Source organism: Chelmon rostratus, chromosome 12 (assembly GCF_017976325.1).
Source record: "Chelmon rostratus isolate fCheRos1 chromosome 12, fCheRos1.pri, whole genome shotgun sequence".
NCBI classification, from domain to species: domain Eukaryota; kingdom Metazoa; phylum Chordata; class Actinopteri; order Chaetodontiformes; family Chaetodontidae; genus Chelmon; species Chelmon rostratus.
This window is the reverse complement of record NC_055669.1, coordinates 24,965,025-25,018,011: the sequence shown is the minus strand read 5'-3', so window position 1 is coordinate 25,018,011 and position 52,987 is coordinate 24,965,025. Positions and strand designations below refer to the sequence as shown.

At 42.3% G+C, this 52,987-nt stretch overlaps 6 protein-coding genes across 6 annotated transcripts; 5 read left to right on the top strand and 1 right to left on the bottom strand.

Annotated features, from left to right (window-relative positions):
• The first annotated feature begins 2,377 nt into the window (after positions 1-2,377).
• Positions 2,378-3,250, top strand: rnf182 (ring finger protein 182). The gene has a single exon (XM_041949033.1). The coding sequence runs from the start codon at positions 2,378-2,380 to the stop codon at positions 3,248-3,250; it is 873 nt and encodes a 290-aa protein (XP_041804967.1).
• Positions 3,251-8,141: 4,891 nt separating this feature from the next.
• Positions 8,142-29,521, top strand: ranbp9 (RAN binding protein 9). Its single transcript, XM_041949083.1, has 14 exons — positions 8,142-8,777; positions 11,708-11,819; positions 14,952-15,004; positions 17,238-17,405; positions 18,562-18,584; positions 21,690-21,874; positions 24,566-24,678; positions 25,517-25,625; positions 26,327-26,481; positions 27,029-27,182; positions 27,576-27,697; positions 27,974-28,125; positions 28,458-28,569; positions 28,816-29,521. The coding sequence occupies exons 1-14, from the start codon at positions 8,561-8,563 to the stop codon at positions 28,944-28,946; spliced, it is 1,806 nt and encodes a 601-aa protein (XP_041805017.1). The 5' UTR covers positions 8,142-8,560; the 3' UTR covers positions 28,947-29,521.
• Positions 29,522-34,554: 5,033 nt separating this feature from the next.
• Positions 34,555-39,918, bottom strand: nol7 (nucleolar protein 7). Its single transcript, XM_041949093.1, has 8 exons — positions 39,700-39,918; positions 39,133-39,193; positions 38,700-38,755; positions 38,576-38,601; positions 38,364-38,454; positions 37,328-37,449; positions 36,787-36,864; positions 34,555-35,487 (listed from the first exon to the last, which is right to left on the bottom strand). Exons 1-8 carry the CDS (start codon positions 39,906-39,908, stop codon positions 35,414-35,416), a joined length of 717 nt encoding a protein of 238 aa, XP_041805027.1. The 5' UTR covers positions 39,909-39,918; the 3' UTR covers positions 34,555-35,413.
• A 1,079-nt stretch (positions 39,919-40,997) lies between these two features.
• On the top strand, positions 40,998-44,536 carry epdr1 (ependymin related 1). The gene is made up of 3 exons (XM_041949095.1): positions 40,998-41,318; positions 42,708-42,916; positions 43,154-44,536. Exons 1-3 carry the CDS (start codon positions 41,083-41,085, stop codon positions 43,345-43,347), a joined length of 639 nt encoding a protein of 212 aa, XP_041805029.1. The 5' UTR covers positions 40,998-41,082; the 3' UTR covers positions 43,348-44,536.
• A 513-nt stretch (positions 44,537-45,049) lies between these two features.
• Positions 45,050-47,438, top strand: LOC121614975 (E3 ubiquitin/ISG15 ligase TRIM25-like). The gene has a single exon (XM_041949085.1). It carries the CDS (start codon positions 45,121-45,123, stop codon positions 46,828-46,830), a length of 1,710 nt encoding a protein of 569 aa, XP_041805019.1. The 5' UTR covers positions 45,050-45,120; the 3' UTR covers positions 46,831-47,438.
• Positions 47,439-50,252: 2,814 nt separating this feature from the next.
• LOC121614974 (tripartite motif-containing protein 16-like) lies at positions 50,253-52,626 on the top strand. Its single transcript, XM_041949084.1, has one exon. It carries the CDS (start codon positions 50,308-50,310, stop codon positions 52,015-52,017), a length of 1,710 nt encoding a protein of 569 aa, XP_041805018.1. The 5' UTR covers positions 50,253-50,307; the 3' UTR covers positions 52,018-52,626.
• The last annotated feature ends 361 nt before the right edge of the window (positions 52,627-52,987 follow it).

Sequence of the window (52,987 nt, the reverse complement as noted above, 5' to 3'; positions counted from 1 at the left end):
GAGATGAGGGAATAAAAGCACATTTATTCCCCAATATTTTTGAATTTTAGCAAATAATTGCAATTTCCTTGTGAAATTAGTGTTTTCACTGAAAGAAAAATGAATTTCTAAAGAAAAATACAAACGTGAAGACAGCAAGTACAGGATTTTGTAAGGAATGTCCTTAATGTGCGTTCTTGTATTTGTTTTAATTAGACAAACAAATTAAAATATATTTTTAGATGTGATATCACTTTGTCATCTGGAAATTCAGAAGAAAAAGTGAAAACTTTCCAACTCTGTAAGTAAAAAATCAAAGGCGTTATGACAGATATTATTGTGAATGTTTTTGCTTCGATGTTACTAAAAAAAAGGGCAACTCACGCCCTTTATTATGAAAGACAAAATCGCCACACTTCCGGTCTCGCTCAGTCCACTTCTCTCTGACTGGAAACGGCTCCAGACTTCAACTGCTGCTTGTTTTGTTGTGGTTCAGGCCATTGACGTCAGGTTTGTGTGTGTGTGTGTGTGTGTGTGTGTGTGTGTGTGTGGATTTACCTTTGAGTTATAATGTAGTGATGTTGTTAAAAGAGTATTTTAAAAGGTCTCTTTTGTGATGATGCTGCTTGTGTGTAATTTGTTGTTTTTGTTGAGTTCACCATGTAATCGGTGACTTTGGTCGCTGGATTGTAGCTTCATAAGAAATCCCCATGGTGTAACTTTCTAGCCTAATTATCAGTTAGCCAAGTAATTTCTTTCTTTTTCTTAGTATTTCTGGAGCTTGTTGCTGTGAGAGGCCTGATATCATCCTGTTGTTATCAGAATAAACGGCCGGTTGGAGCAAAAAATGCTGCCACACAAGATGCGGTGTGTATCGGGCAGGAGTGGCTACAGGCTGTGTTAACGTTTGTTTTGGCTGGTCAGCCAGCAAATGTGGTCACAGATCCGCCTTTTTGATTTTGCCAAATTCCAAAATTCAACTCTGCAAAAGAACAGCGAGATGAATGCAGGCGGTGTGAGGAAGGCGCTGTGTGATAGACAGCAGACTGGGCCACTTGCCACACACGACGGAGTCAGAATGCAGCACGTTGGAGAGTAAGAGGAAGCTAAGAACTACAAAGAGATGATGATGACCCATTTTACGCTGCTGCCTGCACTGTTCTGGACCCGAATCAAGAGCTCAGAGCTCGGTGCCAAACCGTGATCTCCAACAACGACCTGCTCCACTTTCCACTCCGCCACTCCATGCCAGTCTACTGTTTCCAAGGTTAAGAATGAACTTTCATCCCCAAATCACACTTTATTAAACAACCCAAAGAACCCAGAACTACAGTCCAGAAGATATTAAACTGGGTCACGCTCAAACTGAACTAGTTCATAATTGTTCCTTCTGGCCACGCTGGTAGTTTACTGACACCTTAACTGTCCGAAGCTGAACCAGGTCGTGTGTGTGTGTGTGTGTGTGTGTGTGACAGCAAACTTCATGTTGCATACAAAGGTGCAGAGTCACCAAAGTTTTCATGCAAACAGGCAGATTTTTATGTGAACCATCACAAGAAGTTGTAGAAATCCACACCCATTCATTCATAGATTTTCAAGCGCGTGCGTGCACACACACACAAACACACACACACACACACTAATGTAATGCAAGCACTTGTGCACAAGGTTTGCATACTTGCACACACACATTTTAGCATTATAATACAGGCACACACACACATACATAAACACCTACACACAGCCATTAACAGAGAACTGTAGATGTTAGAGGTTGTATTTGTGTGTGTGTGTGTGTGTGTGTGTGTGTGTGTGTGTGTATGTGTGTGTCAGCCACTAATTGGACTGAATTTCACTGAGCAACAAAAGATCAGGCTCGAAAATTCCAGCTCTGGTTTGTACAGGCTTTGCTTTGTTGTCCCTTCGCCTCTGTTCTCTTCTAATGCTGTGTTAACAGATCTCTCTCTCTCTCTCTCTCTCTCTCTCTCTCTCTCTGTCTCTGTCTGTCTTTCTTTCTGTCTCTCTCACTTTCTCTCTCTTTTTTCATGCGGCCCATGAAAGGCTTTTTTGCCCCAAACGAAGCACCGTTACCCCAACGGCTCAGAGGCAGGCAAACCCCAGAGGCCAGAACTCGCGAGGGACTTCCCACATCAACTCCCAAATCTCTCTCTCTCTCTCTCTCTCTCTCTCACTCTCTCTCTCACACACACACACACACACACACACTGCAGGAGCCCATTGGACAGCCACAATGAACCCCAGACCTTCAGTGGAGTGGACCATTGTCACTGTCTCCATCTATGGGAAACTTGCCGTGTCCCTCGGTGCTGAGCCTGGACCCGAGCTCTTGGTTGGATTTTTCTGTTGATCCCGAGGCAGGATAGAGCTTGGGGGTAGGATGATGATTGAGCTGCAGAGCACTGAGGATGGTGGAGGTCGTGGTGGTGGTGGTGGTGGTTGTGGCCATGTGGACATACTGAGCACAGAGGAGCTGGAGTGTAAGATCTGTTACTGTGCGTACAACCTGGGGAGTCGCAGGCCGAAGGTGCTCGAGTGTTGCCACCGTCTGTGTGCCAAGTGCCTCACTAAGATCCTGGACCTGGGTGAGTCGCCTCCCAACGCCGTGGTGTGCCCGTTCTGCCGCTACCTTACCAGACTGCCAGGGGAGGCGGTGAGCAGCCTGGGAGATGACAGCAACCTGGTGGCGGCGCTGGCCCTCCAAAGCAGGAATCAGAGGAACCTCCACTTCCACCAGGAGGCAACCACGGAGCTGCTCCTCAGCCCAAGGCGCCTGAGCTCGCTGATGGGTAGCAACCCACCTGTGGCATCCCCCTCCTCCTCTTCCTCCACTTCTTCCTCCACCACCTACTCCTCCATTAGGGGCTCCCCTAACTTTGTGGTCATCACCATCATGGAGCCTCCACCGGTGCCTGCATCCACCCAAGACCTCCACCGCCAGCCACGTGGATCTCACACATCAAACCGGGGCTACCGCTCATCCAGTCTGGACTCCATGGCGTCCATCACGCAGAGGTGGACGGTGTGGAACTGCGCGGCTCTCTTGTGCCAGACCTCGGCCCGGGCGTTGGTGTGGGTGCTGGGGCTGCTGTACTTCAGCTCTCTGCCCATGGGGGTTTACCTGCTCATCATGCAAAGAACAACGCTTGGGGTGCTGCTGGTGAGCCTGGTTCCTGCCAGCCTCATCATGATCATGGTTTACGGGTTCTGCCAGTGCATCTGCCATGAGTTGTGGGACTGCATGCCACCGTAATGGGACCATGAATGGGCAACGGTTTGTTTCGTAATGCTTGACAATGGATTTCTAGAATTCACTAATGGGGATGTTACTGTGTAACTGACCATGTAAACACTTGCTTCAGCTGGAGAAAAAAACGCTCCTTGTCTTTATTGAATAAGAGATCGAGAACATTGTGTACACTGCAAATGGAGCTCGCAGTTTTGAGCTTTTCATTGTTATACATGTTAATTTGTGCTTTGTTTAGCTTGGTAGCCACCTGATACTGACCCATTAGAGCTCCACATTTCAGATTTGGCTAAAACTTTAATTCCAACTCTGGTGGAATCTGCTAACTATTATGACAGCCTAATTGCAGTGAGAAACCTGAAGGTATTTAAGGTGTTATTATTAGTCTCTGACACGTGGATCTAACTTGTTTCAGACTGTGTTGCAGCCATAAATGCCGCCAATGTGAACGTCAACATCACAAAGTCCTGAAAGGTCTTTCAGCATGAACAGCAGGGAGTTGCACCAAAAAAGGAGATTAGTATGTTTTCTCACCCTGAAGGAGTCAGGTGCAGGAGTCACACATATAAACAGGACATATAACAGAGTGATCCTGAAATAAAGTGGTTACCAGTTAAAGCCTGTTAAAGGGGAGTTTTGTCATAGCTGCAGAATCTCTTCATACATATCTCACTTCTGGGTGTGTTGACTATAGAAGAGAGTGGAAGCCAATTAACCTTTCTCATATATTTGAGATTTGTGTCATCCAGGTCATTTCTAATTTTTCATTTTCATTTTTTTTAGAGGGGGGTCTTGAAATCACTGCTGCTTTTTGTTCTCAGAAAACATATTGGGTGCTGCCATGGTGATCCCAGGAAAAGGGATAAGTACGTTCACCCAGAGACCCACGTTCAGCCCTTGATGGCCAGAAACTTTATCGAACGCAGTGTGCGACTGTGGGAAGCCGGTGAGGGATCACGCCTGTGTGGATGAAAAAAGTGCTGAAAAGTAAAACGTAAAAATCATTTGCTTTGTAATGAAAAAGTAAAAGCTGTCAGAAGCTTTGCACCATTAACATTTGTCTGCTATGACAAAACATTGCACGTTATCAATTAGATTCAGCTTTTGCAGGTTATTATTGATTATTAATTAATATTTTTTGTTTTGGGGGGGTTGATGTTCAAATGGACAACTGCCAGTTCTCTACTGTGAAGCTTTTATACATGTATTACACGTATACACGTATTAATATATTTATATTTACTTAATACTGCTAGCCAGTGATAAGAGGTATGATATGATCTGGCCTCATAGTTATGATTGAAAATCTGGCAGCTGAAATAATTAACAGAAATCTGAAATTGCCAGCAGAACTACTTTTAAAAAAAGTAGAGGCAGGAGATAAAGGTTTGTAATTATTTTGCAATTAATGAAGGCTGACTCAGTTCAGTCTACACTGCTGTGTTTTTGTGTCATCGAACCTGAAACCACCAGAGGGTGCTGTGACAGCACTCCCCTCCCCTCCCCCTTCTTAATGGGCCATCCTGCACTGACAGTTAGTATCCAGCGTCTTCACTCAGTCTGTCAGTGTTAGCGTTAAATGACTGGAAAAGGTCTGATGACAGAGAATGACTGATGATTCTAACTGCTTCACCTGATTCTCTCTGTCTCTGTCGTCTCTGTCAAAGAAAACAGGAAGTCCGTTTTTAAAAGCTCAGATTGTTGAGTCAAAGGGTCACACAAAGGCTGCAGGTCAAATGAAACTGTCATACTGTTTTTGCAACTTGCTTGATGCTGTCTGACCTGCAGAATTCAGGGCCAGAACAACCCTCTGTGGCACCCGGGCCAAAAACTGGGCCCTTAATAACTCACCTGTTCCTCCCACTCTCCCTACATTGTGTATGCATTAGTTGGTAATTAATTTGTAATTACTTTGTGGAAACGCCATTAAGCACAAATTACTGTAGAAATATACACCGTGTAAGTACACTTTAAACTGAAATAATAAATGCTTTAAAACTAGAGGGTGTGCCGTAAGATTACATAATAATGCAGGTGTATCTGGAGTCAAACAGCAGTTATGTTTACATTCAGCGTTTCTCACCAAAGCACAGTGTGTGTGTGTGTGTGTGTTTGAGTTTTACCAAATGTGTTGACTGCTTTTTCATTCCTCATAAAATATTTGCAAAGCTTTTTGCAAAGTTTTTTTTTTTTTTGCATGCTACCACCAACAGCTGTTGATCTGCGTAGAACCGGTGGAAGGAATTTAGATTTAGATTTAGATTTATTTGTCCTTTACAAGGAAAATTGTTGTCTAGCTTCTATACAGCCTCAAGAATACAACAATACATCAAACTCTACAGATACATACGTGGATCCAACAACATACACCCACCGCCAGCACATTCACAAACTTTACATGCACAAACCCACTAACTCAGGCACATCACCGTTTGGATCTACTATTCAGCTCTGACGTGGCAGGAATGTGTATTGCGTCGTGCATGCATGGTGCATACAAACAGAACAGGCCCGCTCGTTAAAACTTTGCTCCATAAAGCTCCACAGAGTACCAGTCATGAACGACATACTCTTTTTTTAATTATTGCTTTCACATTTATTTCTCTCTCTCTTCGTAACTCTAAAAAGTCTGCCAGACTTTGGAGAATAACATTTAGCATTTGAAAACAGTGCAGGAAAGGTAACGTTAAAGTACTGCACCTTGCTAACATGTCACATTTCAAACAGATTCTTGAGTGATGAATAATTTTATTCTTGACACTTCAGCGTAAATGTATTAGTAAAAGTATTAAGAGCATTTAAAAGTACCTAAACATTAATGTAAAAATACTCCATTACGAGGTCAAGTGCATTAAAAATCTTCAAGGACAGAAGTATTATCAGCAAAATGTACTTAGAGTATCAAAAGTGAAAGTACTTATATTACCAGAAAATGGCCCCAGTAAATATTATTAGATTGCTAATACTGATGCATTCATGTGTAAGCAGAATTTTACTGTTGTAGCTGCTTGAGGTGAAGCTTGTTTGAACTGCTTTATATTGTATAGAATTTGGTGGTGTAGTCCAGCTGGTAAATGTAATGGAGTAAAAAGTCAAATAAAAACAAAGTCACATAAAGAAGAAATAGTCAACTAAAGTGCAAGTAAAGTACAACACCTGAGTAAAGGAACTTTCCGCCACTGATAACTGGCTTTAAATCCACGACTTTCATTTGTTCTTCGGTGATATTAAGTCATTTTTTTCAATTTTACGTCACGCCTTTAAACATTTTTCGGTCGCTGTCATGATGCTGTTAAACTCCACTCAACCGGTCATCCAAGTTGGATTTAAATCAAACATTGAGGATCTGTTCCCAGAACAGCTTGTCCCTGTTCTCGTTCTGCAGCACACGTTTTCCAGACGATAAACAGTCCAGGCCTCCTAACATCGTGTTTTCCAGGGGACTCTGAATCTGAATCTAAGCAAGTGCTTCCCTACAGGGAGCGTAACATCATTTCAGATTCCTTTTTAGTGATGCAATGAACATTCCCACATGTTGGTGTGAGGGACTTTCACAGGCTGTGCAAGTCAAGCTAACAAAAAAACAAAAAAAAAACCCTCCATTCAGCCTGTAGTCTACCTCAGATCAGAGCTACTGGAAACAAACTCAACGTGGCAAAACACGATGATTAAAAGATTGTTGATATTGTAGTTCACTTTTTGGCAATCATGAATAGTATATTACTGCCAACCATTTATTAAATTATACCGTAGTGTATTAAATAGTTGTTGTCACAGTGTGTTTTGGCACGGTGTTACCTAATGAGCAAGGATGGATTACCAAAGACCTTAGACACTCTGGGGTCCCAAAGGCTTTAAATTCAGTGTGTGTTAATTGGTTTAGGGTAATTTCATCAGCTGTAAATTTGCATGGTAATATGCTCTACGGCACAAAGGGGCTCCTGCATTTTTACAATACCTCAGGCCCTGTCATGTATCGGGGCCCTGATTTAAAATCTTGTTTACCATTTTTAATTTCAGTTGAGATGATGCTGAAATTATGCATATTTGTGGATAAAGGTGTGTTTAATCAAATTACAACAGAATAAGGGATGACACAAAACAAACTTGGGGACAGGTAGTATTCCAGCACAGGAGCGCTGATTGGTTTCTGCAACCATCTCTAGGTAAGTGATGATCTTTCCCTAACCTTAATCAAGTGCTTTAAGTGCCCAAACATATATTAATCATACACCAGCTGCAATGCGTGGATATTGGAAACAAAACAAATTAAATACATTGTCATTATATATTTTGCAGATATGTTCACTGTGAACATTTTGCAACTTGGCAGGTGCATTCAATAAAATTATTCCCTTATTTTGTTGATAAAAAACATGATCTGGGGCTGCTGCATTCGCAAGTATCACAAGTTAAGTAGGTGGTATATACTGTCCAACAAATTACTTATCCTTAGATATTACTACACTAGTAATAAGAGTATATGATAAATGCAGAATACTGATGGTGATGATGATGACTCATTGTCTAATTTGTAAACCTACTGATAAGTTAGTTAAGATAAAATAAGACATAACTTTATTAATCTCCTGCCGGAGAAATTTGGGTATTACAGACAGCAGCAATAGGAGCATGAATATAAAAGGAGACGTAGAAGAGAATAAAAATACAAAATAAATGTCAGAAAAGACAGCTATATATATGTACATTCAATACAAAAGAGGGGGGTATATAAAAAAACATTGCCAATAGATTTTTTTTTCAGTTCTTGTCCTGTTTTAACACAACACCTTCTATCTGGTGTACACTGACTGTTCATTCTGTGTATTTATTTCACATTCCCATAGGAAGTGAGTGGAGCTGCTCTCAGCCAATCAGATTTGCGGATAACGCTCCGACAACAAACAAAAGATCGAGGCTAGCTGAGCTCATTATACTTTGTCGATCCGTCTAGCCTAACGTTAGTTGTTACTTTGCTCCCAACAGCGACCTTCTCTTCAGTCTTTTAATTACTTTGTTCTAATCCTGCGCGGCAGACAGTCTTCTTCTTGTGTCTCTATTTGTGGCTTTGTGTCAGCTAATGTCAACCTGAGCCATTTCAGCGATCGCTTTGCCTTTGCTGGCCAAGCTAAACGCGTTAGCTAGGTTAGCTACACGGCCAACCAGCTCTGGCTGTCTCTCAACGACCAGCGAAGCCAGTTAGCTTAGCCTGCTAGCTAGCTTTGCTAAACCTCCCTTAAAAACTTGACACTGACTGACACAAGTGGCTGTGGCTTGTTGCTGACAAGCCAGTTTACTAAAACTCGTGTCGTAGCCATGTCAGGACAGTCGTCGGGCTGCGGGTTTCTAATGTCGGTTGTTGTCCACGGAGACTCTGCTTTGAACGAGCAGGAAAAAGAGCTCAACCAGCGACTCCGACGGCTCTATCCAGCCGTTAATGAAAACGAGACTCCGCTTCCTCGCTCCTGGAGCCCGAAGGACAAGTTTAGCTACATCGGCCTCTCTCAGAACAATCTCCGTGTACACTATAAAGGTATGACACAAAGACGCATTCAAGTTCAGCACTTTATTGCCCAATGCTTACGTCAAGTTTGCTAACGGTAGCTTAGCCTGACGGTTAGCAGATCAAAGCCAGCTGCCGCTGTGGCTAAAAACAAAGTAAGCTAGGCTAGTAGCTTCATCAACAACAAGACAGAGGACATCTTGCAACCCGACCAGCTGGCGAGGTGTATCCACAGCCAAAATTGACCTACTAGCTCATTAGCTTCCTAGCTACCCTGTTAACCAGTTTGTCAGCTTTATGAACTGTCACCGTGAAGCGTACACGGCGGACAATCGGTCAAGCTATCATTTGAAATATAACAAATTACATGTAAATGGAGACTCGTCGTAAGGCAAAGTACTTCTAAAGCTGGTTAGGCTCGATGTGACTCACTTATTCATAACGTTTGACGTTAGTAAAAATGAACAAGGGCTAGACATGCCTCTGGAAGGCTAATGTAGCATTATTGGGTAATTAAATGAGAGGAAATGCAGAGTGTCAAATATCATGATTAGCCTAATCTACTCAGAAGAATTGATAGGCTTCCAGTGAAGTAGCTATTGGTGACAAGGGAGGCATTGCTAGTTCCTTGCTGCTGCGGGTTTAATATCAAGTGTCTGGTCTGACATTCAGGTTGACGAGCTGCTGAGCAAAGCTATCAACTGGATTTTTGGTGCAGGCCTACAAGAAAAGGCTAGAGTAAGAAAAAAAGGTGTAACTCTGTTTCCTGGGTGTGTTCTCCTACTCTGTGTCTGACCGGCCCTCTGAACACACTCTTCCTTATTACAACTAGAATGTTCGGTCTCTGTTCAAGAAATTCACCTGAATCTCTTATAGCCGATATGTAGGTGTTGTGTAACTCTAGCATCCACTGCAAACTTTTACATGAGCCACTTCTGTGGACTGAAAGTAGATCACCAGTTAAAACAGGCATTGTTGTTGAACACTTTATTTCCACAGCACATTTCCACAGTGTTAAGATGCAAATTTCAGGCTAACTATGATTAACTAGGCTTTGCTCTGTCAAATGTCTTAGTGTTTTGGCACTCATTGGATGGAATCTGAATCCTATGGACTTACATAAACTGAAAATAGAGAATATTACATTTTGTTAAAGGGAATCTTGTCCTCATTTATCATCCTCTATAAGTATTAGTCATTAAATGCCTTATCTACCAATTTAACAGGATCTTCCATTAGTTATTGTTACAAAAAATAAATGTAACTTATGTTCAAATACAAAGGCCTGCTGAAGTGTAGTAATACAATCCTAAGGACTAGAGCTGAAATGACTGGTCAGTTAATATGCATCTATTTTAATAATCAATTTAATTGCATATGTCAGTTAAAAAATCAACTCATTCCAGCTACTTAAATGCACATACTTGCTGGTTGTCCTTGTCTTCTATAATAGTAATAAACTGAATTACTCTTGGTTTAGGAATGTTGATTGGACAAAACAGCACATCTTGACCCTTTCAAGATGTGCTTTAGGAAATTATAATGAGCATTTTCCAAAATTTTCTGACATTTTATGGGCCAAAGAATCAATTGCGAAAATTATCAGAAGATCATTAAAAAATGAAAATTCTTGTAATTACAGCACTAAAAACTACATCCGTGTTGCATTTTGAGACATTGCCTTAGAAATAACAGTTATTTGCAATGTTGTCAAACATCTACAAGATGAACTTTGTGTTATATGTCACATTTCTGCACAACATGTCCGAAAAGGCAAATAATCTGTGTAATACCTTAGAACAGCTAAAGCATGTCATTTGAAATTGTATGGCAGAAAGTAGAAATAAGCATTATTATGAAAATGTCAGATTACTGGCATTTAGGAGTCCCAGGTTACAAACATACAAAGCCCAAATAAAACAAGTACCTCACTTTATACCTGCAGATAATAATCATTATTGTCGTCATCAATCATTAGAGTTCATCATGACTATAAGGATCAGAGTTTTGAATTGAGCTTGAGACAGTTAGTCAACACAAAACTTATCATCAGCAAATCTGGTTGTAGATTTAAGTCTTTCATGAAGCAAAAAGACCAAACATTTGCTCCTTCCAGTTTCACAAAAGTGAGGATTTGCAGGTTTTTGACTCCTTTGTAAGTTCAATGTCTTAAGGTTTTGGACAGTTGATTGGACATAAAAAAACATTTTAAGACATTACCTTGGATTCACGTTTTCTGATGGGCATTAGTCACTATTTTGTACATTTTATAGATCAAATGATTAAGATAAAAATAGTCAACAGATTGGCACTGAAAATAATAATGCCTCAACCTGAGTTTTGAATACAGGCTCTGTGGCATTTATCATGTTTTTCATACCTGAAGGGTGTAGCCATCTGACAGCCATTTTGTCATAAGAACAAATGGAACATGGAGGTAAAGAGTTTCACTTTAGTTTGTCTACATCAGTTCATTTTCCAGTTCTGAAGGGGTCCGAGGTATTCCTGAGCAGGGTAATCCAGATCACTAATTAAACCTGATTCTGGAACAGACTCCTGGTGAGATGGTCAAGTTTTAACACTGATTGTTAATCAACTATCAATTAAACATCAACAATTCGAGGAAAATATCTGATGTAACTTTGTTCATTTGTTGCAATTTGAGATTAAATTGTTTTTGGAGATTAAACCCCAAACCTGTATTGTTGTCTGCATGGTATTAAACAAGATGTGTTTGTGTATAGCATAATCAAATAATTATAATTTTTTTCACATTAAAACCCTCAAAGAAAATGATGCAGTCGGTTGTTGTTGAGGTCCCCCCCAGGGTTCCTTTTTTCCCCAAACCGTTTTCTTCATCTTCTCAGTAAACATGGCATGTTTTCAACAGGAAAAAAAAACGACTGATTTAGCTCACATTTAGTAAGCGAGTGTGTCTTGTGTTTTACCCTCACTTGAAGGTCATGGAAAAACCCCTAAAGATGCAGCGTCTGTCCGGGCCACCCACCCCATCCCAGCAGCCTGCGGGGTCTACTACTTCGAGGTGAAGATCATCAGTAAAGGCCGAGATGGGTAAGGACACAGAAGAAAGACCATACTTGATGTAGAAATATTTTAGCTAGGGCTGCAAGTTGTAACTATTTTGGCAGTCAATTAATCAGTCAATTATTACTTTGGTTAATCAATTGTTAATTGAATTAAAAGAAGCACAATTTTGTTATTTCTAGCCTTTAATTAAACAAACTAAATTTATTCTCTTTTTCTTGTGCAATGTTCTCTTAAGCAACTTGGCAAAGCAAGTGCAGACACGTAAACTGGTGCACCAGGTGATTTGTTACACAGAGCCATCTCAGAAGGGCAGGCGCTTTCAAAAAACATACCTAACAGGTGATTGGATGAACCATCTGTCACCCTCTAACTTCAAGCCATTAGATCAACTAAGAGCAAAAATTCTGTCTGAAGCCAGTCAGGAGAAAAGCCTTCGGTGCTTTTCTTTGCTCTTCTTTCAGTGAAGAAATACTCTCCAGTTCTGATATAACTGATGCTATGGGAGCACCTGCTAACTTCTTTAGGAGCTGCCTAAAACACGCCCATAGCTGCCAGTGGTTCCTCATAGGAGCCTGATTATTTTACGACTGAGCCACAAGTAACTTAAAGTCCAGCTGCCTCCCAGAATAAACAGACAAGGCCACTAAATTAAGTTAAATAAGTAGACATTTAGGATGCAGCCTTGCACTGAGAGTAATAGGGAAATGTAACTGATATATATCTGACCAGATATTAAGTTTCTGTTGTGAAGAAATAAAGGAATCACTTTAGACTGTCTCTAACTAATGGAACGACGTATTCCAAAAACTTCATAATGCTACACTATACTGAAGTGCCTCTCTGATCTAATTTCACCTAACTAGTGTTAACTAAATCTGCCATTTACGGAAGACGTGTGTCCATTTTGACAGACAAGCGCATGATTACAGAACAGACAGAAATACCCTCTGTCTGTTTTCTCTCTGTTTTGTACTGGATCAAGCTTAATGTTACCCTTATCAAGTCTTAGCTTTCATGTAGCTTTGTCAGGACCTTGGCTACATTCATCCATCACCAGTTTGTTTTCAAATTAGAGCCTGTAATTGTGCTTTTCTCATCTATAGCGGTAGTCCTTGCTGCCGCCATTTTTCAAATGCTTACCCCAGAGACAACAGAGACGGCGCAGGTGCTTACCCCACCTTAGGAGACATTAGGACACACAGTGTGTGTTGTGTATCATCACATAGACCGAACCAATCAATGATGAAATTTGTTGCCAAATATTTGTATAATTCATTTTAAATCATTTTGAATGATTATTTGTTGTGGCCCTACTTTTAGCTCTGTGAGTGGCTTGGCTCAAGGAATGGCAGTGTCTTGTGTTGGAGAAAAATCCTGACGTGCCAAATGTTTATATCAGCTTTTGTTACATATGTAATTTTCTGTAGCAGTTTGCACAGTAGTTGTAATGCAGTCTTACTGTATGCTTGTAATTTATTATTGTTTTTATCTTGATGTCTTGATGACTTTATATTTTATTGGTTTTTATACAAGTTCTGAGATTAACAATATTTCATTGAGGTTTATTTTATGGGTGAAATGACAAAATGAACTTAAATGTTGCATGCTAATATTATCATGCTCGCATCCAAGGTAATGTTAGCACTCAGTGGCGAGGATGAGGATTTGTCATGACAAGCTTTCTTTCATATGTAGATAGATATGTAGCTACACCTTGCCTCTCCCCTGATACCCCTCAAAAGCAAGTTGAAGATTTGATGTGACCTATGAAACCCTGGCTGTCTGAATACATGTTTCTAAGTCTGCCATTGGTCCACTGCAGTACCAAGGCAGAAATGCTCAGTCATGGAGTTGACTGCTCATTTCACTCATATGGGCATGAGAACAAGGTTTAAATACTTGATTTTCACATCATACATACATGAACATGTTAACCAAATCCCCATACAATACAACACATCTTATATCCACTGAATAGCTGTTATGAATAAGCAGTTTTATTTATCTCCTGTAGGAAGCACTGATTTGCCTTGATTTCTTGGGGATTTCTTTTTGTAATAGATTAGAAATTATCTGAAGAAAAAAAGGTAGCCAACAGGAGATTACAGGTCTATTGTCCTCGTCATACATATTTAGTTACTTGAAACACTGCTATATGATTCCCATCTAGGTAGTGCTTTGTTAACTCTGGAAGATCCCAAACTGTAAATAATTCTGAACGGTTTTGTTATGTATTGTGATTGAGCCATTATTTGAGGTTATTCAATGCATGCCCTATATAGCAAATTGAGTTTTAAGAAATCTGTAACAATAGATTGCATAACACAAAAATATCTAATGAGGTGAAAGCATGATTAAAATCTTAACAGGGCTAGAGGCCAATTTGTAATCCTATATTGAGACTTTAGCATCTAAAGGGCCTCATTTTATAGTGTAGCAGCCATAGGTCATGTGACTTCACTGTTTGTTTTCAACCAATTGACCCTCCTTGACCCAAGATGTCTGACTATGTTGATTATCCAAGAAAGTCCCCACATTTAATTGTATAATTACCGGATTCATTATTTTAAACTAAGTATTGAAAGTTTTTCCAGCCACACTAGCAGCGTTGCTCTAGTGATGGCAATGGCAGCTGGTCTGTCAGTAAATACATGTTAAATGATACAAATACATGTAAAAAATACAGCTGTTTTGTACACACATTCATGGTCCCAAGAAGATGAATCCTTATCACTGTGGTTATCACTTGGCTTTTCATTTAGTACCTCCCGCAAGTCAAAATGTCCTACTCATCAGTTTCGTAGGTATCACTTATCAGTTACTGTATGACTGAATTCCATGTCAACCTCAGCTGTACTTGGAGGTTAAAGCTTTGTTTGGCACCTTACCTTTTGTGACACTGTATCAACAAAAACTTATTCAAAATTGATGCTAGCATTACATGCTAACTTTAGCTAGATGCTAGATAATACTTGATAATTCCCAGGACTTTAAGAGGCTGACTGCTAGCACCAGTAGTGATGAGGATATAAGAATAGCAAAGTTCTCCCTCTGTTTTTGATCTATTCAACATTTGTATCCTTTGGCCGTTTACTGAGTATTAAAACTTGGTGGCTGGTCATCTCCAAATAAACTTTTCAACTGTCTGTTCCACAGGTACATGGGCATCGGCCTCTCAGCTCAGGGTGTAAACATGAACAGACTCCCTGGTAAGATCACACTGTGTACACTTGTCATGTCTTAAGTGTTCTTTGCCTCCACCTCTGGGTGTGGCAATAAGAATTTGTCTTTTTGCTTATGCCACTGTCTGTCTACTTTATATTATACCAGAGTCTTTTTAACTGTATTTGTGTGGGCAGCTGTTAAATGTCCTGTTCAGTAGGTATTCTGACACAGTTCATTAATGACCAATTAAAGGGAAAGTTTGATATTTGGGGAAATATGTGTTTGCTTTCTGTCAGAGAGTTTAGCTGAGAAGATTAATACTACTCTCATGTCTGATTGTTAAATATAAAGCTAACAGCAGTAGATGGCTAGCTTAGCTTAGCACAGAGACTGGAAACAGGGGGAATTGGTTAGCCTGGCTCTGTCTTGACTGCATGAAGTTACTGGTAACAATATATATCGGACAATTTTTTTTTTTTTTAACTCTTCAATATTACTGTACCAGCAGTTATTGGCTTCAAAATTCCAGTATCAGTTAAAGGTTAGTTATTTTAAAGAGGACACATGTTTTCTTCCAGGTTTTTAGGGCATAAAATATGATAATGGTAATAATAATTATAGATTAAATAGATATGGGCCAAGTTGCTTTAAGAAGGCAAAAATATTGCAATTAAAATCCTCCAGCACATTAGGAAAGTCAGTGTGCATAGATTTAACAAAGATTGGCATAGTTTCAAAACTGGTATCAAACACGTGTGAGTATGAAAGGATTTCTGCTGCTGCTGCTTGTTGTCTTTGCCATGGCATGGTACCATTGAGGCAGCATTGGTACATTTGGAGCTCTGCGCTCCACAGAGGTTATCAGGCCAAACAGGACCCTTCAGTGGTCTGAGAACTACACCCGCCCAGGAGCTCTAGTCTCTTTGTACAAAGATAAGAGGAGGCCCAGAGCAGACTGCAGAGTCCCAGCTGATTGATAGACGCAAATGAAAATTCACTAATTGTGAGGAACTGATGCCAAACTGCTTCAGAGTTGAGTGCTCTCTTCCACTGATGAATGTGTCGATGGCAGGATTACCTCTGCAGCTCAGCAGTAACTCACAGGATCCTGGCCTCTGGGTTTCTAACGCTAAAACAGCCCTGAGGTTGTCCATGCTGCATCAGAGGCTTTTTTTCCTCCCCTCTCCCCGAGAAATAACGTACAAACACATGGAATTACTTGCATGTTTAATTCACTTGAAATCTTATATACCTAGTATATTATAGCTTTTAATACCCAAATTTCAAAACTGTTTTGAAGGTAAATAAGTGTCAGAGATGAAGGCAGGACTAGAACCTGTTTTCAGATATATAGCTTTGTTCAACAGTAAAAAAAAAAGACTGTGTTGGTGTTTCAATCAATCGTCAAAGGAGGTTGAGGTCAACATGTAAAACGAGTCTCGTCCTTCTCCAGTCAGTGAAAACAACAAGCTGTCCCCGTAATTTTGAAAAGACTGATTTCCAAGGTTCCAAGTGCCCACAGTGCCGTCAGCAGTCATTTACTGTTTATGTCCTGCTGTTCTGAAGTGTCCGTGAGCAAGGCACTCAACCCCTGCAGGTGTCTGCTTCACAGCCCTTATGAGCAAATGCTTCTTGTTGCAGGTCTCTATTGCCGAAACATACCAGTGATTCTATTTTTGTCCTGGCTACGTTGCCAAGTGTTAAAACCCAAAGTCTGATTTTCTGACATGCGGTTCACTGTTTCACACCGACTACAAAAGGAAGTGCAGAGTTCGATTTTTTTGCGTTGCAGTGAAATTCACAATTCACCACACACATCAGACCTTTTAGTTGACATCTTTTTATTCCAGCCATTATTTTTGTTTTTGCTTGACATTTTTCTTGAGGAGATGGTGCACGTTAATTGAAACACTTCTGCAGAATCATTTTGTTTATTCACACTGCATGTAAATTTTTTGCAGAGGGCTTGGTTACAGCATTAGCTTTTTTGAGCGCTTTGGTCTATATTATTGGTTGCAACATGCGGAAAAATATATTCTTGAGCAGTGCTAAGTGATGGATCTTTCTCCTCTGTGTTATCAGCTGCAATATGTTTCCACTTCAGTATTGTTTGCACGGGACAAGTTGTATCCATGTTGCTGTTTTGCCTTTGACTCAACTGTGTTTTCACTGCATTTCTGTCTGTCTGTGTTTTAAATTTAGTGTAAGAATGAAGCATCTGTTGGGGTATTACGCCTTTTCACTAGTGCTCTTATTCTGACACTTAACATCCCTCAGGTTGGGACAAGCACTCATACGGTTACCATGGAGATGATGGCCACTCCTTCTGCTCATCCGGCACCGGGCAGCCCTACGGACCCACATTTACAACAGGTGACGTGATTGGCTGCTGCGTTAACCTCATCAACAACACCTGCTTCTACACAAAGAATGGCCACAGCCTAGGTAAGGATCTCAAAAAAGTCAGTACATACAGTCATTTCAATGGAAAAAAAACTCAATAACCAGCCACAGACTCTCTCTTATCTGCCGTGAACGCAAACATGAACGAGTCTTGTCCTGCACACGGGCTCGTCGAAAAAGCAACAAAACAAACATTCACTGGGAAAAAAGTGCATTTCTAACGTCAGACTGCAGGCTAGTTGGCTAATTAGCTGCTCAGCTGCAGCACATTATACAGCATGTAAACTCACCTGGAAATATCACAATGATCTGTTTAGATGCTCTTGTGGTCCTTATTCCTCAGTACCACGAACAACACTGTCTGGCCAGGGCTTGTAGCTACAGTGTAAGGCTGTTTACTTTTCTCTCGTTCCCTACCAACACTTGCCTGCAGGCTGCTGTCAATCAAACACTGACACTTCCCTGCAGCCGGTTGAAACAAAAAGGAACTTTCCCCAAAGACCTTAAAACATGTTGACAATATTCGGAGTGTAAAAGGGGGTGACTAAATGTGGTTTCAGTTATATTTAGTACTTTTCAAGGTGCCTCAGAAGGTGCCCCACTTAAGGCCCCAGGTTGTCTGGAGAAATAGTTGGCACAGTAAATCAGGAAATTTGTTTACATGCACTGTAATAACCTGGCTACTGGTTAACCCACATTTACATAAATCTTATGGGTCATTACATTTCCTCCCCACTGCCTACCATACTGGCTTCAGCTGAAGTTCCAGTGAGAAAGACCAAATGTTTTACTTGCTGATCAAATATTATTTGAATGTTGTGAACAACATACTGTTGAACTGCAGAAACTGACGTTTGTAGTCTTAGTTTGACATTAGATTGAATTATTCTAACTATAAGAGCTCTCTGCTCAGAGTCACAATCTTGTCTTTTGTTCCTCTGCACTGTACAAATTCAACCTTTTACCTTATACCTGCTGCTACAACAATACTTTGCCTGGGTAATTTTTCTGCCAAAGCCATGTGAACCAGGTTTCTCTCACCTTGATAAAGGAACCTGTCTTTCTAATTCACATGACATTTAAGAAATCAGGTTATTGCAGAATGATGATAATAACCAGATTACCTCAGTACCTGTAAACACACTGTCTGTGGCCTCCTGGTCTCCTTCATACTGACACTTTCTCTCTCCCTCTGCAGGTATTGCCTTCACAGACCTACCAGTAAGTACCCACATTTTGTTCACTCCGGTGTATTAATCCTTTTATCAGAACTGTAGAACAAGAGGCTATTTGTAGAAATGAAATGTTTGATTTCCTGCAAAATTTCCACTGTCAACATATTTTTGCTTTGTGATTGGAGGCTGGAAAACTCGTGAGCTTCAGATGTTAATGATAAGGGAGTTGGGGGTTCCTTGGATGGAAAAAATGGTAAACATAAGGGAGAAACAAGTCTGGCCATTTCATCCTCTTACACCTAAAAAAAAGACACTGTGAAGTATTAAAATAGGTTAAACCACATAATTTGACGTGTTCAGCACACAATGACAAAATGAGTTATCCACTGTCCAGGAATAACTAAGGCTCCTAACACTAATACATATGAAGAACCGAGGCAAAAAAAAGAAAAAGGCTATGCAGTGTTTACAACAGCTGAACTGCCTGTATCCTGGAGAAGCCATCCCTTTCATGTATGGTCTCTCCAAGATTCACAAAGAAGGAACCCCCCTTAAAACTCAAAATCAGCAGCATCAACTCTGTTATTCACAACACTGCCTAACATCTATCTACCATCTCGGCCCCCTTGGTCGGCAGCACTTCCTCACCATCTTTAAAATTCCATGGAATTTGTGGAAAGGGTTTGAGGATTGAAACTGGACCCTAATGAAACCATGGTGTCCTATGATGTGACCTCATTGTTTACATGAATACCAAGGATGGGGGTGGTGAAAAACCGCAAGGAAACAACTGTTACACGGCAACACCCTTGACAGTAGGACCAGCTTCTGCCTAGACCAGATTTGCAAACTGCTGGACCTCGAATACAGCAGGAGGGGTTTACAAACAAAAGCACGGCTGTGCCTTGGGATCACTAGTGTCTCCTGTTGTGGCTAACCTCTACATGGGAGAAGCAGAAAGCAGAGAAGTGGACTGCTTCAGAGGAACGGCATCGAGCCACTGGTTTAGATATGTGGACGACACATGGGTCAAAACATCAAGTTGACACGATAGGACGAGTCTGAACTGAAAAAAACCTCTCGGATAGGAAATATGTTAGTATCCACAACCAAGTCCGGTTGCCCTATTTCAAGTTTAAATACTACTACTATAATAATAGTAATAATCATGATGATGATGATAATAATTTTATTTACTGGTGAACAATTAATAATATTTTTTTTTACAACTTACAAAAAACTGCCTGTGTCGGAGCAGGACATCACTTGTTTGGCTTTGTGCTGTAGTGGCTCCTCATTTCGAGGGGAGTCTCACTCCAATTGGCTCCAATGCTTCATTAAGTGAACAACACCCACACCACATAGACATTAATTCTAATGTGATTCATGCATGTATTTACCGCATTGGGATGTGAGAGAGACACTTGTTTTTAAGTTTTTTTTTTCCCCCTTCTTGCTTGGTAGCAAAATGAAATCTGGGCCGGCTGTTTTTGTGGGAGAAGAAAATAAGAGTCTTAGCCACAACAATAATCCATTGAGCAGCAAACCAGGCTTGGCTGTGAGCCAGACATTCATGATCCTCCAGAGTTGTGCAGTGAAGTGCGTCACCTCGGCACAGCTGACCTTTGTGGTTATTGGACCATGACAAAGGCAACTCTAAGAGAGATGCACACAGACACACACCTTTTGCACTGCTGTTCTTATGGGGACCTTAATTGACTATATTTATTCCCTAACCCTTAACCTACTGCCTACCTCCGATTTGAATCAGTTCCTTTACTCAGAAACACTATGAACCTTTCCTCTAAGACAAGATCTAGTCCTGTTTACTTTCTGAAGACGAGTCCTAAACCTTCCTTTCAGGACATTTGCACCAACCCAAGAGCAATCACGTATAACAGTCATCATGGTGAACGCCTCTTTTCTGTCACCACCTCCTCTGATCAAATCAAGGTTGTGATTAGTTTGATAGGTTGGTGGAACAATGTACCCATACAAGCCTCCTCACCAAATATTTGTTTATCTCCTCATCCTGTCATCGCAGATGTCATCAGGGACATCAGGAAAAAGGCAGAACTGCTGTTCCCAGGAACAAGAAATCGACATGTGCTTAACCCTAAGGCATCGACATGCAACATGTCAACAACTCGCACTGTAACAGCACAGAGGACACTTCCTGTCCAATGTGTAGCTGTCTGTGTGTCTGTCGGAATACATTTGTAGTAGTCCTGTTAATAGGAGGAAACGCATCATTAAATCATAAAACAGTATACAATTAGCTAAATATTTTCAATAAAGTCCCTAAAACTACTTTGGGATTACAGGGGTTTAGGCTGTCCTTTTTTGTCTCAGTGCCCAGATTTGAAAGTTTTGGAGTTGGTGGTGCCAGGTCTTTGTTCTTTTGTGGTGTTATTACCAAGACCCTGGCTGATGTTTAGCTTAGCTTTGTTTTGGATTTTATCAGACAGTGCTTGTAATTTTTTGAAGATTAAGATGGCGATATTCAATTTATTTTATTTCTTGTCAATTTTCTTTGAAGAGATCAAAGCAAACATTGATATCCTACAAACAAGTCTTTGTATCCAAAGCATGATCTGTCTGCTTCTGTTGTGCCATAGAGCTCCATTGGTGTCTAAAAGCTATTAAAAACCCATCAGTGACACACATTGCTGTTCCGTCATGACCATGAACACACACGCTGAAGTGTGTTTTGACTCAATCCCGTGTACACCTAGATTGGGAGGTTGAAGACAGTGCAGGTTAGAGAGAGAGGCAGAGAGTCAGAAATCTCAGGACCTGGCAGTATTATCACTGCATCATTGGTTCTTAAGAGCAAACCAGTACGCTGATCAGCTTGATAGATGTGTTATGGTCAATCTGTGCAATATACATCTTACTTACTGCCCCTGTAGATCACAGGAGTCTGAATCCTGTCGCCCTGCTACTGCAATTTTATTGTAGAATCTTTTGTCAGCTGGTAAAATAAAGTTTTGTGGGCTAATTGTAGACAAAAGCTCATTTCCTGAGATTTTCTGTTTTCCTGTTTTGCCTCTCATTGTTTCCTGTTTTGATTTATTGTCCAGATTACATTCCCAAACTCCCTTTCCTCTAGCATCCTAATTCTTTACTGTCTAATCTCTCTCTACTCCAGCCAAACTTGTACCCGACCGTAGGCCTTCAGACTCCGGGGGAGGTGGTGGATGCAAATTTTGGCCAGCACCCCTTCGTGTTCGACATTGAGGACTACATGCGTGAGTGGAGGACAAAGATCCAGGCCCAGATTGACCGCTTCCCCATCGGAGAGCGTGAGGGCGAGTGGCAGTCCATGATCCAGAAGTAAGTTCACTGTGGAGTAATGGAATTTGGATTTTGGACAGTTTTGGCAACTTATCTTGATTCTGGTTTAGCCTTAGCGTTTGGACAAAAGTGCATTTTAGTTGCAGTCACATTTTGGTAGCTTGATTGTTGTTACTTTTAGACTAGTTTTACTCAACAAAAGATACAGTAAAAGCACTATACTGCTAACCCAGTCTGTTCAGTGACTTAATGTGGCCTGTCCATTATTTTGGCTGCTCTGCTTCCACTTTTGTTGTTTAATTTCAGGTCAGTATAGCCAGTTCACCGTCTACTATGCATAGGGGCTGGCAGCAAATAATCCAAATTTGAATTTATATTGGAATTATAAAAACATGCATTCAATTGTGAAAATGAATATTCGGTCGTGGAAAAACAACAAAGCATGCAGCTGCAGTGAAGACAGACAGGAGTTTCTGTTGTGCAGTAATTTCTGGAGTTTGTTTTGTTTTTTTACTGGGAAAATCTGTTGAAATCTGACACATTCAAGTCTCTCCTGTAACTATGTCCAGTGGAAATAATTCCCAAGTTAGAAGTGAACATAAATAAAACCTCATTAGTCTGATATTCAATGACAGGTTTTCCTTCATCTCTAAGAATGAGTCCTGATACTGTCTGGTGCTGGCAGCTCAGCAACAGCAACAACGCTCCTTCACAAATTCTCCTTCTGAATGGGATTTTAGCTTCTTAGCTATGAGCTCGCTCACCCCAATACCTGCCTGCAGAACACTGTCTCTGTCAGAATGTGGTCTGTGAAAGCTGCCTATTGGGCATCCAGACTCCACTGTATAGTGTTTGTTCTTGTAGCTCATCCCGTTTAGTGTGTTTATAGCTGCGATGACTCTTGAGATTTGCCTTGTTCATCAATGCGAGCTCATGCCCACAAACTAACTGCAACACAGTGGCTTGCCGTTTACTTCTACAAAAAATAATTGCATGTCTGTTTCTGTGGAAAAAGGGCGACACTCTGCATCTGCTTCTGTTTTGTTGACAGACGCCATGATGCATTGAGGTGATATCAACCACTACACGCATGTTGCATTTTGTGTTTGAATAGCCGAGATAAATTCCCCAACCACGGTTTAGTTTGTCTTGTTTTTGTTGTGGGGAAGAAGAGGTTGTTTTTGTAGACAGAATTGACACTGAATACAAGGTAATGTAAGATATGTTGCCTGTGGTAATGTAATTCAGCTGTTAAGACTGCACCAACATCAGGCTCAGCCTGAGCTGTATCAGCTGTATTGGTCATATGTGTACATTGCAGATAAGCATTCATTGAGTGTATTGGATGTATTGGATACCGTAGGTGACAGGAAATTACATCTGACATGCTGTGGATCAAGGCCCAGATGGCCCACTTCCCCATCAGAGAGCAGGAGCCATGCTCCAGAAGTGAAAGCTGTGGGACTCGGTTTCTCTTCATGCCATGCCCTGATGGGATTAGCTCTCTGTTGCTATGATTACTTGTCCTGAATGGATTTAATCTCCATTTGATGGGGATTGGGGTTGAGGGTAGGGTAGGGTAGGGTAGGGTGGTGTGGTGTGGTGTGGTGTGGAGTGGAGGGAGCCGTTGCCTTTATCCAGGAAAGTCGCCTCACGGCCTGGGATTGAAAACAGGAAGTTTTTAAGATCACGTCAGCTTTATGGGTGGGAAGAGTTCATGTCTTTTTAGAGCAGTAACGCGCTGATGAGTCTGATCACAAATGTCCCTGCAAACACTGCTGGCAACATCAAGAGAGCTGATTTTTTTTTTTTAAACTGGTTTTGTCCAAATATTAACACTAATGCTCTTTAAGAACCTGTTGTCTTAGTACTAATAGGGGGATGGCTTCCCATGGCCTTCCAAAAGTCGAACATACATGCACACACATTAAACAGTCAGGTTTCTTATACACATACTTAAGGATAATTTTGGTCTATCACAATTTGGGTCTTATTGTTGTAATTTACACCATCATTTGTTTTTGTGATAATAATTAAATAAGATTTGGAATCACAAATGAAGAGTCAGACGATCAAAGAGTTTGCAAACAAGCCAACAGTTTAGCTATGAACATGCAAAAGTTTGGACATGAAAACAACACTCTGAGCTTCTGTACTTACCCTAGTTGGGTGTCTGTACAATGAGGGAATATTAGTGTGGTTATTTTGGGTTTTATCTCCAAATATAATGGTTTAATTTCAGTTAACTGCTTGTTTATGTCCTACAGTTATGTCCTCAGAAACCCCAAGGCCCAACCGTATCAGTCCTCAATCGGCAGATTGAGTTTGCTCAGTTGCCGCAATGCAAGTTGTAGTAAACCAAAATGAGCCTTCAACTGAAATGTTTGGTTTTGGGTGTGATCCTCATTGAACCAACTACATTTGCACTGACATGCTCACAATAAACTATTTCCTACCCAGACACATTTTGAAATACTGCTATAACCCTATACAGCACCCTATACACAGAAATACTAAAACTGATTGTTGTTTCCTCGTCAAAAAGCATATAAATTAACCTTCCTGTTTATTATATGTAATGAGAGATATCGTAATTCTTTTTGGTTGATCAGGTGTATGTGACCAGATGAAGAGAAGCTCTTATTAAATGTAACGCTCTGTATGAGTTCTCCTGGTCCTGAGTCGAATCACTGAGTGTAATTTGGTATTTCTTGTCTCTTGTCTCATCAGGATGGTGGCTTCCTACCTGGTGCATCACAGCTACTGTGCAACAGCTGAAGCCTTTGCCAAATCCACAGACCAGGCCGTGCATGAGGAGCTGGCCTCCATCAAAAACAGACAGAGTGAGTCCTCGTGTGTTAGCATGTTTCTAAGTAATGCTGGTACCAGGTTAGAAATGTGAGCCAGGAGTTTTCTTGACATTAGAGGTCATGCTGTATGTAAAGTATGTTTGCGGTTCATAGAAGTAAAGAAAGCATGGTCACCACAACTAATAGGCTGGACTGGGATCTGCCATTGAAATTTGTAAACAAAAGTGTTGATGCCACCTGCTTGGAGCAGCAGAGGGACAAGGGATGACTTCATCAGCACAATTAAAGATTACAATTCTGTTGCTCAGAATACTAATGTGAGTGTCAGATGGTCCTGATCTCACAACAGATTTTAAGTAGTAATGTGTTTGTGATGTGTGTGTGTGTGAATCTGCATTTCTAGCTCTGTCCCAAATCCATACTACACACTAATTCCAGACTGGTTTTGAGTTTATGGGAAGAAGTAAATTTAGGATTCATGTACGATGCATTCTGCAAATAAACAGAACTAACACGATCTTTCATTATGAGATGCAGCTCATTCCATAAAATGCATAATCTTTTGATTTCATTATACACTAGGAATGTAATTTTGGTGGTACCTGCAATGACACTGCCCTTTTTTTCAGGTGCCAACACTACTCTGGATTAGCATTGTATTAAAAGTGGACACCACAGGAGAAGAATGTTATGTTTCTCTATTGGTATTTTTATGTTAGCTGATAAAAATGTTAAATTATATGAAAATATGGAAAATATTATAACAAAATCTCAAACTAATTTAGGTGCCAGGACAAACGGCATCACCTTTGGAAAATCATGCTACACGTTGGCATTAGCTGTTGTCAACGTGTCCACTGTTGGTTTGCAGAGATCCAGAAACTGGTGTTGTCAGGTAGAATGGGCGAGGCCATCGAGACCACCCAGCAGCTCTACCCCAACCTCCTGGAGAGGAACCCGGACCTTCTCTTCATGCTCAAGTAAGACCAACACTGCATTTAAATGTTTTTCACAGCTGATCGATGGAACAAAATCACAACTGGAAGCCTCTTATTTCTCATGTTGTTTTTTTTTAACAATGATACGAAATGAAAATGTTAAAATACCTGAAGGTATTGAACATCTGAAGGTATTGTTTATTTTGAAAGGAACTTCAGTCACAGTTTGATTCAGGTTTGCTGTTGAACTTGTAGCTGTGACTGTTGCGCTGTTTATTTTGCTAAAAGGCTTTAGGATTGAAAGTCAGTGGTTTAGTCTGCTGAAAGAAGCTGCTTTTATTACAGGACATGTTGAAGAAAATGTTTGATTTATTCAAAGCACCAGTGGAAGAAGATTTCTGAAAACCTAAATTTTATTTCATAATTCTTATTTGGTGTTTCGCTGTTATTTTTTCTCCCTCTGTAAATCGACTAACTCTTTTTCGTGTTCATGGCTGCATGCTTAACATTCCAATTGATTTAATTATCTTTCATCTTATTCTCATCCTTTTTTTGATTGGTCACTGCTCCGTTCATCTTGTTCAATCTCCTTTTGTTTTTATACGCCTTGTCTTTGTTTATTTCTCTGTGTGCTCTTCTATTCCATCTTTGCTTCACTTTGTCTTAACCACTTTACTTTTTTCTTTCATGCTCCCGCCTTCCGTCCTGTCTCCCTGTCCTCCCTCCGTCTCCTGCGTCCTCAGGGTGAGACAGTTTATAGAGATGGTGAATGGAACAGACAGTGAGGTGAGGTGTCTTGGAGGTCGCAGCCCGAAGTCTCAGGACAGTTACCCCGGCTCCCCCCGACCTTTCAGCAGCCCCAGCCACAAAGCCAGCAGCTCCCAGCCCTACCTCCCAGGTACAGTCCAGCTGTGCTCTGCACATTCACATCTGGAGATTGGAACATGCCTCAAGTTCATCCTGAGTGCAAATACTGCTCCATTTTACATCCAGTGACAACAATGACCTTTTTATAGCCTGGTATCTGTTCTGCACAGTGTGTTTAGCATTATTATATACATACTTTGAGATATTAACAGACACATCAACAACTTCCTTTTTCTATTGGCTGAAACACTAACAGCATCTGTATCGGCATCCATTGACTTAACTTTTATCTTTAGGTAGCCCCTGAATGTTAGTAACACAGATCAGTCTCTAAATGACAGTTGCTACATAAATACAGCATATCCTGGTGGAAAAAAATCTATCTATCCTCTGCTTCAAGTCAGGCATCAGATGATTATTTGAGTTTCTAATCGGTTTGACATATTCTGGCTTTGCTGCAGCTTTTAACCTGGAAAGAGTGCAAATCACTTCAAAGTGAACTCAGCAGTATTAGCAGAGCTTTCTCTGTATTAAGTGAGTCAAACAAATGTCCGTATTTCACTCTGCTGTTGTTTTAGGGTTCGACAGCAACTGCTGTAACGGTGTGACGTCTAATAAGAGCCACAGCTCCTCCCCTCACAGTCACAAGCCCTGCCCCCCAGGCTCTGGCTCCACCCTCCCAGCCTCTGACGTTAGCCTCAACGGGAGCCGCAGCCAGCAGCCCATAACCAGGTACTGAGAGAAACCACACACACAAACAGTGTTTTTATAACATTTGCTTATAAAGCTGAATTTATGCTTCCAAGCTGGAACTGCAACACCCAGACAGAGAAACTTAAATCCACATTCACTTAAATATCTTAATCCACATAGCTGATAAAACCACTGCAGATTCAACAAAAGTGCATCATCTTACTGTATCTTATAGATATTTATGTAGAAGTGTTCTCTGGGCTCCTGCAGTACGCCATGACGCTACTGTTAGGTGTGCTTACAGGTGTGACAGAGCACACTGCTGACCACACCCATCAGCGACGCTGGGTTGTTGACATTCATTGCGGAGGAACTACTGTCCTCCCTGTGAGCTGTCTGTCACGCTGACCGTTTCTTCATGTCTTCCCTCAGTAGCGATGTGGACATGGAGGTTGACCACTTCACCAATGGAGTGACAGAATCGTCCTCCAATGGTTTCCTCAACGGCAGCTCCAAACACACCACCGAGCCCGACGACTGTGACGCAGATATGGGTGGGTAGAGCTGTGAGTGATGTGTGTTTAGAGGTATTAGTGTCTTGATTTGAGCCTTTCTCAGCATTGCATCGTACCCCTTGTCCCGTTAGTACTGTTGTGCCTCAGGTTGATAGAGCTGTGTGTTCTAGCAGCCTCTTTTTTTTTTTTTTTTTTTTTAACATCATCGCCGGGTAAGCGCTCCAGCTAAATGCCTGTGCTGTGACTGTTCCATCACATTCAACCTACTTCAAAACATACCCATTTTTGCATGCCGAACTGGCTGTGCCTCCGCAGAGGTGGAGTCAGCTCAGTCCAAGAGGCAGCTGTGTGGCGGGAGCCAGGCGGCCATCGAGAGGATGATCCATTTCGGCAGGGAGCTCCAGAGCATGAGCGAACACCTCCGCCGCGAGTGTGGCAAGAACTCAGCCAACAAGAAGATGCTCAAGGTAACAGATGTCACCAAGCTTGCCTGATCCGTGCTGTGTAAACTTATTGTTGAATTGAACCATGTTTTTGTAGGCACAGGTCAGGTACCTGTTTGTGCTAAGATGTATTATCATTGTTATTATTATTATTATAAGCAGATTTTCCAAGATGTCGAACTCTTCCTTTAAGAGTGAAAGGCTCCTACAAGACAGAACAATTACATCATGTGGTGACAAAGTAACTATAGGGATGTATGATAATGCATCAGGGTATAAGGACGTGTGTCGAGGAGAAAATGCAGCAGTGTGCTGTGCTGTGATCAGTTTCTGTTGCTGTTTGTCTCCTGCTGCAGGATGCGTTCAGCCTGCTGGCCTATTCAGACCCCTGGAACAGCCCAGTCGGCTACCAGCTGGACGCCATTCAGAGAGAGCCGGTCTGCTCCACTCTCAACAGTGCAATATTAGGTAGGTCGGCTGTCCACGCTGTCGGCACCAAGTCGGTTTAAACTTGACTTTTGATTTGAGACATTAGTAGATCATCACTGTTCATCACTGACCGCAAGCCTCACCTCTGCTCTCCAGCCTCTGAGTCCTTCAACCCGTCGTCATTTCATTTTGTCAGTTGCCCAACAAGCCACACCTCCTCACTCCTGTGTGTTTGGTGTCTGCAGTTCTGACTTTGCTCCTCCCCTCCCTCCTGTTTCTCTGCAGAGACTCACAACCTGCCCAAGCAGCCCCCCCTGGCCCAGGCCGTGGGTCAGGCCGCCCAGTGCCTCGCCATCATGGCACGAACTGGCAGCGGCTCCTGCGCCTTCGCCTCTGTGGACGATTACCTGCACTAGCCCTGTGTACACACACACACACACACACACACACACACACACACACACTGTCTGAGGACCCGTCCAGAAAGGGCTCCTCCCGCCTCCTCCATCAGTGTAGTCCTCTTAGCTGAGGAGTCGCTCCTCTGCACGATAACAAGTAGAAAGTTAACCACCTCACTCGCTTCTTGTTCTGCTTTTACCGATCGGCATGAACACCACCGAGGATCAGGAGTCGTTTCCGGGCAGATCTTTAGATTGCCAACACACACCTCATACATTTAAAACACACACACACACACACACACACACCACCTCCCCCTCCATCATAAATATGAAATTACACCCCCACCTTGGTTGGCCTCGCAAACCCCCACCTCCAGCCCTCCGAGGCTGCGTCTGCATCATTCTGACTGACAGCGGGGACGCCAGCCAAGAGTAGCCGACTTGAAAATACCCGGAGAGCAGAACTCGTGTGGACTCGCTGCAGATACCCAGCCTCCGTGTACCCGGGGGCATCAGACCGGGGCGGACAGACTGACAAAAAACCCCTGGTCAGTATAAATGGAAAAATAAAAACTAAAAAAAAAAAAAAACACACAAAAAAGAGAACAGACGAGTGACCGTCATGGCCGACCGCCCTTTAACGTGGTCCCTGTAAACCCGGCTTAACGGGCAAACGCGCACACACACATAACACACGCAGACAAGCGAACACGGAGGCGGGCCGACGCTGAAACCGGGATCGAGGAGTCCATCTCCACCGAGGCTTGCCGAGTGCTCGAACTCCGGCCAACGCGAGGCTCCGTTAGGGACGGCCTGCCCCCCTTCACCCCCTGCACCGACCCCCCCCCCCACCCTCCTTCTACTCACTTCTGGACAGCGGCGGAGATTTGTGCGACGCTTGTGGACTCGGGACTTCGAAGAAGCCAGAGAGAATCTACAGTCTTGACTCAACGTTCCCTGTTTTTAATCTTTTGTTTTGTTTTGTTATTCATGGGCGAAGCGGGGGGGGGGGACGGGTGGTTACCTGGCTCTTGTTTTGTTTTTAGTTTTTACAGGTTTACAAGGCATGGTGCAGACGAGGACGATGATTATTATTATTATTATTCTAATTATCATTATATTAATTATTGTTACTTGCATTCACAGTATATTTGTTGAGCGCCAGCAAGAGAAAGATCCACCAACTTATAATAAAGGTCCCGATTCCACCGATCACCAGTGACGAGCGTGTGTACATGTTAACATTTATATATGAATTTAACAAAATGGAATTATATCAATAGAGTGAGATATTTAGTTATCAAATGAAAGGAAATCATTGAAGAAAAACAATCCTTTAAAGCTTTGTACTGACACCAGTGACTCCTGAAGCGTGCTGGTTGTTTCTAGTCTCTACACGTTTCCTGTTTGTCGAGTCCGGGGTTCCTACGCAGGTGGAGAGCTGACATATTTGACCGTTTCCAGGTCTGTAAGATTTTGGAAAACATAACTCGTCTTTAGTGCTGAAACAGAGTTTTAGAACTTTGATGTCACATACTGTGGTACCTGCTGTGTAGTAATCTGTCTTTACTGCAGCCAAATCAGGCAAATAACGGGGAAGAAACCTCGAACACGTCCGGACGAAGTCTGGAATTTCTGAAACCTGGCGTAGGAACCTTGTGACGATCTCTGACCCCGTTTTACTGGTTACCCCCACACCCCCAGCTGCACAGCAGGTTTGATGCAAACATTGTTAATCTTTATTTTCGTACTGACGTCTATGCTAACCCTTAACCCACGAAGAACTCAGGAGCCAAAATGTCCGTTTGTTCCTCCTCCTCGGTTTAGAATAGGAAGGTCCAGCCGAGCAGCCGACCGACCCCGGGCCTCGATTAAAGGTGGACTTGCTTTTTTTGTTCTTTTTTTTTTTTTTTTTTTAAAGCAGCATGGCGGCGGGCTTTTCAGACTTGAACTCAGACCAGAAAAACAAGCAACAGCCAAACTGATCTGAATGAAGTCACCCTCTAAACGAGCTCTGATTTAAAGTCAAACTGAAATTGGAGTTCTTCTCACTCTTTGTGTTAGGAAAGATAAAAATAGTGCAGCGGATGTGCATATTTTGTTTTTCAAAAGAGGATAAAAGTATTTTTGTCTCCGAGTGGACCTTTCCCATCTCTTGACCGACAGCAGAGCTGGTACCGCCGCGTTGACGACTTCTGTGCTGCGCTGCTACCTGGAAAATACCACAACACTACAGCGTTGAAGCCTCTGAACGAAGACACAAGATGTTTCTGTGTGGTTTTTTTGTTTTGGTTGTCAGACGTTAGCAGTTTCAGCTACCTGTCCCTTTACAACAGCCATTTTGGAAAAATCATTGTCCTGTCAAGCTTGTATTCAACTTGAAGTGGAAGCTAGCAAGCTAAGCTAATTAGCTTCTAACCTGAAAGTTGAAGCCAGATAGCTTGCTAATGTTAGCGCCGATTCCCGCTAGAATTAGTACTTAGTACCCCCCCCCGTCCAAACTCATAGCACTGAGTCGTCCTGTAACCACAGCACTGCGTATTTTATACCGATGTACCGAGTCGGATGGGACTCAGCTGGTTGCCAAACGTTTTTAAATTCATAGTGAATTTCTTTTTTTCCATGAAAAGCTGCAAGCCACGTAGCTTTAATTGATTTTAATGAGCTTTTGTCACACGCATAACTGCATGTGTGCAAATGTACAGTTTAGAAAAAGGAAATGAATCTGGAGGCACTGCTGGCGTCCTGACAGTCGCTCAGCGTGTCCCTGTAGCCACTGGACAAAGAAACATCAGCCCCCAGCTGTTAAACTGCCTTTATCGTTGGTAGAGAAGCGATAGTACAACACATTTTTAATGTCTGCCTGTACACATGAGTCAGGTCAGCAGTACCAACATCAGCAGTCAATATCAAAAAACACTTAATGTAGGGGGCGCTGTCATTGCAGAAGAATAAGTAACTTTAATTTCTTCTTTGGTAATCACAACTCTGACTAAATAGATAAATATTCTAATTTCTCTGCAAAAATAATCTTCGTTTCAGCTTGCGTTGATGTCGGGTAGCGGAAGTGAAATTTGTCGCTTGTTTTGTTTTAGCGTTTGCCTGATGAATAACGTCGACCTGAACTCGCCCCGACGCTGCTTCGCCTTCAGCCAGCCTCGACTCCACGCTGCTCCCTGGTAGCATTTTGCCGTCTGGTCATTATTTGTAAAGCTGCTGTTGAAATAGCATTCAGGTATGAAAAGCCCTCAAGTCCACTTGTGTGAAAGTGCCCTCGTCTACCCAGCATCCCTCAGGGGCGAGCTCCCTCTGCACGCTCTGGCCTCTTGCGTTTCTTAGTGCTCAAAAAGCATCAAAATAACGCAAAAAACAATGAAAAGCATTCATGTCAGCTGCACTGTGGCCACCACATTTACTAAATAAAGAACCAAATGCTTGAGGAAGACGACCTCGCCGCCGAGTGCTGCCGAGGCTTTTCCATCTCTTCCTCTAGTTTGTCCCAGGGGTCCGGACTTGACCTTTCCTCTAATGGTGGAACCGAGCTTTTCTGTACCATGGTTTGTTCTTTTCTTTTGTTTTTTTGTTTTGTTTTTTCGGATCGCAAGCAGTCACGGCATCGTTTAGAAAACTTCTTAGACAAAGTGTCTGTTGTCTCTTTCTGAGTAAGGTCTGAAACCTATGCATGCCATAGTAAAGTGGTGGTAAGATCAAGTTAGATGTCTCTTATTTTATTCTTTTTGTTTCTCCTTCTTTTAGCCAGTTCACGGTGTATAAGGAAGATGTCAACCAGTAAGTTGTCCACTGCTGACTGTGTGTCCATTTGGAGAAAAAAAAAAAGTGCAATTTGTGTGAGGGTGAAAAGATTTATATTAAAAATGACAAATGATGATGGCACTTGTGTGGATGCTGCATGACGCCCGGAGCTGAAGTCTGTCTCCTGCCTTTCCAGTGAGTTCACGGACTCTGAATGAGCGAACAGACTCAAAAAAAAAAAAAAAAAGTGTCTTTATTTCATACTTAACACAAACAGTAATAGCAAATCTATCTTTTGCATTTCTGTACTGTCATTTCCTGTTGGTCACTTTATATCAAGGAGCACATGACCGTTAACCAGTTGCTTATTAGCAACATTGGCTCTTCGTTCCTCATTATGAAGCACGTAATGCCTTACTCTGGAGGTTATTTGGTGATTCATGTACAACATCTTCAGGGAGACTCTTAGCAGCCTCATGGTTGGAGAGTGCGGTTGTGCAGAATAAGCCATGAAGTGTCAGTTCCAGTTTTATTGGTCAACACGGTCGACTGTATGATGAAAAGTGATGAGAAAAACTGGTCCGCTCAGCAATGAGAGCACTAATCTGACTGATAAAGAGCCAATATGCATACAAATAAGCAACTTAATGCTAATGTGGACATTGATATAAAGTGATAGCTTTGTTTCGCTTATGGGCTATCATATATATATATATATACACACACACTCATAGGCCACTTTATTAGGTACACCTTGCTAGTACCGGGTTGGACCCCCTTTTGCCTTCAGAATTGCCTTAATACTTACTGGCATAGATTCAACAAGGTCCTGGAAACATTCCTCAGAGAGTTTGGTCCATATCGACATGAGAGCATCACATAGTTGCTGCACATCCATCCATCCATCATCTATACACCGCTGAATCCTTTGCAGGGTCACGGGGGGGCTGGAGCCTATCCCAGCCGTCTCTCGGGCGAAGGCAGGGGACACCCTGGGCAGGTCGCCAGCCTACCACAGGGCTACATATACAGACAAACAACCACACGCTCATTCACACCTACGGACAATTTAGAGTTATCAATTAACCTAAGCATGTTTTTGGACTGTGGGAGGAAGCCGGAGAACCCGGTGAGAACCCACGCTGCACAGGGAGAACATGCAAACTCCACACAGAAAGACCCCAGGCGGGATCGAACCGGGGAGGCTGCACATCCATGATGCGAATCTCCCGTTCCACCACATCCCAAAGGTGCTCTGTTGGATTGATATTTGGTGACTGTGGAGGCCGTTTGAGTGCAGTGAACTCATTGTCATGTTCAAGAAACCAATCTGAGATGATTCGAGCTTTATGACGTGGTGCGTTATGCTGCTGGAAGCAGCCATCAGAAGATGGTACACTGTGGTCATAGAGGGATGGACATGGTCAGCAACAACACTCAGGTAGGCTGTGGCATTGAAACGATGCTCAATTCAATATCCCCCCACACCATTACACCCCCACCAGCCTGAACCGTTGATACAAGGCAGGATGGATCCATGCTTTCATGTAGCTGACTCCAAATTCTGGCCTTTCTCCTCTGACCTCTGGCATCATCAAGGCATCTTCACCCACAGAACTGCCGCTCACTAGATATTTTCTCTTTTTCGGACCATCCTCTGTAAACCCTGGAGATGGTTGTGTGTGAAAATCCCAGTAGATCAGCAGTTTCTGAAATACTCAGACCAGCCCGTCTGGCACCAACGACCACGTTCAAAGTCACTTAAATCACCTTTCCTCCCCATTGTGATGCTCGGTTTGAACTGCAGCAGATCGTCTTAGCCATGTCTACATGCCTAAATGCATTGAGTTGCTGCCATGTGATTGGTTGATTAAAAATTTGTGTTAACGAGCAGTTGGACAGGTGTACCTAATAAAGTGGCCGGTTAGTGTATATGCTAATAGTGAAGCTGAAGTCAGTCAGGCTCTACTTCACGTTGATTTAGTTTTTTAATCAAATCAACAATTTAAATTCCAAAGATTTAACTAAAAATGCTGGAAAACCCAGAAAAGCAGCGATAACTGATTTAAAGCGGTGGTTCTTAACCCAGGACTCAGGTCACATGATCGACATAACGGCCTTTATTGTGAAAAATCTTAACAAAGGGTCCACTTAGAAGCTTTTCCTGAGCTTTGAACATATCAAGGCTTTGTAAGTCAACTTTATTTATACAGCGTTAAATTACAAGTTATCCTCTGACCCCCCCCCCGTACAGAGCATCTGAACGTCCGTCCTCACTGACACTGTGATCCTCTCTGCTGTTCTGTCAGAGCTGATTCAACGATGTTGATTACAGCTGAAAGGTCCTTTTAGTAGCTCTGTGTGTGTGTTTTAAAAAATATAACGAGTTTATTAATAGTCATTTTACAGACAACAGCTCAGCTGATTCTCAGATTATAACAGATAAAAACCCTCAAACTCTAAACGACTGTCTTCACGTCCTGGTTCATGAACGGGAGCACGAGGCTCGTAGTTCCAGCTCATGAGAAATCAATTTATGGGCTGTTTGGGGGGTCACCTCACACCTCCATCCTGCTGCTCATCGTCCTGTAAGTTTCTATCGTTCGCTTCGATCTTGGTCACCGTTGTCCTCCTCTGCGTCGGTGAGTGTCGGCCGTGACTGGTGTACATTCAGGGTGCAGAAGGAGCAGCGAAGGTGCGCTGACCCGGGTCAGGTGTTTACAGACCGGTCAGCTGGAGGGAATCTGCTGCTTGTGGATCCACCTCTTCTTCAGTTTCTCCGCTTTGGCTTTTTCTTTACAGGCTGGAGGATCAGACAGGAGAGACGAGCGATCAGAGACCGACCGGCACGGCGTTCTCAGGCCAAAAAACTGTCATGGTCAATCAGCTGGTTTTCATTTTAACATGAACACATAACACACATTTATGGAAAGATTCACTTACTTTTAGTGATAAAAGACTTTACATCATGTGCTGAGAGGAGCAAGTCGCCTTAAAAAAAGACTCACAGCAGCGCTTTGAGCTAAACGCTAACATTAAAATGCTAGCATGTTGACAATGAAATGAAATGAAATTTATTTTTGAACATGCGACTCAGCAAGGAAGCATTTTTCACATGACATTTCTCATTGAAATTAATAAATTAAAGGTCTCTACATGTTCAAAAAAGGAGAAGGAAGAAGCTAACTTATATTTACCTTCCCCTTTTATACATCTTAATTTTCTAACATGGCTACTGTTTATTTTATCAAAGTACTGCCATTTGTCCAAATGAGGAACTCTTAATTCATCTATATATTCATATACTGAAAATATAATGCAAGAAATAATTTGAAAAAAGGAAAAAATGCAGACTTTATGGCTAAACAATTCGGTATAACCTCTTAAAGTGGAAATGAAACATTTGGCCCACCTTCACCTCAATAGTTCTCTAATGTGAAAATTTTAAACTGTCTTTTGAATTGAGCGATGTGTTTACTTTCTTTGATCGTTACAGGTAAATTATTCCACAACTTCACCCCTCATTCATTCCCTCTCCTTCTTAGATTATAACCACTTTCTCTTTCTTCAAACCATTTTTGTATATTATTTGGATTTGTAGGTATTACCCCACACCTCAGCACAATAGGACAGATAAGGAAGAAAAAGCGAGCAGCATAGAATGTACATTGTTTTCTGATTCAGTATGTGTCCGACTTTACAAAGTATACCATTAGTCTTTGCCAATTTAGAGCAAATGTGTCCAGCTGAGATTGTGATCAATTAGAAGATAACCACGTTCACCATCATAGTTGAGCGTGCTAGCATCCCAACGTTTGCTAACTAGCAGTTAAGTGCAGCTGAGGCTGATGGGAGTTAGTCGTTGGCTTTGCAGGTAAGAGCTGGAAGGGGAAATCCACTTTGCACACCGGGATGCAGACGAGTGGAATTAACAGCAGCTCCCTGGAGAATCTGACTTGGACTAGTAATAAAGTAAACTGCCTGATATTTGTGCAGGTGGGACCTTCCTCTGGACTCTGCTGCAGTGCCACAGAAACATCCAACCAATGAGACGCGTGAACCTTCTCATTCCTCAGTTCTATGCAAAATCAAAGAAACTTACCCCAGTCTTTCTTCACAAACTGCACCGCCGCACTTTTTTTCCTCCCCGTCTTGTTCTGGAGGGAGAGCAGCTCGTTACCTGAAGGCAGAAGGACATAAAGCGTGAAAAAGTTCGCCCGGACCGACGGTCGAGCCGTGAATGTTGGCGTCGTCTCCGCGGACGCAGCGTCCAGGAGAGCGGACGCCGCAGCGGGACGAGACAGCCGTCACTGTCGCGAAGCTCAAATTGAGACAGATCATCGTCTTTACAGACTGCTGCCACAGAGTGTAGCTCGCACAAATCTTTTCACGACAAACGATGAGAACAAACGGCGGCTTCAGAAGAGAAAAACGTCAAGTGTGAAATCACCATCCCAACATTTCCTGGCTTCTCTACTCTGTCGCTGCAGTCATTTCCCAAAGCAGCAGTTTTTAATCAAACGCTACTCAAACAGGAGGAAATAGTGCTTCTGTTGGGGACTATTTTCCGCAGCGGATTAATCCACGTTTGTGGCTGCAGGACGGTGTGTGTGGGATTGAGCCATTGAGTGACGCCCTCTTACTTGTGCTCCTGCAGCTTCCTGGTCCGTACAGTCTGGACTGGATGAAATCCTCCGCCGTCTGCCGCTGGAAGGAGGCCGACCCTCGCTCCTTCACCGTGGTCACCGTGTAGTTTCCCTTCAGACTGACAAACGGCGACGAGTCCAGTTTAGACTTCCAACATCATGAGTGAAATTTAAACTGGGAGAAATTCAAGCCCTTTTCAAGCACTTTCAAGGCAAATAAACCAATAAAACATTATGTTTTCACTTTAAAGAAAAGTATATGAATAATAAAAAGTATAAAGAAGATGTAAATTGTCACTTTACGTTACCAGATAAGACTTTTTTAATCCCCAGCTTTGATTGTATGTTTTGATCATGATTATTTAATACACACCAATTTAAAACTCAAGTTTTTTGGTTAATTCATGATCATCATCATCATCCCTGAAAATAAAACTGTCATAGTTCAGCATTTTCCAAACCTTGTTACAAACCCTGCAGAGAGGAGACGTCCTACTCTGTGGGAATTACAGAAGCACTCGGTCCACTCTGGACTGGACTAACTTTAAGATTTGACTTCACTAAGAGGCCTCGACCAAACCAGAAAAAAGAGCCCCAGTCCACATACTTTTGGCCACATAACGTATTTCACTCATCTACTTTTAAATCTGGGAGTCCAATGAGGTCAAACAATAAGACAGAACTGTCTCTTCATCCATTGAATCCACGAAATCGTGTTCGCCCGCTTGTCATCTGAGCTGCTTCCTGTTGTTCTTGTTATTTTCTAACTGCTGATAATTAACATGCAGTGTGTTAAAAGAAAAGCTGCAATGTTAAAGAAAAAAAAAAACAAGTCTGGGTCCAATTCTAACTTGTTTTCAGCGTCTCACAGGACTCCTCAGCTGATGCAGTTTTCTCAGCGTGATAAAACTTAAAAGATCACGTTCAAAGCTTGAAAAAAAGACTTCACTCTGATGATTAGTTGGACTTTAGACACTGTAGGTTCACGTCTTGTCAGTCAATACAACAATTACAGAAAAGTGTATTTACATACTTTCGGGTATGCGCCAGCTTCCCACTCTTCTTTTTCGTCTTCCTGCTGTCACCATCTTCCTCTTTCACCTCCTCCTCCTCCTCCTCTTCAGCTGGGTGAGTTTGGGAAAAAGCAAAAGTCACACTGAGGCTTATTCTGCTGCTCTGCTCAGCAGCGTCCGTCCTGTTAGCTAAATGTTAAAAATCTGACAAACGTGCAGGAAGTTTCTTTACCTTCTTCTTCAGACTGTCTCTGCTTCCTGGAAAAGAAAGCAGACTTCAGTGTTCACCGAGCAGTGATGGAAGAGAAATGTGTTCTATAAAAGATCTGCAGAAAGAGTCAGGGCAGTAAACTCACTTTGGAGGAGTCGAGTCGATTTCCTCCAACACTTCAGCCGGTAAGAGTTTTCTTTTCTGTGGGGAGCAGCAGAGTGAAGAAAACTTTACTGAACGTCATCACGTAGATAATACATTTGGCTGCTGCATCCAGTCGGTCTGATTCATGTCAAATTGGAAGATGTTGGATGTAAATTACTTCAAAAAGTCACGATTCAGCCTTTCACCAATTCCTGCTCAAAAGAGAAGCAGATGAAACACAAAGTGTCTCGCAGACTTTCTGTTGTATGGCTGCAATCTGTGAAAGCACACATCTGTAATCATTAAGATAGTGCAAACTGATATGAGGCTGATTCGGAAGCAACTGGAACTGAAACATGATGCCTATGAAATGGTATGACTAGACAGTTTTAACACACACACACACACACACACACACACACACACACACAGACCTTCTGTTCCTGGAACAGTTCCTGCCTCTTCCTTCTCTTCTCTTTCAGCAGCTCCTTTTCCCTGCAAACATGGATAAGTGTCACCTCAGCTGTTACCTACAATGGTTGTAGCCCCGGTGTAACGTTAAGCTGCAGCAGCAGCTGACAGCGTTCTTGTCTGGACAAACCGTCACACCAAACTCCATTTAAATATTGTCAAATATTTTGCTCACCCGCAAACGTACACGCATCAAATTTTGACATTATATAAATTGCGGATTGTTGGGAGACACTTCACATTCACATCAGCTTTGAAACTAACTAACGTTACGCACTGTGGTAACGTTAGCGATGTTAAGTTGGCAGTGTTACAGTCTTACAATTACAGCATGTTGTCAAAAAATGAGCTGCTCAGTGCTGATTGTGCGCACCGACGTGATAATTCCTCCAGATAAAATCAGAATATATGATGAATAACTTGTTAAGGTGCATGCATTTAGCTCCTTTGCTCGAAACCCCCTAAATGCACAATGTTTTGAATGGAGTTTGGTTTTACGGCCTCTCCATAACCAATAGCTAGTTAGCTACCTTCTGGCCGTGTCCAGCGCCTGTTTCATGCTCCGTAAAGCCTGAGCCTTTGAGTCTTCAAAGGTCACCTCTTCGGGCGCCTCATCGTCACTGGACGCAAGAGCTAAACTGAAATCTTCTGTCTGTTCTTCGATATCCGCGGTCTTTGACGCCGAAGCTGCTTCCCCACGTTGTTTCTTCGCCATTTTTGGCTCGTAAGGAAACGTCATCACGCCGCGCCACACTGTGACGTTAGAAGAATGTGACCAATGGGAACTTCCTTTCTCTAGTGGCAGAAAGGAGAATCACAAGAAATACATAAATCCTTTTAAATGGAAATGTTTCTAAATGAAATATCTGGTTTCCATTAATACCTTAATTTTTTTTCCAGGTACTGCTCTTAAATACAAATCTGAGGTACTTCACTTGAGTATTTTCTTTTAATGCTTCTTTCTACTTCACTCCAATACATTCAAAGACAGATATTATACTTTTTACTTCACTGCAACTATCTGAGAATTTTAGGTACTCGTTACTTAACTTTTTTTTTTTTTTTTTTTTTTTTTTACATATGAACAGCTTGAAAAATTGGATATTTTGTTAAGTTGTTGGTTTAAACTTCCCAATAGTTTATACAAGTACATCTGAAACAATTAGTTGCTTAATCAATTAAAGAGTCAGTTGGCAGCTATTTTGATATCTCCTATAAAAACATTTCATGGTTCCAACTTCACACATGTGAGGATTTGCTGCTTTTCATTTTAATAATCTAAATGTATTTTTTTTTACAAATTTTGAGGTTCCAGGTTTGGACTGTTGATTGGACAAAAACAAATATTGTGAAGGTGTGACTTTGGGCCCTTTGGGTAACTGTGACGGCATTTGTCGCTATTTTCAGAATTTTAACAAACCAACCAATCAGTAAAATAATAGAGAAATACTCATCAGATTTATCCGTGATAAAAGCATTCATTAGTTACACTCCTATTCAAAACAGTTAAAGATTAGGGGCATTATTAACTCGATAATTATCTTGGCAAATTTCCACATTTATACAAACACATTTAAAAGTTAAGTCACGTTTTACAACAATTTTACTTTAGAAAATTAGAAAGTCATGTTTACAAATGTATGTAGTATCTTCAGTAGACTGCTTTTGCAGTAGTTCCATTTTCCTCCATGTATTTATTCCTGTGTACGTTGTTTTAGTTGTTGGCCTTGAATATTGATGTTTTCTATTGAACTTATTTGTTTACTATAGTTCATGCGAGCTTTATTTTGAAAACCAAAACCGGAAGGCGTTTTTGCTCTTACTGTAGCACGCCTGTCTGCAGCAGGTGCGGCCCGCTGACAACAACAAGAATAACGGGGTCAGTTACCGGGACCCCGGTCCTTCCACAGACAATGCACCGACTGTTGTTTGCGTTTCTGGCCGCAGCCTGGGCGTCTGTTCTCGGCCTCCCCAGGCTGGATGTGTCCCCGGCGGCCGGGCCCTGCCTCGCCCCGCTGCAGTGGGAGGGCAGGTGGGTGCTGTACGACCACAGCACCGGGAGGAACAGTCGAGCCGCTGTTTCCTACGACGGCCTGAACCAGCGGATCCGAGTCCTGCAGCAGCACAAGAAGCACACCCCGTGTCAGAAGTAAGTCTGCCTTTAGGAGACATGTTACAGTGCGAGCCGGGCTTTTATCAGCCCATTGCACACAGTTAATGTAAAAGAGGAGGAAACAGATTTTAATCTAATATATAATATAATTAGTGATTAGTGAATAATCTAATTACACACACGTGAGGCCTATTTCCTGCACTGATCTATATTTTTTCATATTATCTTTACTGTAAACATCTGTATTGCAGTTTTGTAATGTAAAAATAATGTCTCCAAGCCCTCCCAGTAAATTCATTAAATTAAGGGTAAAATTGTACCAAAAATACATAGAATACAAAAAAATTAGACCAAAAAGTAGATGTAAAAATACAAAACTATAACTACTGAATAATAATAAGAAGAAGACATAACGGTAGCACCTCTTACTGAAGTACCATACCTAGGTAATAAGGGCTTAGCCAGTGTTAATAAGTAATTTTACTAGATTAGTTAAAGGCCGTTAAGATGAACTTCAAAAGTTGTTCTTATCGGTGGCTTATAACTGATCCATAAAGCATCAGCAAATTACATATTAATTATAATAATAAGCTTTTAAATGTATGTAAAATGTATACAAAGTATTACATAAGAAAGTGGTTCCTTTGTCTTTAATATTATTATTACATCATTTTGTATTACACCATCTTTTATTCATGGCACCATTTTCAGTAAGAAATTTGTTATATTTTCCCTCTTATAAAGGGTTTTTACAGGCTATTAAAATGAATTGACTCTGCTTTAAAAGCCTGCAGTTCAGCCCCGTCAGCTTCCTTTTTAAAGTGCTCATTATTCACTGCAGCTGTGTTGCAAGAATAAACCAACACTGTGACTCTGCCGGGACTGAAGTCTGCAGTTGAGAAATGTTATCTGGCAGGTAAACAAGGACAAACCTGCTAATCAACATGGGCTTGTTTAGTTTGCCGTGTGGCTTTAGCGCCGCCATGTTTTACAGAAGTACAGTGTACTGCCAAAAGTATGTGGACACCCACGTCCTCGGCCCTTCACTCTCTACAAATAGATATCTGTACATGAATGCAGAATCTTTTAGCAAAGGGCAGGAGTTTGGTATCAGAAGTGGCATTGATCAATCATGTGCAGGTAAATGGTTCACGTGGTTCATGGCTAAATAGGCTGAATATGTCTTATCTCAAACCCGTTGGTTGTGACAACAATTTAGCTTTTTATTAGCTTTTTTAGAAATTTAAATATTCTGACTGAGAGCCAGACCTTATCAGCAGTGTTGTGATGTCAGTGTTGGACCTCACCGATGCTCTTGTGACTGAATCCCTGCAGCAGGTTCAGCATGTGGTGGAAACAGGAAGATGGGCTCTGAGCAGGTGATAGTACTGACTCTATGCAGCTGAAACTCTGCTTCTGCTCCAGGTTTTTTGAGTACATCTACTTGTATCAGAGCATGGTGATGTTCCAGATTGACCAGAAGACCAAGGACTGTTCAAAGATCGCTCTGACGGAGGCCTGGGACCCCTTCGACATCCCAGGCAACTCCACCTTCGAGGACCAGTACTTCATCGGAGGCCCCGGGGACAACGTGGAGGTTCAGGAGTGGTCAGACAGGAAGCCGGCACGCCAACGTAAGTCTGTGGGTTCGATACGAGTGACCCCAGTCACATGACATGGAGTCATTTGATCCACTGTGAACAGAAAAATAAGTTTCAGTGCAGCTTTGAGTGAGTGTGAATCATTCAACACTTTGTGCAGCTGCTTCGCAGTATATAAAAATAAACCCTCCGGTGAGGTTCCTTCTTTCAGGTTTAACAGATTTAAAGCGCAGCTGTTGGTGGAGTAACATCTGCTCGTCTCTCCACCAGATGAGACCTGGGTGGGCGTTTACACCCTGAAGGACTGTTACCCAGTGCAGGAGACCTACACCAGGAACAGCAGCGTCACCACCTCCACCCGCTTCTTCAACATCCAGCTGGGTATCAGCGACCCCGACGTCTTCACCCCACCCAGCACCTGTCAATCAGCTCGGCCGCAGAGGATGGCCGAGTCCGTCTGCTGAGGCCTCGCCGGTCCTCACCTTTGACCTTAGAAACACAACAGCACTCTGAGGCTGAACTCACTCCCTCGTTCACGATTTTGCGTCATTGCTCACAGGCGTAGCGTCGCCCAGCTGTTACATTTTGCATCCATGAAATCAGATTTTCAATCAAATATTTGGATTGTTAGCAGAAAGAAGGCGACGTGCCATGGACGTTACTGTTTTCATTGCATTATGGGAATTTTTTAGACACTGTATAGTGCATACACTTCACACCTCACAATTTGGACACTCAAATGAAATGGCGCAGGGTAAATATAGTGTGCGATATGGTAAAAAGGGAGTGATTTCAGATGCAGTCCTTGTCCGGAGTCTTAGAGAGGTGTTTGCTAATTTGCTGCTAATTTGCTGTTATCAGGACCAATGAGCCCTGCTAGCTGCAACCTAACTAACTGTTAACTACTAACTACTGTGCATTGACATTAAAGGAATTTGATTCTGTTCTAATTGTACGATGTGGTTATATTGAGATTGCTTTAGAATTAGCTTCATGCTAAAACGTGATGCTGACGACCGCTTGATAATTTCTTTGCTCACAGCAGGCAGTTTAATAAATCCAAATGTTTCTTCACACAAAACATGAGTGGAAACAATAATATATCGTGTCATCTATCCAAATCGTATGTGTTTGAATTTAATTTTGGATTGTTTGAGGTCGAAGCATAAAGCTTAAGGTACGTTTCTGCAGTGATCTGTTGGATCTGTTCTAACTAAGCAACACACATTAGCCAATCAGAGGGACACTGGGAGGGTCGACTGGACATTTTTTTTGGATCACTGAGATTTTGGAATAATGGGCTGTCTCCTTCACATCCCTCAGCTCTGGCTAGCTCCCTCAGATACTGTAAATAACATTAGCTTTAGCAAAATGTTAGCATAGCATGTACATACTGCATGAAATGCTGTTTGCCAGTTACGAGCACAGAAATGTCTCATTTTGGACATTTCTAAGAAAAGCTTGTACGAAATGTTCACCATCAAAATATACCTGACCAGACAATAAATAAACGCTTCCATGAGTACAGGACCTCACATGAGAAGTCTGCAGTGTATGAAAGCAAAGCAGTTTTTATAAATACAACGGCTGTGCCACACATGAACAAAAGAGAGAGAGCATAACTGTTGGAATTGTGAAATATTATATCTAACAATAAAATACACTGTTTACTCAATATTACATTTGGAATTGAACCTGTTTTCTTCAAAAACACGGAAAGGACTTCATCAGATAATGTTCTGTATTTTATGACATTTTTGGAGTTTCATTAACTTTACAGCAGTAATTAATTTATCTGTATTTGATGTATTGAATTTTAATAATTATGTCTTCACTGAAAGAGGGAGCGTCTCCAAACCCTCTGATTGTAATCAGAGTTGACCTCCTAAAAGCTGAAGTGAGCAGTGGTTTTAATGAGAAATGAGCTCTGTTGTAAACAAGTGTTGAACACACAGTATCTCTCTCAAACTGCTCGTCTTCCTGAATGAGTCGGAGCTCGATAACCCCTCCCTCTTCTTCCTGCTCTCAAACACAGCAGCTCCACTCTGTCCACGTATTTCCTGGTTCCCTCCCCTTCAGATCTACACTTTGAAGATGGGTGTAACCAACATGTGGTGCGGTGCAGGAGCTGACAGGCCCCATTCACTGCAGAAACACATGCTGTTTAGATCAGAGCTCAAACTGGTTTCACTTCTGAGAAAGTGAAACTCAGACAGTCGTTGACACTGAGAGGAGAAATGGCGCAGAAAGGAGTTCAGCTGGACCAGGAAACAATCTCCTGTTCGATCTGTCTGGATCTACTGAAGGATCCGGTGGCTATTCCCTGTGGACACAGCTACTGCATGAACTGTATTAAAGGCTTCTGGGATGAAGAGGATGAGGAGAAAATCCCCAGCTGCCCTCAGTGTAGGCAGACCTTCACTCCGAGGCCTGTCCTGGTGAAAAACACCATGTTAGCAGCTTTAGTGGAGGAGCTGAAGAAGACTGGACTCCAAGCTGCTCCTGCTGATCACTGCTATGCTGGACCTGAAGATGTGGCCTGTGATGTCTGCACTGGGAGGAAACTGAAAGCCCTCAAGTCCTGTCTGGTCTGTCTGGCCTCTTACTGTGAGAAACACCTCCAGCCTCATTATGACTCACCTGCCTTTAAAAAACACAAGCTGGTGGACCCCTCCAAGAAACTCCAGGAGAACATCTGCTCTCGTCACGACGAGGTGATGAAGATGTTCTGCCGTACTGATCAGCAGTGTATCTGTTATCTCTGCTCTGTGGATGAACACAAAGGCCACGACACAGTGTCAGCTGCAGCAGAAAGGACTGAGAGGCAGAGAGAGCTGGAGGTGAGTCGACAAAACATCCAGCAGAGAATCCAGGACAGACAGAAAGATGTGAAGGTGCTTCAACAGGAGGTGGAGGCTATCAATGGCTCTGCTGATAAAGCGGTGGAGGACAGCCGGAAGATCTTCACCGAGCTGATCCGTCTCATGGAGGAAAGAAGGTCTGATGTGGAGCGGCAGCTCAGATCCCAGCAGGAAACTGAAGTGAGGCGAGTCAAAGAGCTCGAGGAGAAGCTGGAGCAGGAGATCACTGAGCTGAAGAGGAAAGATGCTGAGCTGAAGCAGCTCTCACACACAGAGGATCACAGCCAGTTTCTACACAACTACCCCTCACTGTCACCACTCAGTGGATCTACAGACTCATCCGCCATCAAGATCCGTCCTCTCAGCTACTTTGAGGATGTGACAGCTGCTGTGTCAGCAGTCAGAGATAAACTACAGGACGTTCTGACAGAGGAATGGACAAACATCTCACTGACAGTGGCTGAAGTGGATGTTTTACTGTCAGCTACACAACCAGGACCCAAGACCAGAGCTGGATTCTTCAGATATTCACGTGAAATCACACTGGATCCAAACACAGCAAACACAAAGCTGTTATTATCTGAGGGGAACAGAAAAGCAACAGTAATGAGTGAAAAACAGTCTTATTCTGATCATCCAGACAGATTCACTGTTTATTGTCAGGTCCTGAGTAGAGAGAGTCTGACTGGACGGTGTTACTGGGAGGTGGAGCTGAGAGGGACAGGAGTTTGTGTAGCAGTCGCATACAAGAACATCAGCAGAGCAGGGTGGAATGAATGTCGATTTGGACTAAATGACAAATCTTGGGCGTTAGATTGGAACAACAACAGTTATTACTTTTGGTACAACAATGTGAAGACTCCCGTCTCAGGTCCTCGGTCCTCCAGAGTCGGAGTGTACCTGGATCACAGTGCAGGTATTCTGTCCTTCTACAGCATCTCTGAAACCATGACTCTCCTCCACAGAGTCCAGACCACGTTCACTCAGCCTCTCTATGCTGGACTTTGGCTTTGTTACACTGATGGAGACTCTGCTGAGTTGTGTAAACTCCAACAGTCAGAAGTCATTTCAGGGACAGTGGGTTAAATTGTGTGTTTGAATTGTGAAACTTGTCTTCATGTTTGTTGCTGAGAGCTGATTGTTGTGGCATTTGTTCACTGCGCAGAGATCAGCTGTCAATCAAACACTGTGGGTGGGACTTTGACGTCTTCTCATGTGTTGTTCTGTAAATGTTTGAGTGTGTTTAGGTGGAGCTCCTTCCTGTGTCTGTTCAGCCATGGAGGCTCTCGCTGCTCAGGATGATCGCTGTTTACCTGAACTGACTTTTCTCTGCATGAAAACAGAAACTTCTCTGAGCTCTACATGTCTGTTGAATGTTTCTGTTGGTTTATTTGTCTGTTGTTGTTTCTCCTCCACTGCACGAGTGTTTAGAGAGAAAGCAGCAGAACGTCCTCTATCGTACATGTTCTGTTCTCAGAAATCTGTGATGACATTTACATTTATTTGTTGTTAACATGATCATAATGAGTCCGATCACTCGTTGTTTTCTTTCACATAGCTGAGATACTGGTCAAACAAGCTGATTGTGTGGATGAAGTGAATCTGTGCCTGAAATCACTGAACAAAAGTCGTTGAACAGACTTTATTGATTGAAGGTTTACATAATGAATAAAGTTTTTTTATTTTAAGAATGAGCAATATTTTCTTCTTGTCTTCATTCCTGGATATCACACAAATCTGATGGAGAACATGTGAAACTAATATGAGAGAATAACTGAGGCAGATTTCCTCCTGAAACACCTGAAAGTTCAGCGTTCAACAGTCAGTCAGTCTCACTGTCTGACATCATGGAGCTGATATTATTCTTGTGTTGACAACGTCAATCTTTACATGCAGTCAATGAACAAGAGTCCGACGATGATCGATCTTCCTTTTATTTGTTCAGAGTAGAAAAAACTAGAAGAGAAAGCTGAGACTAATATGATAGCAATACACACATTATAGGACAGACCATAATTTCCCCTGTTGCAATGGCGCAATCACTGTATTTCAGTAATCCAAACCAACAATGTTCAATGTTATCAATTCCTTGTGCAGTTGTTCAATATTTCTGAATATTTTCCATCAGCAAAATATTTTTTATCGTCTTTTGAATAAAATGTCCGTATATATTGTCAACTTCTTATTTTGTATTTTGTATTTTATTATTTTCCATTGCCTTGCTATTGCTATTTCCATTGCTCCTGCCTGTAAAAATGAATTTTCCCAGCTGGTGATTCATAAAGTTTATCTTATCTTATCTTAAATAATATCTTAACCTCTTCAAGTCTCATAAATATATCACCTTTCAAAAGTCTTCAAGAGATTAAAGTGGTGGAAAGTATTTAAAAACACTGAAATTGGCGCTGCCACAATCTTCCATTGACAGCCATGTTAGAAAACTGATTTATGCACGTCTTCTTGTCTGATGTCTCAACAAAGGGTTCAGTCCAGTCCACAGTCAAGCAGCTGTTTTACATGAGTCATGGAGTTTGGGTGCAGCACAGTGCAAGTGCAAAAGCAAATTCTGAACCCTCAGATGCATCAGTGAAGTATTACAAGCATAGTGTGATACATTTCCATTCACAGGATCTGTTTGCATCTGTTTGCCGTCTCTGTCAGCGGTCACCAAGTCCTGCACTGAAACTCTAAATTCACGTTACACTGATCACCAAAGCATTGATCGCAGAGTCTGACAAACACTGGAACAATTCATTAAACAGCCATAAACACTCAGGGACAGCATGAGCTGTCTTACCTTCTTCCTCACCACGTTCTGTGCACAACCACACAAGGCCCGGACCAGATCGCTAGATGCTAACAGCTAACTCTGCATGCTAATCTGAAAATGGAGGATCCCTCCTGGTGTGTTGAACATTTCCCATCTGTTGCTGTTGTGATTCATGCAGTTTATGGCACTTCATCATCATTTCCTCACAAGCTCTTAGATTTGTTTTCTACCCCCAGATACTGAGACCGAGGCCAGTATTAATCATTTCTGATTGGTCCAGCACTCACATATATGGTCCTAAAATAAAGACGTAAAGGCATGTTTACTCCTTTACCGTCCTGTTCATCCTGATGTGGCAAGATTGAGAAGAGCTGCAGATCCGTGTGAAGAAACACCCCCAAAAGGCAATTAAATTATGGGACAAACCTGATGAGGAAATGAAGGATGTAGAAAAGAGGTACAACAGTGATTACATCATCTGGTGAGAGATTTGGCTTGGGGTTTATTTGCTGTCTCCACAGGTCAGAGAGAGTGTAGGGGGTGTAAGGTTCACATATGAGACGTTCAGCCACTGGATATACAAACAGGCGAAGTGGCCAATCTCTCCAGGGGCAATATCTCTTTTTGATCTGCTCCAGAAGCCGGACGTTCATTAAGTTCACAGTAGTGTTGTGACGTTCACAAACGAACTGGTTCTTTTGAACGGCTCGTTAACATGAACGATGGGAACCGAGTCGCAGCTGGGAACCGTTCTTTTTTTTTCCAGTTACATGGGGAGGAGCGCTGCCCAGTTGCGCGGTGCTTATTAGATATGCAAATAACATCACGCCACCTTGTGCACGCTGCCTTCACGTGAGTCCGCCAGTAACAAAAACAACAACAACAACAACACAGAAACACATGAACTTCCCCTGCCTTGGAGAGCCGCAGCAGCAGCGAGCTGTCTAAATGAGGAGAGTCAGTCCGTCGTCGTCGACAAAATGAGCCAATTAAGGAAACGAAGCAGCATTTGGATGCACTTTTCTCTCGTGGCAGAAAGTAAGGCTGAATGCAGGATTTGCAAAAAAAAATATTTTTTTAAGTCAGGCTGCACAAATAATTTGCACAGAAATTCATTGTAGCCTGCTTTGATTTTTAATGTTTATACGTGTTCAAGTCATGGTTTACATACATACACAGAATTTGTACAAAGGGTAATTCACGTCACTGTCCAAGCAGAGTGATATGGCGCCACCCTGTGGAATATTTACAATTAATCCAGATCAGACTTTAAACTCTAATCCCACATTTCAAATAAGGTTATAATCAATATTTCAGAATAATTCAAACTAAATCATTCCTCCCAGTGATTATTTCCAAGGTAAAATGAGTTCAGGCCAGACTGCCTTCTTAAAACTTAGTAAATATAAAAATGAGCCAAATGAGACAGTTTTTTGAACGGCTCTTTGAAAGGAACTGCTCACCAAGATCCAGCTCCCCTCAAAGAGCCATAAATCCCATCTCTAACACAGTATCTCTCTCAAACTGCTCGTCTTCCTGAATGAGTCGGAGCTCGATAACCCCTCCCTCTTCTTCCTGCTCTCAAACACAGCAGCTCCACTCTGTCCACGTATTTCCTGGTTCCCTCCCCTTCAGATCTACAAGTTGAAGATGGGTGTAACCAACATGTGGTGCGGTGCAGGAGCTGACAGGCCCCATTCACTGCAGAAACACATGCTGTTTAGATCAGAGCTCAAACTGGTTTCACTTCTGAGAAAGTGAAACTCAGACAGTCGTTGACACTGAGAGGAGAAATGTCGCAGAAAGGAGTTCAGCTGGACCAGGAAACAATCTCCTGTTCGATCTGTCTGGATCTACTGAAGGATCCGGTGACTATTCCCTGTGGACACAGCTACTGCATGAACTGTATTAAAGGCTTCTGGGATGAAGAGGATGAGGAGAAAATCCCCAGCTGCCCTCAGTGTAGGCAGACCTTCACTCCGAGGCCTGTCCTGGTGAAAAACACCATGTTAGCAGCTTTAGTGGAGGAGCTGAAGAAAACTGGACTCCAAGCTGCTCCTGCTGATCACTGCTATGCTGGACCTGAAGATGTGGCCTGTGATGTCTGCACTGGGAGGAAACTGAAAGCCCTCAAGTCCTGTCTGGTCTGTCTGGCCTCTTACTGTGAGAAACACCTCCAGCCTCATTATGACGCAGCTCCATTAAAGAAACACAAGCTGGTGGACCCCTCCAAGAAGCTCCAGGAGAACATCTGCTCTCGTCACGATGAGGTGATGAAGATGTTCTGCCGTACTGATCAGCAGTGTATCTGTTTTCTCTGCTCTGTGGATGAACACAAAGGCCACGACACAGTGTCAGCTGCAGCAGAAAGGACTGAGAGGCAGAGAGAGCTGGAGGTGAGTCGACAAAACATCCAGCAGAGAATCCAGGACAGACAGAAAGATGTGAAGGTGCTTCAACAGGAGGTGGAGGCTATCAATGGCTCTGCTGATAAAGCGGTGGAGGACAGCCAGAAGATCTTCACCGAGCTGATCCGTCTCATGGAGGAAAGAAGGTCTGATGTGGAGCGGCAGCTCAGATCCCAGCAGGAAACTGAAGTGAGGCGAGTCAAAGAGCTCGAGGAGAAGCTGGAGCAGGAGATCACTGAGCTGAAGAGGAAAGATGCTGAGCTGAAGCAGCTCTCACACACAGAGGATCACAGCCAGTTTCTACACAACTACCCCTCACTGTCACCACTCAGTGGATCTACAGACTCATCCGCCATCAAGATCCGTCCTCTCAGCTACTTTGAGGATGTGACAGCTGCTGTGTCAGCAGTCAGAGATAAACTACAGGACGTTCTGACAGAGGAATGGACAAACATCTCACTGACAGTGGCTGAAGTGGATGTTTTACTGTCAGCTTCACAACCAGAACCCAAGACCAGAGCTGGATTCTTCAGATATTCACGTGAAATCACACTGGATCCAAACACAGCACACACAGATCTGTTATTATCTGAGGGGAACAGAAAAGCAACAGCAACGACTCAACAACAGTCTTATTCTGATCATCCAGACAGATTCACTGGTTATTGTCAGGTCCTGAGTAGAGAGAGTCTGACTGGACGGTGTTACTGGGAGGTGGAGCTGAGAGGGACAGGAGTTTGTGTAGCAGTCGCATACAAGAATATCAGACGAGCAGGGTGGAAAGAATCTGAATTTGGACGAAATGACAAATCTTGGGCGTTATATTGGAACAACAACAGTTATAACTTTTGTTACAACAATGTGAAAACTCCCGTCTCAGGTCCTCGGCCCTCCAGAGTCGGAGTGTACCTGGATCACAGTGCAGGTATTCTGTCCTTCTACAGCATCTCTGAAACCATGACTCTCCTCCACAGAGTCCAGACCACGTTCACTCAGCCTCTCTGTGCTGGACTTCTGTTTTGGTATCCTCCTGGAAACTCTGCTGAGTTGTGTAAACTCCAACAGTCAGAAGTCATTTCAGGGACAGTGGGTTAAATTGTGTGTTTGAATTGTGAAACTTGTCTTCATGTTTGTTGCTGAGAGCTGATTGTTGTGGCATTTGTTCACTGCGCAGAGATCAGCTGTCAATCAAACACTGTGGGTGGGACTTTGACGTCTTCTCACGTGTTGTTCTGTAAATGTTTGAGTGTGTTTAGGTGGAGCTCCTTCCTGTGTCTGTTCAGCCATGGAGGCTCTCGCTGCTCAGGATGATCGCTGTTTACCTGAACTGACTTTTCTCTGCATGAAAACAGAAACTTCTCTGAGCTCTACATGTCTGTTGAATGTTTCTGTTGATTTATTTGCATGTTGTTGTTTCTCCTCCACTGCACGAGTGTTTAGAGAGAAAGCAGCAGAACGTCCTTTATCGTACATGTTCTGTTCTCAGAAATCTGTGATGACATTTACATTTATTTGTTGTTAACATGATCATAATGAGTCCGATCACTCGTTGCTTTCTTTCACATAGCTGAGATACTGGTCAAACAAGCTGATTGTGTGGATGAAGTGAATCTGTGCCTGAAATCACTGAACAAAAGTCGTTGAACAGACTTTATTGATTGAAGGTTTACATAATGAATAAAGTTTTTTTATTGTAAGAATGAACAGTGTTTTCTTCTTGTCTTCATTCCTGGATATCACACAAATCTGATGGAGAACATGTGAAACTAATATGAGAGAATAACTGAGGCAGATTTCCTCCTGAAACACCTGAAAGTTCAGCGTTCAACAGTCAGTCAGTCATTGGCATTGACAGCCATGTTAAAAAAATGATTTAAGCATGTCTTCTTGTCTGATGTCTAAACAAAGGGTTCAGTCCAGTCCACAGTCAAGCAGCTGTTTTACATGAGTCATGGAGTTTGGGTGCAGCACAGTGCACGTGCAAAAGCAAATTCTGAACCCTTAGATGCATCAGTGGGTCAGAGTGGCCCAGTGGGTTCACGATCTTGCAATATTTTTCACCCTA

Coding starts and splice junctions, on each gene's coding strand:
- rnf182 (XM_041949033.1), top strand. CDS start 2,378: ATGATGATTGAGCTGCAGAGCACTGAGGATGGTGGAGGTCGTGGTGGT.
- ranbp9 (XM_041949083.1), top strand. CDS start 8,561: ATGTCAGGACAGTCGTCGGGCTGCGGGTTTCTAATGTCGGTTGTTGTC. Junction 27,183..27,575: donor AGCCAGCAGCCCATAACCAG/GTACTGAGAGAA, acceptor GTCTTCCCTCAG/TAGCGATGTGGACATGGAGG. Junction 28,570..28,815: donor TCTCAACAGTGCAATATTAG/GTAGGTCGGCTG, acceptor GTTTCTCTGCAG/AGACTCACAACCTGCCCAAG.
- nol7 (XM_041949093.1), bottom strand. CDS start 39,908: ATGACGTTTCCTTACGAGCCAAAAATGGCGAAGAAACAACGTGGGGAA. Junction 39,194..39,699: donor GCGCTGGACACGGCCAGAAG/GTAGCTAACTAG, acceptor CCATGTTTGCAG/GGAAAAGGAGCTGCTGAAAG. Junction 38,756..39,132: donor AACTGTTCCAGGAACAGAAG/GTCTGTGTGTGT, acceptor TGCTCCCCACAG/AAAAGAAAACTCTTACCGGC.
- epdr1 (XM_041949095.1), top strand. CDS start 41,083: ATGCACCGACTGTTGTTTGCGTTTCTGGCCGCAGCCTGGGCGTCTGTT. Junction 41,319..42,707: donor AAGCACACCCCGTGTCAGAA/GTAAGTCTGCCT, acceptor CTTCTGCTCCAG/GTTTTTTGAGTACATCTACT. Junction 42,917..43,153: donor CAGGAAGCCGGCACGCCAAC/GTAAGTCTGTGG, acceptor TCTCTCCACCAG/ATGAGACCTGGGTGGGCGTT.
- LOC121614975 (XM_041949085.1), top strand. CDS start 45,121: ATGGCGCAGAAAGGAGTTCAGCTGGACCAGGAAACAATCTCCTGTTCG.
- LOC121614974 (XM_041949084.1), top strand. CDS start 50,308: ATGTCGCAGAAAGGAGTTCAGCTGGACCAGGAAACAATCTCCTGTTCG.